We start from the raw sequence: 72089 nt of genomic DNA, 5'->3' as shown, positions 1-72089 counted from the left end.
ATTAAAGCTACCGGAGATTTTCTTCATTGGATTCTCCCATGGCTCCCTGAGGTTTCACTCCCAACCTTTATTAAAAAACAATCTGTGCAATGTTTTTCTGTGCAAGGCATAAAGTCCCCTTGAGAACAATTGTTTGTGTAGTGATGGGCTTTTACTGTGCTTTAAAGTAGTTTTAATATTTCTGTATATACAGGAACACACGTCACTGTACACATGCAAGTACTTTGTTTGCAGTTTGGGTTTTATCAGCCTGCACTAACATAAACATACCCTTGACAGTTATGTGTCTATGTAGATACAGTATCATAACATTTTAAGACTTCAAAGATGAATTCTCGCTATTAGAGGGTTTTGGAGGTTCTGTCATATGCACAAGAAATGGTTACAATCAGAAGAAAAGGGAATCAGAACACTCGGGTTTATTTAAGAAAATCTAATGAATAGTGCAGCTTATTTTCATTTTTTACTTTAGAACTTCATGCTTCATGTTTTCTAAATAAAATCTCCTCGTGGTATATTTGTGACTTTTCTAAACACTGCAGACTGAAAGTTCAGTGCTAGCTAACTTTGCCTTCTATCACTTTTTTCTATGACAAGAACGTGTGCACATGTGTTTCCTGCTTGAGGTGAGATTCATATTTACAGGATATGGAAAGTTAGCATGACAAAAGTAATGACTGTGTAGAAGGAAACTCACTTTCGTTAGCAGGCATCCTATTTACTCTACTGTCACCTCCCATGATATGCCACATGCCATTTCAGACACCAAAGCTCTTTTAGTGAAAACTTCCTGCACAGAAAATGGAAACATTGACACAAAAAAACCCAAAAAAAACAAAAAAAAAAAACCAAAACAAAACAAAAAAGCTGAGTCTGCTCTGGGAAAAAAAAAGTACCAGTGAGATCTTTCCTCAGATCTACCCGCCCAGCTTCTACTGAGCCCACTGATCACATATGAACTTGATCACAGAGGATTATGAAGAATTATTGGGCATAATTAAAAAAAGCCCCCTTTTTTTTTAAACCCACTGCATTCTACTCGCTGAGAGGACTGGCTGTCTTCAAAATACTTTTTCCAAAACCTTTCAATAATGACTTAAGATTAATTTTTCTGGCAGTGGCTGAGGAAGGATTCCTGGACAGAGAAGTAACATCCAGTGGCATTGGACAATAATCCTCAGCAGCTATCTATAGGATTACTGTGGGATAAAGAAGGCCAGCAGTAAGTTTGCATTCATAAATCCTCATAAAATGGACCCAGAGACACAATCACTGTGTTGGAGACAACCACATGCAAGCCAGTGGTTGGATTCATAACAATCTGGGGGAATTACAGGGCTCACAGTTACCCTGCCTACCAATGGGCACCACAGGAGCTGGAAACTTAAGGGAAATAATTTTCCATGGATTTAACTCTCCTACTAGTCCTCTGCGCTAAAAAACTGGGCTCAATGTGATTGCAATTTAAAACACTGAAATTAATATAAAACCAGGAGAAATTCCCATGAATTGGTGCAAAAACTACTTTTTGTAAAATATTTTTAGGCTTTCTAAAAAACAATAAGAAAATAACTATTAATTTGTTTGCTGCAAGAAATGACAAGCTTTGCATCTTTGTTTTAAAAATTAAAGATTTGGATGCTTATTTCATCCCCAGAATCACCTGCAACCATTCTTTTGCAAAGGCTATAACACTGAAATTTAAAAGGATGTCATTTACCCACATGATAAATTATATCCTGTGAAGCAAGATTTGACCATAAGTCAGCTCATATGAATGACTGAATTTAGAATCATGGAATAATATTCTTCTCTGCTCTGTGATGCATGAATTTAATTTTGAGCAGCGGTATGGATCACTGAAAATGACCATTTCCAGGGTTATGGAAGAGCTTGCCACCAATTAGAAACCATTGAGTGCACCTGAATTTAGGAACAAAAAGGCTGAGAATCAGCATAAAGATGTGAAGTTCTAGCTTCGGAAAAAAAAAGTGTGAATGGTTCACTAGTTACTAAAATAGATCGAGTGTTACAACAGCAAGAGCTTGTAGACGTTACTTGTGTAATAAAAATATGGGTGGTAGCAAATTATATTGCTGTGAAGAGCAGATGAGGAGAGACGCCTACTGAAACCTGATGCTGCCTTTGAACTTTAAAATTTTGACTTAATAAGCTTTGCAGTGGCGCTGCTTAGCAAAGAGCTGTCACGAAGGGCAGATTTGTTTCACAGCAGAGTTGCTTTATTAAAAATCCTCAGCATTTCCATAAAGTCCTGATTCAGAAACAGAAGGAGGAGTTACACTGAACTTGACTGCTGACCTGACAGTGAGAATGGAGCTATTGTGCCCAGGACTGAATATGCATATCTGTGCTTCTCCCAAGCTTCGCAGGGCAGCTCCCCTCCAAGGCAGAGGAACCCTTTAGAGATCTGAAAGCTGCTACTGCCAGACACTGGAACCCTGTAACAGACACTAAACTCTGTAGGTTTCATGGCCATTAAGAGGTTAAAATACAACTTTTAACCTTCTCCTTTTTTTCCCTCTGTTTGCTGTAGGGTAATCAATGGAGTGCAAGCCATGTGCAGCAGCGTGGCCCATGGCGTCATCTTTGTGCTATTCAGCAAACTGCAAGCTAGATGTGCTCAATTAATAGTGAAGATTGTCAGGGAAGCAGAGCTGGAAATGCTTATTTGGTACTGCATGAATTGAACCTGCTTGTTTGAATAAAATACTAATTACCTCACTGACTCTTTTGCATTAAGCCTTCTCTTTTTGCCGTGCTTTACTTGGTGGGAAGGAGTTGGTACAATTCAGCACAAAATGTGATACAAACTAATACTTGGGAAGGAAAAAACTCTAATGGCACATTAAGTGTTGTCAATTGCATGGCTTTCTCTATTATTGCTGAGCTTTCAGGATAAAGAAAATACCATCTGTAATCATGGCTGCACAAATAGAACACACAGAAGGGAAATTCATTCCCTCATCTTGAACCTCAGAAAAAGGCAGGGCTCTTTTCTGCTCTGCATGTGTTACTAGGAAGACCAGCATGCAACTAAATCGCATTTTTCCCCCAGATTTTGACTGAATTTCAAACACTACGATGCAGATAGATATGCCTGGGATTTGATCTAGTAATGATGACAAGAAAAGCTATTTTACTTGACTTCTTCTGTGCCATCTTTGAGACAGAGAAGCAGTCTTCTCTAGGAAATTTTTTAATCCTTTTTCAATTTTCATCCTGATGGAAGCTGTGATGCAGTTAAGCATTTTCTTGTTAAGGCTGCACTGAGACGGAGCTCTTGGTTCTATGGTTCTAATAGATCCTTCTTAAAGGCATACCAGCAGCAGTAACCACTTATTTTAAGCAAAGACATGCAGAAAATACACTGAAAGACTTAAAGAATATGCTTCATTCCATTTTTAAGTTTCATTTGTTTTATGCAAAATCAATTGTTCTATAATTCAGTGCTCAGTTGCTCCTCTAACAACTGAATGAACAGAATTTTTGTCATGGGAGAGATAGTTTTCTATTGCCACCTATTAGTCTGCTAGAACAGACTGTTTGCATAACCTGTTGTCTGAAAAACGCTTTATTTTGCAATGAAGTGACAAACTGAAATCACTCTACAAGGTAGAACTGCAGCATGTCTAACTGGGACCACTGCAAGAGCAATGCCACTGCAATGAGACCCTCTGAGGTCTTGTCACCAAGGGTGAGAAGCTCCTCTCCCCTGAATGAAAGCTCAAGGCAACATTGGAACAACATCATGGAAGATGGCTTTGTGGGCTTTGGGATGAATGGATCTCCAAAGATAAAACAAGGAGGGGGATGAGATTAGGAAAGGTGATGTTATTGGGTAAACAGAAGAAAGTGAGATGGCATAAGGTATTTATTTTTTAATCATAGCATTTGATGGGGAAAATGAGGCAAAGTTTTACTGTGTTGCTTATCTCTATTAGGTGGGAACTAATGGCAGCTCTCTAAGGCCCTTGAGAAGGTTATCAAGAAGAACCATCCCTTCTGCATCCCTGGAATTTTTCAAGGCCAAGTTGTATGAGCAATATGGCCTTGTGGAATTAGATGTTTTTTAAGGTCCCTTCCAACCCAAACTACTCTGTGATTGATTCCAAGAGAGGGACAGGCTCTCCTGAGTGGTGCATGGCAGGTGGAGGAGTTCCAACACATGTATGCTGAAAACAGAAGTTCAGACTTGTTGTAAGGCAGTGTCCTCAACACGAGGACAGTGACAAGCAGAACAGCTTTCACACAAAGGTTGTGCACTTTACTTCCTTGAGGGTTTGCAAGATCCATCTGGATGAACACCAGAGCAACATGGTCTGAGTTGACCCTACTTGGAACAGGATGTTGGGCTAGAAACTCCCTGAGATCCCTTCCAACAGGAATTATTTTATGGTCCTTTGAGCCTAAGACTTTTCTATTTCTTGCGGACACAGGCCTTTTTCCACACATACAAATGAACCTTCCATTTATCCTTATAATTGACTCAGAATTCACTACTGCTCATTATAAACATCTGTTTGACTGCTGACTATTGACTTTCCATAATTACTGCTCTATTTACCTTTTAGTTTAGTGAGATTTTATTTCATTTACATATAGACTCAGTGCTTGCAAGAAGAGATGTAAGGTTATTTAGAGAACACAGAAGAGCATGGGTTTTTTTCTAGTTCAGATGTTCTTTTCTAGTTCAGATGCCAGAAAAGGCCAGAATAAATTACAAAGAATAAGGATATTTACTTTTTTTTAGGTAGTTTTAACATCATCTAGCCAAAGGAGCTAGATGAGCTATAATCATTCTAACTCCAATAAGACAGAAAAAAGAATAATGCACTTTTTGGAAGTGGGGAAAGCATTATTTCACTGTCTCTAACACTTCTATTGCTGTGCTGTTGGTATTACATGCTAGACAAATGAGAGTCTAGGCTTGGAAAGTGTAAATTGTAGAGGGCTTAAATTGTTTTCATGTTTTCATCTCAAATGGAATCTAACAGTATTGATACACATATATTTTCTTTGAATTTTTTCACTCCTTTTTAAAGAGGTGGCATTCCCGATTCTTCAGATTTTAGGTGAAAAAATAATTATAGGAATGTGACAATTATTTTGTCAAATGACACATAAGACATAGTTTTAAATTTACCTTCCTTCTTCTCAGATAAATAAAAAGAAGAAAAAATACAAAGGTCAGTCTCCTACTGGCTTGCATGTAGTATAGATGTTCTACATTTTGGGAAACATGGACAAAGAGAAAAAGGGCCCTGCAGAAAAAAACTTACTAGATTTACACCAAGTGATTTTTATACATCCTGATACAGCAAAGAATAGACAAATCCAAGTGACTTTGATAAGAGCTATAGCATGTGCTTTAAGTTATTTGCTATAGGAGAAGAGCCAAAGAATTGTAGGAGAACTCAGTTTTTAAGTTCCTTGAGTTTGCTGGGCACTAAGCAGATGCCCACTCCAGGAACAATCAGCTCATCTCTCTCCACACTGTGCTGAAGGCTGACACCTCTACTCATATCTTCTTCTAGAGCTGACAGGGTGAGCACATCTTAATATGGCTCAGACAAAATGGAGTGACCCAGGAGAGAACTACTTCTTAAACTGTTTCATCTAACCTGTCTCGTTTTGACTACAATAGAAAATCGCCCCCACAAATCTTTGGAGACAATAAACAGAGGCAAGCTGTGAGTGGTGATGTGATGGTACCAATGTAACGGAACTGAGAAGATGACATCCATTCACACCTTAATGCAAAGGAGGGTCTGGATCCTGCAAATCCTTTCCAAATAGTTAATGCAAGACAGGGTATTAGATCATATTTGGTTTAATGTATTCTTTAAACAATGGTGCTGCATACATAAAGCATTTGGTAAAAACAGTATTTAAAGCTGCAAAGTTAAGATTTTAGGAATTAGGAAACATCAGAATCAAGATTTTCATGTACATTTTCAGTTGGGCATAGTCCAGTTGGACACCTACCCCTCTTTCTGGCTGAAAAGCAGAGGCTTGGGGAATTGGTTTATAAACAACGGTCATTCATGTATATGGATTTTGCAAAAGTTGGATCCACACTGATATAATATGGGAAATTCAAAGCCTGGCTTTTCCTATTACAAAAGACTAATTTAGCAACCCAACAGTTACTTCAAAACACTTGTGTAATTTCCTATAACAACTGCTCATCACTTCATACATCTTCAAATTGGAGTCCTGGCCTTTTAAATTACCTACAAAGATTTCAGCTCAATTGAAGTTTGGTGACTGCCAGGGAGCAAAATTAGATGGCTGAAATTTCCATTTCCATCAGCTCTGCCCTCCTCTCCTTTGAAAGAGCCTCCTGTACTCAAGGAAAGCTCTACAGCTTATTTCCTGAAGCTTATTCCAAATATTGTGCTGGTCAGTAGCTATATGAATGTAAATTGAAAGAAGCATCCTAGGCCACCAAGAGTTCAGCGGCTCAGGAGCTGCTTCAGAAACAGTTCTCTTGCTATATGTACATGTAACACTGACATGAGCACAGGAAAAGTGACTGAGGACCATTTCAGTTGTCTAATTTGAATTTATTCTGGGTATAACTGAGTCCTACTGGTCAGCTGAGGAAAATAATTTTAGGAGTAGAACAACAATAGCTATCATGTTCACTGAGGAGTAGCTGTAGGGTTGTGGTTCAGCTTACCAGCCATGCTGCTAGATAAAGCTTCATTTATTGTTGTTGCTTTGAAAGGAACCACATAGGCCTGGCTGTTCAGAGTATTCAGATTCCATGATTTTGATCCAGGCTGAGAGCTCTTGAGGAACACTAATTTAAAAACCCAGGAAAGAAGAATCAATTTTTATAAAAATGCTGCATTTACAGGGTATTATACATGGTACCTTTCTATAAACTAGCTTTGTCCCTGATGAACTCTGTAGAGCTTACCAAAAATTTTAAAAATTTGTTTTAAAATACTGTAATATACCAAAGATACACAGGTTTCTGTAAACTGCCTTCTATACCAAATGTAAAAAAATTAACTGACACATAACCACCAAAACCAGAATACAGCTCTCTGAAAAATGTCCTTTCAATGACATTCACACATGATATAACACATATATATAGCACTTCATATTGCTGTAGATGCTGTGTTAGCTTCTCAAGCTTTCAAGTCAGCACTCCTAGGTGTGGGAATGTTGGGAGCTCTTGATCCTCTGCTTCTCTGCATAAGTTCTATGTGAGTTTGGTGAAAAATACAGGATTTTCAACACAGAAAATAACAGAGAAGAAGCAGGGCTGTGGTTTGGGATAATCATGATGGCATAGGACTTAGGTGGGGTTGCTGCTTGCTTTCCATGTTTGAGTGAAAAATACGTGAATCATGCCAGAAACACATTTAAGCTAGATAAATACACTGAAGAAAATGTCTAACAGATTATTTTTTCAAAATCTAACTCACATAAGTTCCTAATCATCTATCTATAGCTCTGAACGATGGAAGTTACCCATCTTGTATTCTCATGATTCCTGCAGTATTGGTTACCTCATTTGCATAAAATGAATAGAATAAATTGTTACGAATCCAAAAATATACGGTTGCCAGGATACATCTTGCTCGATGCAAATGAAAATGGGTTTGTGCCGACCAGCTTAAAGTAGTTTGGAACTTAGACATTTTCTTATTAACATTAATAGTGATAAATGAAACATTACATATCTAGTGAGCTATTGAAATTATTAATATTTGTTTGGCAAAAGGAATTTTACTTCAAGCAAATCCGAACTAATGGTTGTACAATGTAATTCTATTAAAATACCCCGAGGTTTTACTGTAGAAGCAGCATTCAAAGTGACTATTCCATGCTTGCTTCTTTATAAACTTTTGAATTTAAATGGTAAGTTTTTTGTTAATCATTTTTATGATTTTCAATGCTACAGCCTTAACAACAAACATCTATCAGTGCACAGAAACACTATTATTATGCTTTGTCCATGCCTAATATGTGCGTAAAGTAGTCATAGTTGACAACCATAACAAAAAAGAAGTCCTAGGATCTAACCACATTTCTATACAATGACACTGACAAACTCTTATTTAATGTATATTATTCTGACTTGCTCAAAATGACAAAAATATAATTTATTTTTATTTGAAGCATTATATTTTATACATTCCAATTTTTAAGCCGTACACATGCATATCAATATTTTTTAAAGCACGTGTCAGAAGTTAAGCTATATAACCTTTTTGAGTAAATTTGTTTAATTTGCATTGAATGCCTAATGAAGATACTTAACGCATAAAATAATTACATGTTTTTGGTGAGTGGTGAGGCTGCCCTGACCTGCCGTGGCTGGTCCCTTGTCAGCAAAGGGCTGGCTGCCCATGCCTCTGCCAATGTCACGTGCCACTTGATCCCAGAGAGAAACTGGGGGTTACTACAGACAAGGCTCAGTGTGCTCTGAGAAAAACAACTCTTCATGCTGAAGATACCTGAGACAATTGAGATGAGGAAGTTTATACCCCCTTACTAATGGTTGATTCTATGATAGGAGAGAAAAATAGCAACAAAATCACAGCAGCACTGTTCTTTCATAAGAAACAATTTCAGACACAATTTGGAGTTGTAAAATTATAGATTAACTCACTCCTCTCCTCTTTTGATTTGTTGTGTCTTGGAAGCTACTGGCTTCATTCCTAATTTTCAGTCACATAACTGAAAAAGAAGATTATGTCGCTAAATTATAAAATAGCACTGAGGTTCCTCTTCACAAGTTGCCATTGCAAACAATATCAGTGGTACTGTGAATTATACAAGTGATGACAGGACCATATTGAATATTCATATAATTTACTTCATAGAATATATAATTATCTTTTTTTCCTCTGTTAACCACAAAAATAAAGGGCTTCTAGACTGAGGAAATGATTAAGGGGCTGACGGAATGGGCACTGAAATTAAAGACCCTCTGCTTTGAATTTAGTAATTTCTGAACAGAGCTCTAAACCTTTCTTTTCATCCAAATGCTCTTTGTAATAACCTGTTTCCTTTCAGTCTGCACAGAGCTAAAATGAGCATTAAGGAAGATTTCCCTTTATTCTACAAATAAACTCCCACATGTAATACTGGAGAAAAGTGCTAGATAAATACATTAGTTCTGCTTAGCAAGTAAAACATCAAAAGCTGAAAAGTCACTTGCCCATCTGTTCAGAGACTGGTGGTTGCATCCAGGTGATTTTGAACGCAATTCTGCATAAAGCAATGAGTTTCAGGACTTGAAAGGCACCATACTCTACAAAAGACTAAACAGCACTGTTCCAGGTAGATAAAAATACAAGTATTTACCAGTATTGCAGATGACTTCTATGAATCATTCCTGTTTAAAAAAAGAATCTGTCACTATTCAAATTCCACCAGATGTTATAAGACCAGCACCTAAAACATCCAGAGATTGCTGCTATGCTCCAATGTCCCAGTTGAGCCATGACAACTGGTTGTGTCATAACCATGAAATAAAATGTGTAAAAATCCCCTCAGATTTCAGACTGCAAATCAGTTTGGATGGGATTCAGTGTGAGATTCAGACTTCTAAGTTTTGGATGTCTGTTAGCAGGTGTCTTTGGCTAAGTGACTTAAATTTCCACTGCAGTGATGACAGATTCTCTTAGGTAGCAATGGGCACTCAGACCTACATCTACAGGTCACAGGACCTACAGGTGCTTCTGGAAGATGAGTAGAAAATAAGGCAAGATACCCAAGGGTAACTTCAAAATCTCTGGATATTTGTGTTTATCCCACCCGTGGATCAGGACTGAGGTGGCTTTCAGCTGTGATAACCAGACTGTTACTGGCTGGCCCATTGCATTGTTCACCAGAGAACTGATTTTAGATGCCTGCCTGCTTCTTGTGATGTTGAAACTACTTCATGAAAGCACCAGACCTGGACTTCAGCACTGCCTGTAATGGGAGATTAGACACCTAAATAATGTCTGAGAAATAGAGGTGTCTGCATACCCAAATTTAGAGGCACAATTCGCCAATGTAAATGCAAGCACATCCTTTAACCTGAGAAAGTTTAGGTATTAGTGCTTGAGGTATTTAGGGATAGGGCTAGCAGAGATAAGACAGAAAATCATGGGTATCCTGAATCTTTTCAAAGAAAAACTGGCTGATATGTGAGATTACTCACAGAGTCTATGTGATAAGAAATTACCGAGGAATCTAATCCCTACCCAATGTGCTGCAAACTGATTTTGTCTCACACAAGCACTAAGATAACAGCTTCACACAGACAGCTGTGGCCTGGCTACTAAGCCAGTAGGCAGTTAAATATTTGTTTCCTGGTCTCTAACGTCATTGTCCAAAGCTGAGAATCTGAAATCTATCACTCGCCTGCCATTTCCCCTACAGGCTGATCAACTTCAGTCTTATGGTAGTATGTGACACTACATGTAGATGTTCAACAGTTCATTTCACCAATATCTACCAGTCCCTTTATTTGGCAAGATTTAAAAGTTGGATTTTTCTAACTCCTACATATTACCTGTATGCAGAATAAAAATATTCTCCTGGTAAAGTCCTTGATGTACTCAGTACAGACAACTTGAGAGCATACATAGCACGCAGTCATAGAGTTAGGATATTTCCAAAAGATGGGTGACAGCTGCCTCTCCTTTTGTAAAAGCATCCAGGTCAAGACACAAGCATTATAAAAGCAGTCAGAATGCATGCCCCAGAAAAATAATTAAAAGGGGACATTACGTTGCTAGCTGGGAATCTGAGGTTCAGTTCTTTCTCCTGGTTCAAGTTTTCCATGTGACTGTTCTTCCCGCTTGAAAGTGGAGCAATGCTATTTACTTCTTTTAAAAGGTACTTTGAGACTTGTGGGTAAAAAATGCAAGCCAGCAGCTCAGTGTTCTACTAAGCTGGGTGCTGTAAGGGTAGCTATACTAAATGTGGTACAGCAGCAGAGACACAGCCTTTTAATAGACTAAGTATGTCACTTGAATTATTTTCTAACTAGACAATTTGGAATTTTCAGACCAAAAAAAGAACAATTCAAGGACATCTGGATCAAGCCTGGGTAAAGGGCAGAAGTTAAATCATGAAAGTGATGCTGCTTTGGACTGCTTGCTCAGAGGGAGTGACAGGCCAGAAGGTCAAAGCAGCAGCAGCAGCAGGTCCTACACGTTCACAGCTCCACCAAACCACTCCACTTCGCAGCGCTCCAAAACTTGCCTTATTCATGAGAATCGCACCTCTCTGAGCACACAGCTCTCCTCAACATATTTGCCCGAGGCAGAACGCAGCTGTGAACTCTCGGGTTCACTGGCACGGAGCTGTGATGGCTTTGTGGTCAGCATCACAGCATTTCTCACATTTAAAGAGCTCAGCAAGCAAAGCCCTTTGAACAATTGAGCAGGTATTTCTGTACTGTACTTCTAATATTGCCACTTTTTGTTTTGTTTCTCTTTTCTTGCTTTCTCACTCTAAATGACGCACAGACTGGCTTTTGGGGAAGGGAGAAACCAAGCGCTGCACAGCCGTTCTGGCGACTTTAACCTCATTTAACCCTCAGCACAGCAAGAGGAAGTACAAAGTATTTTCACGAGCTGTGAATGGGCTCAGATCTAGTTTTGACGTCTTGAGGAAGCGCTGCCTTCTGCAAAGCCAGAAACACAAAAAAAAAATGTATGTGAAGTTCGAACTCCAGGGTTCAGAGTCGCAGAATCACACAGAAACCGTCCCGTCCCACTTCCCCCCACCCCACAACAGAGGCCACCGGCGAGAGGGGGATGGGATGCCTGCGGAACGGGGAGGGTTTGGGGCAGCGCCGATGTCCCCGGGCGGGGCGCAGCGCGGGTGACAGTCACACGCACCCTGCCCTGATCCCGCCGAGCGGACAGCCCGGCACCCCGACCCGCCGCCTGGGGAGCCAGGGGGTGTCCGTGTACGGTCCGCACGGGGTGGGAGACCCATCCCTGTCTCCATCCCCATCCCCATCGGAGGGCGCCTCGCCCCGCGGCGGCGGGAGGCGGGTCCGGGGGAGCCGCGCCCGGGGCGGCCGCCGGCGGGAGCCGCACGCAGCCACCGCGGGGCGGGGCGGCTCTGCCAGCGTCGCGCTGGGCCGGGCGGGCTGGGCCGCGCCGCAGCGCCGGCGGCTGATTCGGAGGCGGCGGCGGGGGATGGACGAGGGTACCTGTGGCGGCCAGCGGCGACGGGCGGCCCAGGTAAGAGCGGGGCGGCACGGCGGAGCCCGAGGCTGCGCGGGGTGGGGGCTGAGCCGCCTCTGCTGCTCCTTCTCTCGGCGCCCCCGCATCGCGGCGGGGCGGGGACGGCGCGCTGCAGCCCCGGAGTCTCCCCGCTCCCCTCGCCCTCTGAGCCTGCTCAGCCGCCTTTGTGCCCGTTCCCCGGCCCCGAGGCGCCCTCCCCGAGGTGCCCCTGCCCCTCGCACCGGGGGGGCTGCGGGCGGTGGCGGGAGGGACACGGCCAACTGTTGCCTGGGAAGCGCCGGCCCCGGAGCGCTGCCAGCGGCCCCGGGGCGGGGAGCGCCGGGGGCTAGCTTCGCCCCCAGCCCCGCTTGGAGAGGCATCGGGTGCGGTGCGAGCCCGAGCCGAGGTTCCCGATTGGCCTCACCGAGCCGGGGAGGCGCTTTCCCGGCTACTGGGCTCTCCACGGTGGACATCTCCGGGTTTTCGGTGCCGGCCGGTGCGGGCCGGAGCCGCCGCGGCTGCAGGGACGAGCAGCGCCCTGGCGGAGCCGGCCGTGCCCGCGGCTGGGCCCGGGGAGCCCCGGGCTGGCCCAGGCTGTCGGTCAGACCGCGCGTCGCTGTGCCTGCCTGCGCTGAGTGCGGCGGGGAGGGCGGGGGGCAAAGGGAGATTAGGCTTCAAACTTTGATTACACCGAAAACTTTCTATTCCAGCGGCTGGTGATTGCACGGTGCCATAAGCGTGGTGTTTCCAGAGGGATGTACCTAGACAGGAGATGAAAGACAGGCTCTGTAATGCTGCATTCATCTCGTTTAAATTGCTGTCCATGTTGGGAGGTGTTACAGCGGACAGATAGCACGCTTGTATCTGATATTCCTATTACTGTTTTTCTCTTCATTTGATTCCAAGACCGTTTAGTTTTATTTATCTTTATCTGGGGTTTGTTTTGCTAAGGTCTCAGTAACACATTGTGCTACTGTGTAAAATCGAATGCTCCGTAATTCACTGGCAACACAGCGAGGCTCTTAACTGCACAGGCTTTCAGTGGTGCTGCTAATAACTTGCCGAGGGTGGTGATGTGAGTTGATTTCCAGCCTGTTCCTGGTCTCTAATTGCCATACAGACCATCTTTACACTGCATTTTTGTTACCAGTTCTAAAGTCAGTTTATATATGTTTGGGGAAAGGGTGGGTTAAGGGGGACAGAGATACCTTTGCTTTGCTTCTTCTGTTTTGATCATCTGCAAGGCCATAAAAGAATTAAAATTACTTTGGCAGTGGGGGGGATTTGGAATGAAATGCTGTCGTGACATGAGGTTGCCTTGTGGGCAAAGATTTTCACATGCTCAGCACAGCTCTACAAAAATACCCCGACTCCTGTTACACAGGGAAGAACTGAGCTGATACTTCCTTTTTCTCTGTTATGGTAACTTTCGTATTTCTGTAACATGTAAGGAAGACTGTTACATCAGCAATATACTTTTTAAAAGTAATTTTTAAAATAAACCTTGAAAATTTAAGTCTCTTTTCTACTCTTCTGTAATACCCCCAATCCTTCATCTCACCAGGCCCAAATTAAAAATTAATTATAAACTCCTACTGTTTCCTATGGTACACTTTAAAATAAATGTTTTAATGAAAATAAATTACAGATTATGGGAATATCATGAAAGGTTTGACTTAATTTTATAATGAGCATAGAGTAGCAACCATGAATAAAATTCTAAGAATTTTATTTTTCAACTTAAACTGCTGTAGTATAGTTTAACTGCTGGTCTTTAAAGTTTCACTCAATGTAAACTGTGGCAAGTATAAGCAAGGCTCTCTGAGTTACTTACATGGTTTCTCAAAGACTGTGCAATATTTTACTGTATTCTGTTCTGTACTTCTTCAGTACCCTCCTGTGCTGCTTTTGTGCAGTGATGCTTTGTTTTTTCCCCCCAAGAACTTCTGCTCTTAAAAACTGAAAATAAACAAACCACAAGCGATTGAAAAGACAATGTATATCAGTAATTAGAATAAAACCCCCTTGATTAAGTCAGAAAGGAAAAATGGTGATCATCTTGGATACTATTGCATAATTACTGTTGTCAGATGTCATTTTGCCATGACAGTGAGTCTGTAGTGAATTTTACAGTGCTGAGAAGATAATTCATTGTTAGTGTGCTTAGCTTGTCCTGATGACATCACTTTTGACGCTGTTTTGTCAGGCTGAAATATCTGGTCCTCAGCAGTATGGCAGCCTTACAAAGGCATTGAGGATTTGCATGTTCAGTATGTTGCAGAGTTCCACATTGTGTGATATACAAAACGAGCTTAAATGCTATATGTTATGTAGATGAATAACCATTTCTGTACTTTGACAGAAATAATATTTTGTAGGTGTACAGGTACTATAAGTAAGATCTGTTTATCATATTTTTATCTACTTCCAAATGCCATTCCAATTAGAGTTTTTGGAGAAAGCAGAATATTTTTTGTAGAATTACTGACATTCTTGAGCACTAGATGTATATTACATGCAGTAGCACATGAAGTTAATCATTCAACTCACATTTTATACAAACTAGAAAAATGCTATTCTATGTCTAAGCCCTGTATATGATCCAGACATCGTTAAGTCTCCCGTTAAAATCCCTGGAGACAAACAGGGTATTTTATTGGGACCTATAATGTCAGTGGATAGAGGTGTATGAATGCTAACAATGTATGTTAATTTGAAGCAGCCAAACATCTTAGTGTTTCCTCTGTACTGAATTCAGTATGTATTTGGATCCATTTCAGTATTATCAATCATTCTTTTAGCAGTGCTTTCTACTCATGTTATCTAGGAATGCAAAACAGTAACACTAAATCAGAGAAAACAGTTTGAGAGGCATGAATTAAAATATTTAATATATGGGGCAGTTTGAGAGCTGCAAAAAATGCAGTCATAAATTTGAATTTTGTTGTTTAAATTAAAATTGTAATAGAAGCTGCTCTGCACTCGTGTGAATGATGACAAGAGCAATCTGAATGATTTGAGCTGTAGAGGTCCTAATTGTTATGAAGTACCAGGAATTTGCCATTCTTCTACTTAGACAGAATTCCAATTCCTGCTTTCAATTAAAATGAAAAACGTGTCTTATTTTCTATCTTTACATACTGCTCAATACAAGTTCTTGATTTAAACTGGTAGCAGCAGCTGATCCTACAGAAAAAAATAACAGTAATAGGTATAGGACATAACCTTTCAGGACTCAGCCAGTGCAGCACTGACACACAAGTGCTTGAAAGATTTATATTTAGTATTTTATTTTATTTAGTATTTTATTAGGTTTAAAATGTTTAGAAATGATGCCAACATGAAGATACCAGCTATGAGATTTAAACATCACTCAGACTTAACTCAGGAATGGTTACTTTGGCATGCTAACAACTGAAATACTCTTGTCTAATTTATGAACTTGTCAATAGACTTGAAAACCAGTGCTCTGAGGGACTTCTTTCTGCATATTACCTTCTTTTGTTCCTGTCCATGACAGTACTTCTATAGTGCTTTTCATTGTGGATGAGTTGACAGATTTTAACATGTTTTGGATGACCAGCAGTGCAAAAGATGAAGCTTATGCATAAGTCCTAGTTTTATCTTTGAGTAAATCTGTGTAAGGAATTTGCAATGTTTATAATGTGTGAAACACTAATTTTGAAGGTTCCAGTAGCAGAGCAGATTGTGGTGTTAAGTGTGCCTATCAAAAGTGCCAGTCTGGTTTGGTTCAAGTCTTGGGTTATTAAATGTGATTAGTGAACCTGTGTTCCTCAGGCCTGGTGAAGAGCCTCCATAACATCCATTCAGCATGGGAGTTGTCGTGACTAGAATGTGGCATGGAGCATGCTGAAATGTTCAGTTTGATCCCATTTGTTGTGATGAGCTCAGGATGACAGAGTGCAAGTTCTCACAATATAAAAACTCTGTGGAGGTGGTTTGGTGTTTGTAAGGGAATGTGTAGACTTAAACTGACATTTTAGATAAAAGTCATTCTGTACTGTCCTGTATCTCTCTGATACACATAGGTTTAACTTAAAGTTTAAATAGTTGTTAGAAGCTTTCTTATATATAATTTATGGGATTTGTCGAGGGGGGGAAATTCTTCTCTCTGCTGTATTACTGCCTGAGTTCATAAATTATTTGAGTGGCCTATTTTACAACTAGATGCCTCAAAGCTGAGGTTGATGGTCCTAAAACCCATGTCTGAAAGCACACTTTTCTACATTTTTTACTGTGAAGAAAATGAGATGCACAGTTCTGCATCCATTCATAGCTGTTAACCACTGAGACTGTTCTGGAGAGTGGAATCTCTCTCCTGCCTCACTGCCTTTGGCATCCAGAGATGGGAATGTTACCTCAGGATTAGAAAAACTTGTTTTGCTAAGAAATAAGTGTAATCTATTTACTCAAACTTGAGTAAAAGCATTTGTGATTATGTTAATCTCTCTTCTCTTCATGTTTTATGGTGCATTAGTTGCATCACCCATTCATCAAGTGTGACAGTTTATTCTCTGTCCTTTTTAGCTTTAAGCACCTTGAGCTCACATCACCCTCTTCCCAAGAGACTGAAACAAACGGAGTGTCATAAGCTGTCCTTTATTTCACCTGCAACCTCTGGAAAAAAAAAAATAAAAACAGTAATTAGGCCAGAGGCCTAAACTCCTGCCCTGTGATTAAGGCGTTCAGGTGAGGGAAATCTAGTTTCTATGGGTGTTTCATTCTTTAATCCAGTAAATATTTTTCCATTTCAAAACTTCTGCAGGAATAGTCTTAGGACAGACAATAGCCTGTGGTTTAGGGCTCTGCCCTGGTGTGCAGAGATGTGGTTGGGAGGCAGTCTCTCAACCTGAGAGGAGCCTGCCACCCACTTCTACTTCCTCTGTGGCTGCTTTCCTGATGCTGTTAAATAGCTCCGTGGTGCTTGAGAGCATGCTCCTGCCCTCTCATCCGAAACTTCAAATTGCATGACTCCTTTCCTCAGGAGCTTGTGAAAGGAATGTATCTTGCTTCTAGAGAGGCCTGAGGGTTTTACAACCCTTTTTAATAACATAGGTACCTCTTGAGCTTCCAGGAATAGGTGACATCAGTTTAAGGTACAGCCTTCACAACTTTCTTACCTATTAGGTTAGGTGGCTTCCTGCTTGCTATCCCAGTTACCTTACTTTCCCTTCTATACCCAAATTTGTTGCAGCCATGCTCAAAATTCTCTTGTGAGTCCAACTTGGTTTCTAGACTTATATGGATAAGTAAATCTAGGAAGAGTGTGGATTTTGAAGGGATGAAGGCCAGACTTTGGCAAGACTGAGGACTTCTGGAGAAAGTCTTTTGGTTTTAGGATGCAGTTTGAGTCCGGTTTGATTCAGTTGTCCAGTGTAAATGTTTTGTCCTGGATGAGATGCTTTGCAACAACTGTTGCATCTATACTTGGTTAGCAGGCATAAGGAGGCCAGAAGACCCATGTCCTGCATAGACCCATGTCCTGGAGCACCTACTGGGATATTTCAAAACAGCTCATTATTATTTGCTTCTGCAACTGAACGGAGCCCAGTAGTGTCCTAGGAGTATTGTTGCCTAAGCTGTATGTGGTTATTCAGAGAAGTGAGAGGAAAGGGTTGTTTTCATGTTTTTCAAAGATATTTCAGAGCAAACCTGGTTTCTGTTTTATTTTCTTATTGTGAGTGTATTTAATACCTAGCTTGATCATTATAATTTTCATTTTGCAGCTGCCCCAGATAAAATCTGGAAGGTTAGCTTGAGTTAATGGCTTTCTGGAAAGAGGGGAGAAGGTTCATCTTCTGGCTTCTCTCATGCATGTTAATAATGGTATGGAGCTGTGGGGGAAAAATTCATTACTGGTTTTTTTAGCTGTTATCAGAATGCTGAGTGATGGTGCCACTTACAGAGCAGAATTGGTTTTAGAGAAGAAGGAAAATTCTCTCTGGTAACTGGTCCTTATGATTCTATCTCCAGTAAATTGATTCCAGAGTTGTATTTAAATAGCCTCCATGGGAGACATACAGTAATATTTATTTCTTATGGGTGATCTGTTGGTCCTAATTTTTCAGAGGGCATTGCTGTAATGCTGGGGAAACTGAGGAGGAAGTAATGGCAAGGGGAAAATTCGATAACATTTCTCAGAGTTGTTGAGATCTCTTTAGATTTGAGAAGGCTAGATTGTTAAATTTGTTATGTTTTATTTCCAGGAACAGTCTAATTTTGTCTCAGTTGTACTTTGTCCCACCCACATACACACAGTCTGTACTGTATTGCTCTGTAATTGCAGTATTTTGCTTCAAGGATCATCTGTAGGCAGTTGGCGATTTCTTCACATACAGATTTCATGATGGACGTTGGCATCTTTAGAAGCTTCTGGAAATAAGTCTGTAATCCTCTCCCTAAGAATGGGATGGTGGCAGAGGAAATGGGTTCTGATATCTTGTAACTCTTTTCCTTATTTTTTTATTATTAAAGCACAAAAGCCCTGTAAGACTGACTGGAATGCTTCCCTCTCCCAAGGCTGTGCTGCAGCAGGGCTCTGTAATACCAATTACTGCAGGGATGGTTTTGCTGTTCCAGATGAGATCATGATGGGGGTGCTGGAAAATGAGTCGCCCTTAAAATGTATTTTATGCTCTGAATACATTACAGATTGTGTTATTATAGTGCAATACTTAGGTCTTTGGGGTTTATGTTTTTAGTTAGTGGAGGTGTTAAAAAATCCACTAAGAATTTTTTATCAATGTCTCTTGTATTCAACAGGAAAACAGAAAATATTTCCTGATCTTGAAGTATTTTGGGACTGTGTTGCCTGTAGAACTGATTTGTATTTCTGTAGCTAGATAATCTTCCTGCTTTTATTTATTTTATTTTTTCCCAGAAAGACAAGGTCATATCACACATATTAGAGGTCCTAGATGTATAGATAATATGTTTGTCCAGTTTTATACTGTGAGCCTGAAAATGATTGGGGTCTGACTACTTATGCCTTTGTTTTCCAGAGATTTTGATTCATTAAGGCACAGACAGTATCATGTTGTCCTTTACTGAACTAGAAGTAAAACTGCCAAAAAAAAATCCCCTTTTGTTCTGCTGCTGAGGAACACTGTGGGCTGCCAAATCCTGACAGTCTGAGTCACCACAATTGTAATAAAGTGTTTGTACTTTGTCGGTTGCTGTTATTCAGTGTCTTCTAATTTATTCATAAGGCAAAGGGACACCTACAGATTTTAAATACTACTTTTTAAAGAAATAGTCAGTGTTTATAAAGAAATAACATTTGTCAATAGAGAATTAAATGCACTGTAGTTAACACTTGAAAGCTTCTTAGGAGTAAATAGTTAATCTTTAACAATAAGAAATATACATATATACATGTATTTAACAAATTCCATGTTTCATGTAAGAGCAATGCTAGACTTCAAAAAATGATGGGATTATTTTAAACTCCTTACTGAACTCTGTTGTTTTGGCCCTCTGATCTGACCTTATAATGATCTGATAACCAGAGAGACTGCTTCCTTCCTAAAAAAAAAGCCAAAAAAAAACCCCAAAAAAAGTTTTAAGGACAGGGCCTGTGACCCTGGAAATGCTTATCTACATTTAGCTTTGAAGTGTGTGGGTTGTGACCCAGCAAGCCTAGCTCATGTAATTAAATTCAGTTGTTTTCAGCATCACTTCCAAACAAAGCAGTCAAGTTCTAGTAGTCAAATTAAGTTGTAATAGTCACATATAACTCAGAATGAGCATGCATAAAAAGCTGGAGGAAGGCAGGGTGGCTCTGCCTCAGTGGTGGTACCTGTAAGGCTGACAGGTGTGTTCCACAACCCACAGCAGGTGTTCTGTCCGTGACCATGTGCACATGGTGGTTCTCTGGCTGATGGATCCTGCTGCCTGTGCTTGGGTGGGAGGTGGGAGTACTTACAAGTTCTGGATCCCATCACCTGTTCATGGAGAGGAGGTGGGTTTCTATATAATTTCTCAATACTGTAGCTGTTATGGATGTGAGTCCTCATATTGTCTAGTATCAGTTATTGAGGCAGAAACAATGATTCCTTTCTTTCCATTGACAACATAACAATAAGGCTTTTATTCTCGATACATAGGGAATTTTGTGTGTCATTTACCTTTCCCTATATTGAGCTAATGAAATTTACACAGTTCTTGCTCTCAAAAAAAATACCAAATTGGCTAAACTGGATTATTAATTACTTTCCCCGATTCTGTCTCATAGAGCTGCTGGTGAAAAGCGCCGAGGTGGGTGTGGGTGGTAGGCACTGGGGCAGCGTGGGGCACTGTGGCAATTCTTGCAGCAGAAAGTACTATAATTTTAATTGCTGCTCAGTGTCATACTATCACTACAGCTGTTTCCCAAAGAAGAGGTTTGCCTGCTCTTGACAGGACATTCACACAAAGGAAGGAGATGGTACATAAGCAAATGCAAATATATTACATGCCTTCTATCCTTTGGTTTTTAATACATGCTGTGGTGACGAGTTCAGTGTGAAACACTCAGTGACATGTAATTATATATGCATTAAGTGGATGTTGATTCATGGTGTCCCTCTCTGAGAGTACCTATTCATAATGCGCTGAGGTAGGGATGCGAGAGGAGCAGCACAGCTCTGAGCTGCTTAATTCATGTGGCACTGCAGTCCCGCTCAGCTGCTGACTTCCTTTATCCTTTTTTTTTGCCCATAAAAGGAGAAAAGTGCTGCCATATGACTCTCTTTAGAGAGAATCACAAGATGAGGTTGGGGCCAGAGGGAGGGAGTGGTGAGGGGGAAGTTATTCAGGTAGCTTTGTTTCTTGTACACGATACAAAACATTCTGCTTTCTGTGTTTATTTCTGTGGTACTACTAGCAAAGTATGTTGTAGTATTTCCTTCAACTGACATTGCAATCAGACATTTAATTCTTATAATAACTTCTTTTTTTTTTTTCTTTTGCTTTTCCATGGATGAGAGATTCTGAAGGGAAGGGATATAAATGAGTTTGGAAGGAGATAACTTCAGTTCTTAGGGATTAGGCTGTCCTCCAAACTTGCAGACAGTTTCCTGCTGGTTGTTAAGGAATGACTGTATGTGGTATTCTCCCATCTTGTGCCAGTGACTGTAGGTAGGCATGCCTGAATTCATTGCCTAATTTTGCACTGTTAAAAAGCTTCATCTCCGGTTTTTCCAGAAAGCAGACTAATTAGGTGATTCTCTGAAGATTTGCTCAGAGATCAAATCTGGACCACTCTGTGCCTTTTCACAGTCCTTGAGCTCTCTTACTCTGCAGTCTCTCAGTGACTCTCTTTTACAGTAAAGCAAGAATTGCCTGCCTTCCTTTGGCATATTGTGACAAAAAGCACAGCCCTCCCACTGATGAGGGTCACAGTTTTTCCACAGAGTGAAGGCAATTAGCAGCTCTGAATGAGTTCCACCCAGTTTCTGGCATGGGTTACTGGATGGTGTTTGATGGGCTACTGATTCTGCATCAGAGTGCTCAGCAAGTACCAGGATGGTCAACTCTCAACCATGCTGCCAGCTAAAGTCCTGTGTGTGTTCAAAGCCATCTCTGAGTCAATGATTCACGGTATTGATCAGCTTGGGTTTAGTCAGCCTTGCTGTTCCCTTTATTTACTGATGCTGTGAAGTGATTTGACATGGGAACATACAAATCAGCTGTCTCTCTTCTTGCTCAGTCCAAAACAAGAAGTTTTAGAAATCACAGCAGAATATCTGTGCAAACCAGACTTTTTTCTTTGACAATTAAGGAGATCTTCAACCCAAACGTTTACTTTCATACAAAGTGAAGCATTTCGTCAAGGAGTCCGAAGGGATCTGGAGAAAATTGAGATCTTACTAATGAACAGTCATTTCCTACATTTCCTAACATCACCCTTGCTATCACTGTAGGTATCCTGGGGAGAGAGCAAAAGGACCATACTAATTATGTATCTAAAGTAATCTCTTTTTCTCTAGCTGTTGGTTTTTGGCTTTTTCTTTTTCTTTTTTCTTTTTTTTTTTTTTTTTTTTTACGTCAGAGCTAGGATGTAGGCCAAGATCTGTGAAAAACAGATGTCTGTCTCATGCCTACAGTGTTATCATCACTGGGATTTAATAAATTTGTTAGTTCATGTATGTGGGTGGATTTTTATTGTGTTATAGACTTCTGGTAGTTTTTCTTGAAAGATCAGACAGTTTTCTGGTTTATTGGAGTGATGGTCTTTAGTTGAGTGTTGATGTCATTGTTGAGATGCATTTGTCATCTTTTCGTCTCTTTGGAAGACTGAAATTGTACCTGTAGTTGAAAGCACTACAGTTAAAGTATTCACAGGTAAATCAGAGTTTAGGAGTTCATCTGGGACTATTAAGTTGGAGCAGATGGTTATTAGGTAGATTATTAGGTGGACTCACTGGACCAGATTGGCAGCTGGTATTGCAACAGTTATAAATGGGTGCTCAAGATTTTACAGAGTAATAAGCAGTTATGTCAATATTGCCATGGGTTGACCCTGGTTGGGTGGCAGGTGCCCACCAAAGCTGCTCTGTCACTGCCCTCCTCAGCTGGCAGAGAACAGAAAACATAGTGAAAAGCTTGTGGCTTGAGATAAGGGCAGAGAGAGAGATCCCTCATCAGTGACTGTCATGGGCAAAACAGGCTCCACCTGGGGAAATTAGTTTAACTTACTACCAGTCATATCAGAGTAGGATATTGAGAAATAAACCCAAATCTTAAAACACCTTCTTCCCACCACACTCTTCCTGTGCTCAACTTCACTGTCAATTTTTCTACTTCTTTCCCTCAAAAATGAGAGAAGAAGGAGAACGGAGGTTGCAGTCAGTTCAGCCCACCTCTGCCACTCCTTCCTCCTGACATTCTTTCTCTTCTCCAGCATGGGCCACCTCTCACAGGAGACAGTTCTTCATAAACTTTTCTAATTTGAGTCCTTCTCATGGCCTGCAGTTTTTCATGAAGTGTTCTAGTGTGAACCGTCCCAAGGGATGCAGTCCCTCAGGAACAGGCTGTTCCAGCATGGGTCCCCCATGGGGTCACAAGTGCTGCCAGCAAATGTCCTCCTCTCTCCATAGCCACAGGTCCTACCAGGAGCCTGTTCCAGGTAGGCTTCCCACAGGGTCACAGCCTCCTTCAGGCACCCACAGCTCCACTGTGGGGCCTCCATGGGCTGCAGGTGGATCTCTGCTCCCCCATGGTCCTTCATTGGCTGCAGGGGCACAGCTGCCTCTCCATGGGCTGCAGGTGGATCTCTGCTCCCCTGTGTGTCTCCATGGGCTCTGTGAGCACAGCTGCCTCTCCATGGGCTGCACCAGGGGCTGTGGGGGAATCTCTGCTCCAGCACCTGGAGCACCTCCTGCCCCTCCTTCTGCACTGGCCTTGGCAGGGCTATTTGTGCTCATGTTCTCACTTTCTCTTCAGCTGCTCTTCTGCAGCAGATTTTCCCCCTTAAGTCAGTTATGCCAGAGGTGCTGCCACCATCACTGATGGGGTTGGCCTTGGCCAGTGGCAAGTTGTATCATCCCATCCTGTTCCCCTTCACTGCCCTCCCCACTACCAAAACCTGGCCATGGAAACCCAGTACACAGTGCCACTGCACTTAAGACTCCAAGGTGAGGAGTTGGCACTGAGGATGATGATCTGTGGGTCAGCAGTTGTGAAAGGGTTGTATGTTTTTGTATTGTCAGAATGATTTTTCAGTCCCCTATGACACTGCATAATCACATCTATACAAAGTTTTACACACAGTAATTCTTGCCAAGTACAATATTTACATCCATATTTGCACCACGGTAGTTGTGTTTTCCTTTGGAAAGTTTTATATGTGTCTCTTGTCTTTACAACAACTTCTTGCTTGTGTTCCTTTTTGTGCAAAATAAGGGTAAATGCTTTCAATTCGGGTTTGCATGAATTTTTAAGAAGTAATTAATTTGGGAATTCTGACTTAGACATAAAAAAACCAAATTTGTGAAGACGTATATAAATTTGTGAATTATTGAAATAAACCCACAGATTTGTTCCTAAAACGCTGATCTTGTAAGATGAATTTCTTCCTTGCCCATCACTCCTATGTGGGTGAAGTTTGGAGAAGCAGAATCTCAGCTGTGCATTGGAATGCAGTTGATAGAGCTATGCCCATTCTATACCAGCTGACAATCAGGACTAATGTGGTACTGGAAGCAGTCCAGGCTTGCCGAAATTAAGAAATCAGATGCTCGTGTTCAGTCCACCTGAACACATTAAAAAGCTCCAAAACCTAGAGAGTGCAGATTTTCTTGTGTGCCGCATATGATACTCATTGTGGAAACACAAATGCTCAGATATTACATGATTTTGTGATTCTGTTTCCCTGATTTGAAAGCAACAGCCACCTAGGCAAGGGTGATCTGTTAATTCTGAAACACATTTGGCCATTCACGGAATTAACTTCCATATTAACTAATAAAAGTGATGTTCTCCAGAAACAACTGAGTACTGTATTTGTGATGCATATTCATAGCAGGAACTAAATAAGGAGTGGGTATGGCATGCAACTCTACTGTTACATTTTTAGTCCTGCTCATGACACAGTTTTGTTCTATGCCAGCTAACACTCTCCCAGATAATGCCCAAGCGTAGTTCTGGGGTTGGGAGAGACGGTGGACTGTTTCCAAAAGTCTGTTTGGATCTGGCTGGGCTGTATGGAGGAGTAGGATTTTAGTTGTCCAGCTACAAGCTGTAACGTGTTTGCTGGTTCCAAGCCCAGAACATGGCTATGTGCCCTGGTCTGTTTTATTTTTTGACATATATGTGGCCACAGATCCTGCTTTCCAGGAAGCTGGGATTCAGCAGCTTCTTTAGGGAGGCAGTAGCAGCATTGTCAGTGTGTGCTTAGGAAGGTAGAAGAACAATTCTTTCAAGCCTGGAAGTTAGAAGCTGTCTGGGAAGCTGGAAAAATGAGCCAGAACAACTTGAAATCATGGAATAATTGAGTTTCATATTTGTTTTATAAGACAAGCCCCAGAGAATACACAAGTATAATCAGCCATTTTGAAAGCACTTGTTTAAAATATATATATATATTTGAAGAATTATGGCCTGGCATTTTAAATCAAAATTAATGACCTGAGTATTAAGCAGATGGCATCTACAATGTCCTCAACCAGAGGATGTAAATCCTGGCAGTAGAGTGAAACTTAACCTAAGCTTTGCTTTCTGTTAGCTAAAGGAGCAGTGCTAGTGCAAACCTGAGTTGTCATGATCCTTAGCTTTTCCCTGGAGAATCCCTGTCTTCAGCAGATGTCTCAGCCCTCTTCTAATTGTCTGTTTGCCTCCTGTCTAGGAGGTGCAAGTCTAACCTTCTATTTAGCAAAAACTGTAGGGTGTGAAGTTTTGAGTGTGGGTGGTTTTTTTCTTTAAGCAGTGTTAAAGCTATTAGCATCCTAATGACTTAACAGTGTCTGGTCCGACAGACAACTCGGGGGTTGACTCTAGTCCGTGGGGCTCAGCCATCTGTCTCACCACCTCGCTCCTACAGGACATGAGGAATAGCTCTTGGGATGGCATGGGCTTCTTGTTATGTGTTCCTCCAGCTGGCTGTGCTCCAGCGATCAGAAACTGACCTCCCAGTGCCCGCATGGACAGTGCCATTCCTGGGCTGGCAATTCCTGCTGCAGTTTGTGCTTTGAGGGTTGTGTGGGGAGAGCATCAAAGCTCAGGTCAGGATGCTCTAAGGATGAACTGCCCTGAATTGCTGGGATTGCCGTTGCCATCTCTTGCATTTTTCTGCATAAGATAGAAATAGTACCAGATTGGTAGTAGAGTTTTTAATGAGTCTGTGGTTTTTTCAGTTTTTACATTGATAAGTGTGTTCAGTTGCTGCTCCTTTTTTCGGTTTTTTATTTTAAATCAGAATAAAACTCGTTGCTTTGTTTTGGAACTTGTGCTTTCTACTTCTTGAGTAAAGGACTTCTAAAACATGAAATAATGTTGCGGTTGCATAGTTAGGATAGAGAGTTTGGCCTCTGACACACACTTCCTCTCATTTAACTCTCCTCTTTAGCCTTTGAACATTATGTAGTCCGTTCTATAATGTAGCTTCTCTTAACTCCTTATTTCCAAATAGAATTAATTTAGCATCTCTGCTATTTATGCTTTGTTGAATACTGATCGTACAGCCTTAATTATTTCTTACACAGCAGGAAACCTTCAAAATAGCAGCTGTGTTTTTCCTTAAGTCAAATTGGTTGTGAACTACGACTGCTCAAATCCCTGGGAGGATAATAAGCTTTACTCCCAGCAGGTCCCCCAGACTACTATGCTAAGGGAACCAAACTGAATCCTGTGTTTCATTGTATATATGCATTTTAACTAGAGATAAATTGACTTGCTGTAGCTTCCCAAAATAGTAAAAGAGAATTTTCTGTTCTGTGTTAATATATATTATGGTTTGCCTCCTTGCTAATACCCTTTCCTTTGAGCAATATTTTACTAGAGTTTCAGAGTGCCTTGTTTACTTCAGTCCATTTTTGTCAGGCTGGTGTTTAAGAAATGATCACTTTCCTTTCTTTCTGACTCCCAATTCTCCCAAGAACAAGAGTGGTTGCTCATAAATACATTTATTCATGCTGTGGTTAAGTCACAGTGCTGCAAGAACGTGTCTTGATACTTAGTTTTATTCTGAAGTTATTAAAGTGTTGTTCCTCTTCCCTCCCTCAGCTTTCCTGTGGAAAACTGATACCAGTCTTGGGATGTTTATCTCCACTTTTAAAGAAATATTTTAAAGATACCAAACTGGAAACTAAACTTTTCAGAGTAGTTTATCCTCCTTCCCACCCATGGCATTGGCTTTGGCTTTCTCACTCAGTGGCATCTCTCTCAATCCAAATGGGATACCTCAGTGAACTTGCCTTGCAGCCCATTCCATGCAGTTATTGCTCACAGATAATAAATGGTTTTTGGCATCTGTTTGTAGTCTTTTTTTTAATGCCCATTTCATACCTGCTAATCACATTAACCCTGTAAATTACACTGACGTTGTTTTTATAACCCGTTTGATTTTGTGTTTCTTTTTTTTTTATAGTGAACAAAATTTAGATATCTGAGAAATTTTTTTAATATATTGAAAAGCAGACTTCTAGAATGTTGTATTTGATTAAAAATCTAGTTCAGTCCTAGCTACTACCTGAGTTATGCTATTATGAGGGATAGCTATTCTGTATAAGTTGCAAAGGTTTTGTAGTTTTATAACTCAGATGAACAGGAGGTTCTCCTTGATAGTTGCTGGGGTTTCTTTCCAAAATTTAGGGTTTTTTTTTTTACGTTTCCTATATAAATGTAACTAGTGCTGGAATTCCAGAGTCTTTCAGACCTGTGATTTTTGCTGTTGGGTCAAGAGGGAAGGGGACATGTTTTCTTACATCTTCAAGCAGTAAATGCTGTACTAAACAGTGGTATTTAGAGCTGATTTTTGCAGCCCTGTAGCACTGGAGGGTCAGGAGTTGTCTCGTACTCCATCACTGCTCTGTGGGAATGGGTGGGTGTCTGGGTTCTGAGCACTGCTGCCAGTCCTTTCCCTGTCCTGCAGCAGTCCTTCACTACCCTGGTGTGCACTAGTGTGAGATTAATTGAACTTTGGCTCTGGAAGCAATGCACAGTAGAAGACACCTTGCAGAGTACTCTTTGCTTTTGAAAAAATGGAAGTTATTCTCCATTGAAGGCATTTAAGTAACTTTTTTGATTTTTACTCATTAATTAAAGCAGTTTCATTAATAATGATCATTTTAAATAAATTTTAAAATTCACAGATTGCAGCCTCTGTTTAAGTATTGGGAAGGCTCTGGATCATCTTCAACAAGGTAAGAGTCACCTCTGGTCCTTTCATCCTTTCAGACTTGCACAGAACAGCTGTGGAGCAGATTTGAACATCATCAATGATAAATGAATGCTCAGCCCTCATTGAATACCATCCTTTATGCAGTTTTGCTGTTGCACCTCACTGATGCTTTCACAATGCTATCTGGGCATAATATTCTCGCCTTGAGGTTTTTATTTGTTTGCTTTTCTTGTTATAGAACAACAATTGAGAATTCTTCTTCCCATGTACTTTTTTCATTTACTCCACTGTTTGTTTTGAGTCATTTCACTGTTATTGTTCTGGTCTGTCTAAACCCTTGGGACAGAATTGGCTTAGGCAGAGAGCAGGATTTGTTCACATCCCGTTTGAAGTCCTGGTTCTGTGATTTTTATGGGTCTTCTGCTACCATTTTTTTTTCCAGATCTTGACCGAGTGCCCATCAAAGTGTCTGAAATACAAGTTGCAAATACCATGCATTGCTACAGAACTGGAGAGAATTTGCAGCCAGAAGCAAAATAAATCAATGCTAAAAAAAAAAAAATTGTTTTTCCCCTAGAGAGAGGGAGTTCCCTGACTTGACCAGCTACTAATTGGTACAAAGATTTGTTTACACAGAGGAGCAATTCCTAATTAGTTCCCTGTGTGGGTGTTCTACTTGGGAAATTAGTATTACATTTTGATATAATCTGCTTTTATAATGAATTGTTGCAATTTGCAGTAAGGAATGTATTTTTAGGGAAAAAACCCCAATCTGCACTGTACCACATGAGTTTCGAGAGATAATTCCTCTTTAGGCAGCAATCAAGGTTACTATTTTGAAATTAAATGAATAAAAGTCCATAATTAGATTAAACCAAGTTTTTAGTCACATATTTATAAATATAGCTGCAGAAACACAACCACGTGTTTTTCAAAGCCAAAACCTAATGAAGCTGAATTAAGCTGATTTATGGATGTGTTGGCTTGACCTTTGAGGCTATGAGGATAGTGAAACTCAATATTTGGGAAAAGTGCTTGGGGAGCTCTATTACCATTATTAAGGTTATGGTTGAAATTGAAGTTCACTTCCAAGCTTTTCTGTAGTGGACTTATTTTCCTTATATACTTTCACCTTTATTCTGGGAGCAAGCTTGCATCTCTCTTAAGTTATTTTATTTAGAGAGTTGAAAAAGTAACATTAAAATAGCTGTCTGTATAGAACCTTATGAAGCACCTGGTCTCCTTGTTTTTCTAGTGACATCCCCTGCCCCAACACTTGGAAAATGAAATGATCACTACTGGACATTTAAATTACATTCTTTATTTCAGTAATTTTAAAAGATTGGAAAATTAATTTCTGAACTTAGAACTGCTTAGAACTGGACTTTTTCATTATAAATATTGCTTTAAATAAATATAGCCTTTATACTAAATTGCTAAATGTTTTGGAAATGTATTCCATTTCCGTGATTTCATTATTATATCTTTTAATTCTTAATATAATGCATACCGCTATCAGTGCACATTATTTTCCTTTGGCTGTACCAGTCTTGGCAACAGCTCGTTATAAAATCTAACTTATCTTCCACATCTATTCAGCAGAATTATATGATATAAAATTCAGTGGGAATACCTGATCATTTCAACCCAGCTGCAGTATTTAATGATATGACTACAAAAATTTTTGGGTGTTACAAATCTCACTTTCAATAGAATAACCTCCATTTCTCATGGAAATTTCTTTTTTAAACTAGAAAGTTTTATTGCAAAATTGAGATAGGGAAGAGCAAAACTGACCCCAAGTGTAATCTTGAATGTTTTTCATGACAGACGGACGTTGAATGTTTAGCATCGCCTCTTTGGATTTTTGCATGTGAATTGGAACCGCTTTATTTCTAGGTAAGACATAACTGTGGGTTTCTGTTAAGTGCCCTCTTCCTTTTATATGAGAGTTGTGAGAAAGCTGAAGAGTGCGGTATGCTGGACTTTGCTTTATGCAGTGTTTATGTGTTTGTTGAATGAGTCCAATGTAACTTGAGATTTTAAGTGCTCATTTGTCCAAAATGTCTGTGTTCCCTGAGAGAGACCACACCAGCCACTCTGTATGGTCAATACATGTACAGGAGTTTATTTTGTGATCAGGTGTATAGTTGTTCTGTTAGCTCATTGCCACCTTGAGGAGTTAGCTGAGTGCTGTCTGCCCCTTCTCTTGCATCAACACCTTCACGCAGCAGGATGTAGTGGTTTAGGGAATTTGCTGCTGAAAATCTGTGGGATTGCAAAGGCTTCCCGGAGGATTACTTTTCTGTCAGTTTAGGCCTCTGCATCAGCTCACTGCAGATTCACACAAGTACTGGTATCAACACAAGGGAATCAGTGCCAGTACCTGCACTAACAAATCATTTTATTGGCTTTAAACTTCTTATTTCTCTCTGCTCCAAGAAAAGGATACATGAGAAGGACTATGAAGAGGTTGTGAACAGCTGCAAACTTCAATAGCTGAGGGGGAAGCAGCGGGGTGATAGAAATGAACTAGAAGGTTTTGATCTGTAGATGTAATTAAAAGAAAATCTGTCACTGGAAACAAACTACTTCTTAGTGAAATACTAGAGGCTGTGCCAGTCCAGCTTCTTGTGCTTTCTACAAAGATTATAGGGACCAGAAGGGACATCTCTGTCACATTTCACATGCAGCTGAGTTGTGAGCAGGGCTGCAGGGCTGAGAGTCACGGACATCGGTTCTGGTTGTGACCCAAACAGTGCTGTTTGCCAGCCCTTCCTGGATTCCCGGGACGTGGGAAGCAGACAGGATATCTGACCTGGACTGCTTGCAGCATGTAACACCTAAAATCTGAAAGGCAGTGTTATCTTAACCGTACTATTGGTAGATGGTGGCTTTGATCCAGTGGTTTCTCAGAGAGATGGAAGCCACTGAGTATCTAAGGGATTCTCTGAGTTAACCCTGCTTTAGTAACAGTGAATTCTGTCATTAATTCACCTTGCTGTGAGGGGCATCCAACAAGTGGTGCTGTGAGCAAAAGACCACAAACACTTCCACTTGCAGATGAAAACAAGCCCAACACAGCAGCAGCCTGACTGGGTTTCTGTCAAAGCAGGTTCACAGGACCCAGGTGGAGTCAGGGCAGTCTGTCAAAATAAAGGTGTTTGCTGATCATGTGGAGGTTTGTTCAAAAGAAATAAAGCCACCTGCAGAGGTGGAAGGTGTAGAGGTTCATCACTTTAAGGTTACAAAGGATGTGAAACCAGCATAGCTGAAATACAGCAATATTCCTGTTTTATTTCAGTGGATGGGTCAACAAACCCAGGTCCAAGGGAGAAGGTGGATGGGGAGGGGTGACAGGAGAGACTTAAGATGAAAAACTGCAATCAGAGCTTTGACAATTTCTACAGGGTAGAAAATTATTCTCTGTGTTTTAAACTACTGATGTGAATTTGTAAGGACTGTGTACACAACCAGCAAACCTATTTTGCATATTTTATTTTTAGGTTTTACTTGCTCCGTTAAAAGAGCTTCCAATCTCCTATTTGGTTACAGTCATGTGGGAGTTGAAATAGGAATTATGCAAATGACATACCTATTAAATTTTATAATAGCATTTCAACTAAGATTAATGGCCCAGGATGATCCTGATCCAGAGAGGAGAGAATCTCAAATCCAGGTGTTCAGCATGGACTTATCCACTCCAGTGTCTGGGACTGAGAGGAGTTGAAGGGAAATCTTAGAGACAGGACAAGTAGAAGGAAAAGGAAAAATAAAAAGAAAAATGGTAGGAGTGGAGATGAATACTCTTGATGAGACAGAAGAAAACAGGAAATGGGGAGGAAAAAAAGAGTGAAATGAGGAAATAAAGATTATGGACTACTTAATATTATTCCATATAAAGTTAATACTACTATAGCATGATTAGCTGTTTTTATTAAGTTCATTGGTAGAAAGTAATAAACTGCTTGGAATTACACCTGGTAAGAAAATTAGTTAGTTTTTTTTACTAGATATATTTTTTAAGTCCTAACTGTTGGCTGTTAGACCTTTTGCAGTTAAGACTTTTTTTCAAAATGAAACTCTCAAATATGACTTTACTGATCTTTAAAATATTTTTTTTCAGACTAACTAAATACAAGATTTTTTTTTTGTTTCTAAAAGGAAAAGTTCTGAAAATCAAATCTGAAAAGCCAATACTAAATTCTAAATACTAATACAGCAGAAGCAATTTTTTGTGTTCTGAAGTGTGAGCTGTTTGAGCTGTGCTGGGAACTTTACATGATAAGGTTTTCATTTCTGTCAGTGCAAAGAGGAAAATTGAATCTTGTAGACCGTTTTTAAAATGGCCAGTATTCCTTACTTTTGAAAAATGTGACATGAATTATTGCTTTAGTTCTCCAGAGTTTGAATGTCCCTATCAGATTAAATAATAGTATAACTGTTTTCAGAAGTGTTTTGTGTATACATGTATATGGTGATCTATTACTGTTGTTTTCTTTTAAATGACCTTGGGAGCAGGAGAATATGGGGTGGGAAGGGAGTAAACTGTTTTTCATTTTCAATTTCCTGTTTTCTAAGAATACTTTGGAAAGTTTCTTAATTAAATAATATCATAATAGACAGTTGGAAGATGAACTGTGATTATATTCAGGTCTTTACATGGTAAATATGTTCTTAAAGTAGTAACTGCTTGACAAGAATTAGGCATCATTTTCCACCAAAAGTAGTGTGAAGTGTTTAAGATGAAGTTAGCAATGCAGGGAGAGCAAGATCAAACATTTAGCCTAATCCAGACAATTAAGTTGGATGTCTAAAGCAGTCTTCACTAACTGCTTAAGGATTGATGTTGAGTGCCAGAATTAATATCTGAAGTTGAATCTCTGGAGTGAATTTGTACTTCACACACAAACGTGTCCTTAGTTTACCTTAGGCCATGATAACTTACTAACATCTCAGGTATCTTGATAAAAAGAGGAGCACTGTGGTTGTAGAATTTCAGAATGCATTTCAAACATTATTTTAGAAAGTAATTAAAAGTTTATAAACAAGTTGATAACGTTTCACACCTGTTGCCGTTCAGTTTTTGAGCCTGTTTTTATCTCACAGAGTATCTTGTACAGACATGTTCTGTACAGTTATGAGGAGTACCACGTAATGAAGTTTTTAACACAGACCTCTAGTTAATTCATTGCCAGGTATTTTACAGATACAATGCATAAATGTGTTTCAGGGAGAACTGTAAAGAAAAGTACTGTGGTAATTGTCGGGATTGCCTTGTATTGTTGGGCAGATGTGCTTTCCCAAGAACTGGGCACAGTCTCAATCTGAATTCAGCTTTATGCCAGATTTTGGTCGGTAGTGCTAGACTGTGACTCAGAACCTAAAATTAAAGGGCTTTTCCTGAGTTTTACATCCTCAAAGAATGATGGTTTTCCAGCAGGTAACTGGAATTTACTTTATTAAGTTTTTGAAATTAAGGGCAACATTTTTCAAAAGTAGCAAAAGACACAAACTCAGTTAATTCTTCTGAAAAAAAAGGCTCAAATTCTTCATCCACAGGAAAAAAATAAGGCCTTGTACTATCTCTTTTTTAATAAAAAGTCTTTCAAATACATTTTTTTAATGAAAAAAATTGCAAGCCCTTTTTTGCAATGTTCACCTTCATTAACACAACTTGCTGACTTCCTTCCTCAGCTGCAGTTCTTCCTACACTCAGAGGTCAGCAAAGAGCAAGATCAACAAGCCACACATCTGGCTCTCTCTCTTTCCAACTGGAACAAAGAAACAATTTTTTAATGGCTTTTTAAGTTAATTGTAAACAATTTGGTTTTGGAGTCGCTGACTTGCAGCAAATGTTTGTCGTAGGCGGATGTAGGGAAAAAGGACTATGTCCTAATGCAATTCCTCTGTGGCCAGTGAGGAGAAAAAAATCACTTAAAAATCACTTAAAAAAAAGGAAAAGGCATGTCTTACTCCTTGTAGCATTGAAGTATGCTGAGAATTTTGAGTGCATATATAGGATATTTCACAAGCTTAAAATATATACTTTGATGATGCAGAGAGATGGAACTACTTGCTCATTTAATTTTTCTGTAATCTTGTATACAGTAGTACTGAGTTTTCCACTCCCTTTATATTCATGAGCTGTTTGTGTATGAACAAACTGACAGTGATAAAAGACCAGAGACAAACAACAGGAATAGGGGAAAGCTATTTTAAAATGATCATTCTGTTCTAATACTTTTCTCTGGTGTTTATATTGTTCCTAAAGGCATTTTTCCAGTAAACAATTTTCAGAACCCTCCGTTGTTAACCATTAATTAATATTTTGAAAACAAATTCTTAATTAGTGTAGTTGTTTTCTTACTTTCCCAATTGTCATAATCTTTTATACTCCCTAGAATCAGGTAGCATCAGTATATCTAAATTATTAGAATTATCTTTTTTTTTAAAGGCTTGTGTAAAGTAAATATTTGGTGTGACTTTTGTACTTTTGCACTTCACAACAGGCTTGTTGATTTACAGCACTTCTGAAACCCCAAATACTTTTAAAATATCTTGCTGTAGTTTTATGTGTCTTAATTTGAAGTCACATTGCTCCCATATTTTGGTTGCTTTGTTTAATGCATTTGTCATGATGGTTTTATTTTTAATCAGACCATCCTGTTAAATATTTGCAGATGTCTTGATCTGAAAAGGAAATTGCCAATGCTGTTTGGAATTATGCCAAAGCTTATAACAAAATTGAATAAAATGAATAATTCAAAGGAAATGTTTTCCATCAATTTGTTTGTGGGAGATAAAGTGTTCTGTATTATGATTATTTTTTGTCAAAATTAGGTGTTTGGGTTGCTAATGCCACTTAGTGGATATCTGCCTTAACTGCAGCTTGTTCCAAAGCCAAATCAGGTGCCAGACAGCTCTCTTAATTTGTATATTGGAGTTTTCATCCTGCCTAGAATATCTTGACTATAGCATGTTTTCAAGAAACTTAATTATCAGGTACATTTTAGGAAGTTTCTTACTGCTAGTTCATTTTTTAAATTAAATTTGTTAAAATGTCGTAATTATTTATTACAGAATTTTGAACTTAGAAGAAAAATAAGGATCTTAATTGCATATTTAATGTGATTTGAAACATTAAACAACAGTCTTGGTCACTTTGCACTGATTCTTTAGGTTAATTAAATATTAATTGATAGTAAGGTGATAATTCTGGTGGTTTAGGAAATGCTTTGCTTTAGCCCTTTTGGTTGGTGACTGGGCAAACACTGACCTGGAACAAGCTGATAGTTCAAGAACTGATTCGAAGAAAGTAGTGAGTACCTTTTGTTTGATGTATCCAAAATGGGAGTGGGATAGGCTCTGCTGTAATTGGACTTCTTCACACTTCAAATAACTGGTGAGAGCAGGGTGCAGATAATGCCCAGGTTGGGTGTTTGATCCCCTGCATGGGCCATTCACTTCAGAGCAGGACTCGATGGTCCTCGTGGGTCCCTTCCAACTCCCAATATTCTATCATCCTGTAATTCTCCTTTGGAAGATCTGAAAGGTGAGGTAGACACCAAATGTGTGTTCACTGTCAGTGTCAGTGAAAGTTATCATTTCCTGAATATATTCTTAATAAAGATTCTTTTTTTGCTAAGTGGTAGTATTAATAATTTGGTGTATTTGATACAAAATATAGTGTATAAAATTACATCTTTTATCTGATATACATATATATCAACATACAATGCATATATACATATATAATCTATATTGTATAATTTTTTTTCTAATGTTAGTGTTTAAAAAAAATCTAGTCTATACAAAAAGATATCCTTTTTGCAATTTAAAGGCTGTTTTTTATGGAAAAAAAAATTGACTTCTGAAATGTGTACAATTTAGGTCTTTCAATTTCTTTTTAGTCTGTGAACTCTGTTCTTTGAACTTTTTTTTTTACTTCAGTAAATTTCCATTATTTTCCATCAACCCTGATAATTTTCAATCACTATGTATTTTTTACCTAATCTCTCGGGCTTGTCTGTATGCTCTTTTTATTAGTAAATCAGTTGAATAATTTGCAACTAAAATAGTAATTGGCTCAGAGGAAGATAAACCACAATTCAATTTCAGACATGTTTTACTGCTGTATTACAGGCTGGTTAAATTAACAATGAAAATTGAAAGACAATGCAAAGACTTTTGATGTTGTGAGTAATAATATTTTTTAGAAAATTTCTTATCTTTCATTTGTTTACAATGAAATTAGGAATAATTGCAGGGTTTTGTCTGCCTTCTGCTATCCTCCAGAGAAGTCACATCATCATAGGTTATGAGATCAGAGGAACCTGAGCTGTAGGATTCTTCCTAATGCAGCTGAAGTCATCCAGGCATTCCTCCTGCCCATAGATGGCTCTCAGTCACGAAACAGAAAGCTTTGGTGAGGTCAATGGATTTAATCTTTTGATTTGGTTACAGTTGTAATCTGGATGTATCTAACTTTTTTCTGTAATAAGCAGCCAGTTTTGAGTTCTTGGTTAAGCAAACTCATTTGCAAGTCCCTGTGTACACGCACACAGTGGGTGTTTGCATGTCTGCATGTTTACTTCTTACAAAATTTAAGTTTTTCAACAAAGTTTTAAAATGTTTTTACATTTCCTATTTAAATAGTTATTTATAATTTGGAATGTTCTCAGAAACTAACGGATGGTACCTTTTCAAGGATGTCATTATTTTAGATGTGACTTCCGTCATCTCTAAGTGTGATGGCAAGTTAGTTACAAGTCAAAATGAGACAGGGTTATGCAAAAGTAAAATTTTAAATTTTGCTCTAAACATAAATATAATATATCTTGTATAGTTCCTAGTTCTAGAAGGCATGATTTGTCTTTGAAATGGGATTCAGCAAATGCAGTAAGAAAGTCTTGGATGTGACTGCTTCCCTCCTTTTTTGGTAGCAGGTAACTAGCATTTTAAAATTAGAGATCCCGTCATGTGTATCTCTTTTTTTGAGACTACAAAACCATTTCTTCATTCTCAGCTTCTAAGCTGCTTCTTGAATTCAAAAGAAATAATGTTAATCCATCCTTCTTGAGAAAGTGTAAATAAAGCCAGTGTTTCTGTACCAGTTGTACTGGTGCCAGAGCTGATGTGGCACATGGCAGATGCCAGGCGGCGATGCCCTGCTGAGAACCCTCACCAGCCTCAGGATCTCACCGTGCTAAGCCTGAGCAGCCCCCATGTGTGTTCCACTCAGCCTTTGAGTGGAAATGACACTTCTGATCATTTCAGATGCAGTCACAGTTACTTTTAAGCTAAATTCTGAGTTTCAGCAGGAAGAAAAGGAAAGCAGTATGATTTGGTTTCTAATACAGGTATTAGTTCTGATATGTGGTTATTATATTGTCTGGATTAATTTGGATTTTGTTTGAGCTGCAAGAGTAGAGGAGAAGGTCCTGCCCCGGAGCAGAACTGCTGGCTGACCATGCAGAGGGAGGTTGGTACTGTTGGGCTGATTTCAACTGCTGTGAGGGCTCCGTGGCCTTTCTTTAGGTGGGAAGGTGAACGATGGAGACAGTCAGGGAACTGATGCACCTCATGTATAAGGAAAGGCTGAGGGAGATAGGGCTGTTTAACCTGGAGGAAAGTGAGAGTAGACCCCATCAATGTGTGTGAAAGGGAGGGTGTCAAGAGGATGGACCAAGCTCTCTTGGTGGTGCCCAGCAGTAGGACAAGAGGCAATGGGCAAAAACTGATGCACAGGAAGTTCCACCTAAACATGAGAAAGAACTTTTCGGTGGGGGAGCAGATTGTCTTCAGGGGCTGTGAATCACCCTGGGGAGCTGTGGATTGCCCAGGGAGGCTGTGGATTGTCCTGAAGGGCTGTGGATGGCCCACAGGGGCTGTGGATCACCCAGAGGGGCTGTGGATCACCCACAGGGGCTATGGGTTGCTTTGAGGGGCTGTGGATCACCCACAGGGGCTATGGATTGCCCGGAGGGGCTGTGGATGACCCGGAGGGGCTGTGGATCACCCACAGGGGCTATGGATGGCCCGGAGGGGCTGTGGATGGCCCGGGCGGGCTGTGGGTTGATCTGCCTCGCCGGAGCTGTTCCAAAGCCTGGGGCGGTGCGATGGCGGCCGTGCGGCAGCAGGGGGCGCTCCCACGCCGTCCCGGCCGCGCTCCGCATTGCATGGATAATGGATCGTGGATAAAGGATAATGGATAGTGGGTAATGGCTGAGGAATAATGAGCCTCTGCAGGCCTGTGCGCCTCCCAGGGTGGGGAACCGATGGGCATGGAGCAGCCACCATCCGCACTGGTCAATCAGCAGTACATACATACCTACAGGAAAGTGAGAGTAGGGTATAAAGTCACTACCGTGCATCCATTTTACTGTCTTAATAAAAAGTTATTGTGCAAATTTCATTACTATACTAGGAATGGCTTCCAGGAGTGATTTGAATTAATTACTGCAGAGCCTGCCGGGGTCAGTACATGCTTTCAATTTTCACTTACACTTACAAGAAATCTAATTTTTAATTAAAAGGATGGTTTTAATTCTGCACCATCCATACTAGTCCTTCCCTGTTTATCATTTCAGGCAAATGACAGAATTGTTAATATACTCAGAAAAGTTGCAGTGGTTTTAGCAGCTCATGTTGAGGCACAAGGCTTGTTTGCCAATCAGTGTAAGTAAAACACATTATTTGAAAATAGATTTACTCAGGAATGTGCTTCTTAAAGTATTAGGCACAATGCAGAATTAAGAATCTCTTTGTGTTTGCATCATTAAGAGGGCTAATGTGCTTGTCTATTAACACAGTTTTCCAGGCAGGCTCTTTTGCAGAAAAATGCCACAAACCCATTCTGCTCCGTATGCCTTAAGAATTGAGTCTTTAATTTGAAAGTATGTGCACTAACAAAATAATATCAGGAGGATTTAAAAAAAATGACGCAGAATTAATTAAGAAAGAAAGGAGGCATTTTATTGAAATTTATACTTTTCAGTAACTCCTGCATACTTACAGGTTAAACTAATGTTTTGGAGAAAACCTTTTATTGTTCAATATTCAGTCTCCTCCTCCCTTAACTTGACTGTGAGAGCAGACATTGAAAAATTCCAGAGTTTAGCACCTTTCTAACCTGCCTTATGTTTAATTTATAGTCCAGTATAATGATTAAATATTTTTCCTTGGTCTTTCTGCTTACCAGTCTGCCTAGCTCTGTGAGATTGATTTCTTTTTATCATTGAGTGGAATAATTTACATTTGTATTTATGGAATGTCTTCTGGATAGTATCTCTAGTTTATTAAAGTGTTTTGAATTACAATACTATTTTCCAGAATATTTTAATTCCCTTCTAGCTTAGTGCATATTTTAAAAGGGTATTTTCTTCTTCTCTGCCTGTCACTAATTAAAAGTATTGACCAAAACCAGATCTATACAACAAATACTGTTTAAAAATACCATCATCTTTTTTTTGCCAGTAAACTGCTGACAGCTACTTTTTCAGATTTTCAGTGTTCTAGCTAATTTATGGAAGTAAATAACATTTTCCTCGTCTCCAGTGCTTTGTCCAAGTTCCCTCTGTATATTTCTTCAATTCTGCCCTATGCTTATGCAGGTGTATTGATTCCTGAGCCTCAGTTTTGTCTCTCTCGTTCATCCAAATAACCTGTTGTGTATTTTCTGCTAAGTTTCTTGCACTCCCTTATCCATTAAATTAACTTTCCAAGAGACCTGTCCTTCCAGGTACCTGAGAGTACTGAAACTGCTTTTGTGAAATCAGTTTAATTTGCTGTTTTCTCCTTGTTTGGTAACCTCCTCTATTTTCTATATTTTTAATTTCTCATGTTTCTGTCCTTATATTCGGTTAATTGTCCCCATAACTACCATAAAAGTCAATAGTAGCCTCTCAAAAGGACATTTATTACTCCAGAAGCTTGTAGAGATGCATGGTTAATTAATGCTCCGGAAGCTTCTTGCCCCATTCTGTTACTTGTATGCCTCCATACTTCAGCAGAACCTTCTTAAGCACTTCCCTGGGTTATGTGGTCCCTCAAGTTACTGTTTTGGGATGTTACCTGTTGTTTCTTTTTTTCCCCTCACCCAGACACACATGGAAGTTTTTGTTTTATCTTTTTCTGAAATTTTAAGTACATTTTAAGAGTATACATTATCCTCCAGTTTATTTAAGGTGGATTTTGATTTTCTTTTTTCTAGTGGAACTCTTGTTATCCATCAGCAGCCTTGTAACAGCCTTGTAAGAGGTCATCAAGTTTTCTTATTTTTGTAAGGAGATATTAAATAGGACCACTATGACAAATTTTTAAACTAAAAGCAGCAAATCCATAGGAAGATCCACATTTCGTTTCTAATTCCCCAAATCTTGAGCTGTTGGTAACTACTGCCAGCCATAGCTGTCTTAATTCCACTAAGGTCAATATCTTTGATTGAATTAATTGTCCTTTTAGTATTTTAAGATATTCTTTACCTTCTTTTCCCTTTCCTAGGAAACCATACTTTAAAGACTGCTCTGATCCATATCTTCTAAATTATTACCCTCCAAACCATACATACAAAATTGCAAAATGCATTATATCCTACATAGTGACACATTCAGAGCAGATCATTAGGAAGTATGCACTAAGAAATCCAGTCCCTGTAGGATTTATGTTTGACTTACTGAGATTAGATGTGCTGTTTTGGCATTTATGTGTTAAAATGAGAAGTAAAATAGAAAAAGAAATCTAGCATGCAAAGACTTACTCCTGTTATCAACTGGCACAAGAAATAACTGTAAAATAAAATCACTTTGAGGAAAGTTTTTACCATAGTTGCCCAGAGAACTAGAATATGATGGTTTTCATCCTGTCTTTCAGACACTTGCATTGGACTTTCTGTGTGTATAATAAAAATACTCTGTATGGTATAGTCAGAAGACTGAATGATCAGCAGTCATTTTTAGGTGGAAAGGACCAGAAACTTTTTTGTCTGTTTCTGAATTTTCACCCAAAAGTCCTATTTCTGATTCTAATTCTTACTTGATCTAGCATAGATTTTTCACTCATTATATTCACAAATATTGAAACCAGATACCTTCTCATCATGTTCAAATGTTCAAATCATTTGATTTCCAAAACTGAATGGATTCTAAGATGGCTTATTTCTTTTCCCACTGTGAATTTGGTGGGAGATGATGATGACAAGAAAACTTTTAAGAGGAAAATTGTAGTGTGGCTCTCTTACAAGATATTGGAGGAACTAAAACTCCAATTGGAACAAAATATAGTGATTTTATTTTGAAGGAAGAAACACACAAACTATCCAAACCTGTCCTGTGTCTTCTAAAGGTGTCTCCCTGCTGTGAAAATTTATAGAGGCTCCATTTGTTGTGTACAGAGGAATTGTGTCCCTGGTTTGTGTAAAGCATCTGTTCAGACTAGGTTACTCTAGTTACTCTCTGCTCAGGCAGAAGGATCAAAGTGCAGCTTTCTTAAATTCAAATGTAATTTTACTCTAATTGCTTAATTGGATTCCATTCTATGTTTTTGTTGGTGTTTTTTTGTTTGTCTGGTTTGTGTTTTGTTTTGGTTTTTATTATGACATAGGAATCAAAATCCAGATATTTTGGATGCCTGGTTTTCATTCTTTCATGATGGCTTCTCTGACATTTTAGACTCTGAAAATATACAGGAGTTCTGTTCAAAGTAAATTCAGGTGTGAGGGTTGGCATATAGAAAAATCCCCCTGCTGGATAAGTTTTAGGTTCATCTAAGGTGATTTTTTCTTTTTTTACTTTTAATTTTAGAGAAACCACAAGCCAAGCTCTGTAATCCTTGAGGCTACAGGCATTAATGTTGGCCAACTCTTTAAACATTTTATGATTACTCAAAAACATACTTGTCATTACAACCCATTTATTAAATCCCTTTGACTTGCATCACTTTTTTGTAGGTTTTAATTGTGTCCTGCAATCTGCATATCAGTTAACACCAAAAGCTCTTGGCTAGAAGTGTTCCTTAACTAGGAATTTTAATAAAATGGTTGTTCAAAGAGGGAATGATTCTTTTATCTTGAGTTACTTGCACCTTGAGCAACTTTCTTCTCTTATTCTACTTTTCACTTCTTTATAGCTGTTTTCTGGCTTTGAGTTTTGCTGGAGTTTCTTTTTGTCTGTTTATACTTACCTGCCTAAGGAATGTGTAGCACTGATTTTTCTTTGCTTGTGTGTAGGTTGCCACTTAATGCTCTTTATGTATGTTATTTGTATTATGAAAACCTTATAAATCCAGTGTTACGAAGCCAGCATTGGGGATAATTTCATTTTTCTGGAAAATGAATATGGCTTGCTTTCTGAAAAGAGTTTGGTTATGTTTTAGTATGTGCTTTTTTAGAGAATACTGTACATACTTAATTATCAAATATCTTTGGAGGTTTTGTGCAATTATCACCTCAACACAAATGTATGGTGACTATTTTTACTTTTTTCTTAGCATAACTGTACATATTTAAACTTATTTTTAGAATAAAAATAAGTTTAAAATACTATAGAGAAGTAACAATTTTTGCAAACTGATTGTATTTGCAGAATTGAGACTATATAAGTTATATATTAAATATATTAAATATCAGGTGTTATATTTTTCTTCATCAATACAACTGCCATTTATAAGATTTAAACACTTAGCAGTAAAACAGCTGAAGGCAGTAATAATACCATATCCATGCAAATATTCTCAACTTAAGAAAAAGAGATTATTGAAAAGAAACCTATTGTGGAATTTGATGGGAAGAAGTAATAGAAACATAGAATCATTTAGGTTGGAAAAGATCTTTGAGTTCATTGAGTCCAGATGTTGACCTGATCCTGCCAAATCCACCATGTCCCTGAGCACAACATCTACAAGTCTTTTAAATACCTCCAGAGATGTTGGCTCACCCACTTCCCCAGGCAGCTTGTGCCAGTGCTTGACTGCCCTCTCAGAAAAGAAATTTTTCCTAATATCCAATCTAAACCTCCCTGGTGCAACTTAAGGCCAATTTCCTCTTGTCTTATTGCTCGTCACCACTTTGCTGGTCCTGCTGACCACGCTGGGCCACCCTGGCTCATGCTCAGCTGCTGCTGACCAGCACCCCCAGGTTGTTTTCCTCTTGGCCACTTTCCAGCTGCTCTTCCCCAGCCTGCAGCACTGCAGGGGTTGTTGTGACCCAAGGGCAGGACCCAGCACTTGGCCTTGTTGAACCTCACACCATTGGCCTCAGCCTCAGTCCAACCTGTCCAAATCCCCCTGCAGAGCTTTCCTGCCCTCCAGCAGGGTCAGCACTCTTGCCCAATTTGGTGTCATCTGTGAACTGACTGAGAGTGCAGTCGATCACAGGATCATTGAGGTTGGAAAAGAGCTCCAAGATTATCAAGTCCAACCTCTGATTGAGCGCCGTCATGCCAGCTAGTGCCAAGTACCATATCCAGTTGTTTCTTGAACACTTTTGGAGTGGTGACTCCACCACCTCCCTGGCCACTCTGTTCCTGTGTTTAACCACTCTTTCCTTGAGGAAATCTTTCCTGGTATCCAACGTGGGCCTCCACTGGTGCAGCTCGAGGCCATGTCCTGTCATCGTAACACCAGTTGTCTGGGAGAAGAGACCAAACGCCCCCAGCTCCAGCTGCCTTTCAGGTGGTTGTTCAGAGTGTTAAGGTCTCCCCCGAGGCTCCTTTTCTCCAGGCTAAACACCCTGAGCTCCCTCAGCTGCTCCTCAGCAGATCTGTGCCCCACAGCCTTCCCCAGCTCCCTGCCCTTCTCTGGACACGCTCTAGCACCTCATGCCTTTCTTGTAGTGAGGGGCTCAGAACTGGACACAGCACTTGAGGTATGGCCTCACAACTACAAATCCAGGTCCCTGGTAAATATATTGCCTGGGACTGGCCCCAGTACTGAGCCCTGGGGAACACCACTGGTGTCCAGCCACCATTTGGATCTAACTCCATTCACCACCACTGTTTTTTACCCTGTGTACCTGTCCAGGCCATGAGCAGCCAGTTTCCCCAAGATAATTTTTTGAATCTTGCACTTCTGCTGTTTCCTTACAAGCACTTAGACAAACTGTATGAGTGAATATCACAGTGATTTGGAATCATGCTTTTGATCTGAGAGGTCTTGAGTTTGTTCAGATGCTGGTATATTTTTGAAGCCACGATTAATTATTCATGCAGTAAGGTCAGTTCCAGTATCTTAATGATGCTGATGTGCTTAGTACACTTCCCTCAGACTGTGGACTGGATGCCTCCTGTCTCTACCCACTTAGGTGTGCCACTAGAAGTCATCATTCTGAGTCATCCATTGCCACTCCTGAGCTTGGGAGCCTTTCTCCTGAAACTCCCAGTGGAGCTGCTCATGAAAACATGCACAAGCCCTGCTTTCGTTAGGATGATCTAAATGGGTTTAAGCAGTAGGTATTTGCTGATCCAGCTCATTTTGACAAAAGCCTTTCAGACCATGTTTATGTGAGCAGACATTTAGGAAATATTATCTGGCAAAGGAGCACTGATGAGCTGCAAAGGCTTGAGCTGGTGAACGTGTCCTTTTTCACTAACACAAAGTTTTAAAGCTTTGTCTCTCTGTTACGTCTTCAGTGTACTGCAGTGCTGCTGCTGGTTTTGGATTGGTACTGATTAAATTATTCCTGTAAGAGAAGAAATCAGTCAGTACTTCTCCAGCAGTTTGTATAGTACTGTGGCTGTTACTTGAAAGGGGTACAAAACTCCACGCTTGAGAATTGGGTAGTTGCTTAAAACAGTGTAAACCAAAATTTAGAAGAAGTGTTGAATAACATGATATTCAGTCTTTAGTTAGTAATATGCAGTTTGGAAACACTTACTGTATTTTCGAAAGTGGATTTAAGCATATAATAGATATATTTCAGTATACTTTCAGTATATGTATGTAAAATCCATGGCAGATTTGTGGGGTTGAATTCTGATTTTTTGGTGGGGGGGATAGTATTTTATACATCACAATTCAGAAATAAACTGATTGCTTTAGTGGGATAGAAGGAATTTATTTTCCCATACAAGGTAATGCCTCTAGAATGTTGAAACTAAATCAGTGGAAATTTAGGAACACAGTTATTTGTTGGAAAACCAGCCTGTGATATTTTGTTCAAAGTTCAAGTTTCAAAACCCGCTACTGGATAATGGTAAATAAAATGCAAAATGCTAAATGTACCTTCCTGTTCATTGCTGGGTTATGGTTTATTTTTGTCTCTGTGCTACTAATTAAATGTTGAGCATCAAAAATTAAGTAATGAGCTTTAAAATGTCAATAACAGCTTAAAAACTGTTTTCTATATGCTTACATAATATCTTAGGGTAAGCTTTAATGAAAACAATAGGGAAAAAGGCAGACATCGTTGTCAACATGTCATAGTTTTTAAAGCATAGTTGCAAGTTGGAATTTTAAGGGATTAAAACACTAAAGAGAAGCTGCTAGCATTTAATGGTGCAGCATCAGCAATATTTTTATATATGCATTGAGTCTCAGTTCAACATTTAAACTGATTTTACAGTAAGTAAAATAAAATGCTTTCCGGTTTAATGAAATAGAGTTTTATGCTACTGTGTTAAACCTTTATGATTTGCTTCTGTACATCAGCTGTTATTTGCATTTCTCTTGCAATCACAGGATAGATATATAGACCTGCTCAGAATGTGTGCTGTTAGTTACTTTGAAATCTCATTAAAATTATCCTGGAGGTGACTTTCAGTTCTTGAGGTTTGGAATATGTTATTAGAGTTTTTGAGGAAAGACAGTTTGAAAGAGCCAAGTACTGGGAAGCAGCAGGCTATGCAGAATAAAATAATACAGTTTGAGGCAAAGATTTGCATTTTATTAGCACTTCCTTTAAGTTTTGCCTTTTAATTTGAAACTAAAATTTAGTGTTGAATGATGAATTACACTTGAAAGTGTAAGTTTCATGGAACCAGATGTTGCTTTTAGTTTCATTTTTTAGGAAACCATTAAGAAATTGTATAAAAAATAATTAAAACATGTTTAGCAGCTGCTTCAACCATATTTTTCTGGATGTTGATATTGAATATGACTGTTTTGGGGGTTGGTGGGCTTTGAAAATGGGTGGTGTCAAAGCAGAGCCTCCAGGATCACTGGAAAATGTCACCTGCATGAACATGTGTGAGTATACGAAGTTTGTGGTAGGCTTCTGTTCCATACTTGTGACCTGAATAGCTGGATCAGTTTCTACACAGGGATTGAAGGAGAGGGAATAATGTAAAAAACAAGCTAGGAAATGTAACAAAAGTTCTGGAAAAGCACTCAGAAATCTCCCAAGCCGAGATGTGCTGTACTTGTTTAAGAAGGATCAGAGGCAGAGCTTGGGCACATGACCCCAAGTGACTCAATGCAAATGAGGGAGCGTATCCTCAGGTTTTTGGCACAAAGGGTTCCTCGCTGTTCGAAGCATGCTATCAGCTAAACCAGTTCTGGATGCAGTGCAAGCTTTGGCAGCAGAAGAAATGCTTGGGTACTCTCTGAAGATTGAAGGCGATGAGGTAAGTTATGGCTTAAAAAGAGTTGAAGGTGAAGAATCCAGGCTGAGTCAGTCATGTCAATTGTGATAGTATTACATAATATAATTTTTTTTTCCCAAGATTATGGAAAGGAAAATAAATGTGTGTACTTTATCGTGTTTCTCCTAGCTGATGCTGATAAAATGTATTATACCAGTGTGATGAAAGTATTAAATTATTGAAGATATAAGTTTTAACACTGTATAAAATCAATTTTGCTCTGTTTGCATGTTTTTCCCCTTTGTAGGCTAATCAGAAAGTCAAACTCAGTGTATAAGGTGCTGATTTTGTTCTGAGAGTAAAAGTGTAAATATTTTTCCTGCATGTAATGAATGTAACTTTATGAATAATGGAAAATGTTTCTTTGTGTTTCAATTTTGTATATGCAAGATGTTGCTAATTACGAAGGGCTTGACAGTCTGCTCACTGGATTTGTTCTGGAGAGAAAACTTTGAAGAAGTATTTAATGCAAAACAAAGCCATTTATTTAACAAAAGCCTTGCTTACATGAAACTGCATGTTCTGAACAGATTATTGATTAAATTTATATCATTATATGTTATGACTGTGGCTGCTTTGAAATCTCCAAGCCCACATTACTTTCTTAGGTTTTACTGATGTAGAAATACGTCCTTTATATGCACATAGAAATTGGGGTTGATGATTCTTTTCCTACTGTAATGCTTGTGGGAAAACTTGAAAAAAGCTTTGTCTCCTTATGTGGAGTGTCAGCCATGTACATGCTTAGAATAATTTTTTGTGGTCTGATTTCTTAAGTGGGAAAAGAGTTAAACTGAATCACAGATGAACATCAGATGTGATCCCCAAGAGCCGTGGTTTAAAGTAATGAGAATATTTCTCTTTGAGGCAAAAATCAGTTTTCAGTCTGTGTTTTAAATCTAAAATTACATTTTTCTGCATCCCTCCAGGCAGATCTCTTCATCCTGATACGTGCTTTTCATGGTTTAATTTTTCTGTCTTCTGAGAGAAAGTTTAAGTTTGACCAAGAAAGCTCTTCTTCTACACGGTGTTAGAATAACTTACCTTCTAAAGACTGTACTGGCAAAAGAACCTTTTTTCAAATCTCTTTCCTTTTTCTCTTCTGTAGAGACTTGCTTTTTTAAAAACTGGTCACTTTTCCTTTTGGAAGTTGTTCATAACTTGAAATACAAAGAATTCCAAGATGATAAAAGATTGGAAAAACAGATAAAAAATAGGGTTCAAACCTCCCCTTTTTACTCTCTTTTTTTAAAATGCATACGTACACTTTTAAAAGCGAAAAAGCTTTTTAACTGTCCTTTTTGATAGATTTTTGTAGCAATCTTGTTATAAATCTTACTGACTAGAAACAAGTAGATTTTTTTTCCTTATAGTAAGTTATTTTCTTAAAATGACATGGATTTTTGCTGAATACCTAAGACAAGTGTTAAGATGTCAGTTTTTAATTTGAAATGGTATTTGAAATGGTATTAAGTAATCTGGAGTCCAGCAATTTAGAGAATTAACAGAGACATAGCTCTGAGTTTATTTCTCTTGCTAAGTGAATAAATTCATAAATATCTCTTTATACACTAGGATGTTATCCTAATGTTTAAATTCCAATTTGTTGAACAGAATTATTTCTGTGTTTATCTGAGGTCTTCCTCTTCCTACGCAAATATCACAGAATTGACCATCAAAATGTTTCTCATGGTCCAGAACTTGCCAAAATGTTGAATTTATGATGCAGACTGTGTCAAGCTCTTAGCTGTAGTATTCTGAGTTTACATGTATAACTGTTTATGATTTTGTTGCATTTACTAGGTTTGCTGGGATGGGTAATCTTCTTAAGGTCCTTACCAGGGAAATTGAAAACTATCCACATTTTTTCCTGGATTTTGAAAGTAAGTTCAAACAATTACAAGACAATGAGAAAATCTTTTCCTTGACTTAGCAGCAAACTGAGGAAAAACTTTTAAAATCTGATTGCTTACAGTGTGTATTTTCCAGCACAACCAGTCTGTCCAAGTCCTTGTCTCTAAAATAATTTGTTCACTCAGGACTCCTTTTCTCTTCCTTTTCTATTTTTCAGGAACCAAATGGGAAATCTTTTAAAAGTTCTCACTTGCACAGAGCTTGATCAGGGGCCAAATTTTTTCCTTGACTTTGAAAGTGAGCAAAGCTTCTTGCCTGGCTTGCCTTCTTTGCTTATTTCCTAATAAACTGCATGTGCTTATGCATCATAAAGCAATTCAAAAGGGATTTGCAAACAAATAAAATTACACTTCAGTAGAATATTACTTTCTGATATTTATAAAACCATACAAAATTACTTCATTCTGAGCAGAGAAAAGGGCAGAGAGGCAGATATGCAAGTAAAACCCTATCTTGAATTAAATTCAAAACATTAATGAACCGTTGTTAAACTTACATATGAATGAACTCAACCTCAGCTTTCTTTAACAAATCAGGGTTAAAAAAATTATGATTCTTTCTTGAATGGAAATACATGTGGAAATAAAAAGCTGGAAAAAAAAGCAGTGGAGGTGGAACTATTTTTGCTTGGTTCAGTGATGATTTAGCTGGGTTTATAGTTTCTAAAAAGTAGTGAAATGGTCAAAGTGTATGTGCTTGATTGCATCTCTCTAAATGATTATCAGTTATCAGCCATGGTTATCAGTTGCAGAACAGTGTTTCCCATTCCAGTTCTCTTGTCACATCCATATTTGATCCAAAGCTGTTTTCACTTTTGCTGACTACAGTTTCCCTGCATCTACTTCTAGACACTGTCACCAAATCCTTTAATATGGGTTAAATCTGTCTTCACCACATACATGAAATGTATTTTATTTGAAGCACAAACAGTGTGTGACTTTTTCTCTCTTAATATACCTGTGTTCTAAAAAGAAAAAAAAAATAAGCCAACCAAAAAGTTTTGAGAAAATCTAGTGTTTTTAAAATATTTTCCTTTTGTAGCATGGTTTAAAAGAGCATTTCAGGTGATTAGACGCATATTTTGTCATCTTGAAATAGTTTTGTTCTTTAATAATTTATTCCTGAATTATTTTCTGAAAGAAGTAACTGGCATGTTATAAGCATGTGTGTCTGTGTACATTCAGAAGCACTGCTTCAAAAAGTCATTTAAATACATATTTAAATCTGATGAAATTGTTCAAACTTGCATTCTTAGATGAGAGCTAGAATGTATCACTAGAACTGTGCACAAACCTTAATCTTCTCATCTAGAGCTTAGTTACCTCATTATGAAAAATTAGTTTTAAAATATGAAAAAAGGGTTAATTGGTTAGTTTGGGTTTAGGAGGAGCCCTGTCCCTTCTTCTCTGTCTATATAATTTGTAAAACTTCGCTGTCACCCCAGGATGTCAAACCTCTGTCTAAGTCACCACTTATTTTTTTTCGACCAAACTTTTGAGGGCCTTGGCAGTGCTCTGTGGCTTTGCCAAGCTATTGTGAAAGCTTTCAGCTGCTCTGAGCTTACAGGTTTAATCAGCCCCGTTGCGTCCTTGTTGGCAAGAAAGTGTTCCTGACCCAGGCTGCAGGCTTGGCAGGAAACAGCTGCTCTGGCAGTGGGGAGCCTTGGTAGAGGTGGTGGTGAGAGGGGGAAATACCAAATTTGTTGCCTTGGCAGTGAAGGTTGTTTTTCTTTCCAAAAGCACGTGGCCAAGAACTGAATGAAGTACCTTGTCCCACAGGAGGTGCCAGTGGTTAGGGCACACTAGTCAGGCACACCTACCTGGAGAGGAACAAAACTGTCAGCTCCAAATTTCAGAGAATTTCATGCTTGTAAGTGAAAGTTTAAAAGTTTTTCTCACAAAGTACAGTCCCAGAGGTTTTTAGTGGCACAAAAATCTGTATTGGCTCAAAGGGATGTGACTAAAAACAGGGCTGTAGTTTTGTGCTTTGGTCTCCTGTAACTGGCTGTTGTACAGTGGAAAAGGACACTGAGTGAGTGGAAATGGAGCAGAGTCTGGTGTGGCCTTGCTGGACGTGTGACTTTGAGCTCATGGGTGAACATGGTCACTACACTTGGCCATTCAGAGGATGACAGGTGTGCTGAGCTGATGTGTTTACTGTATTCATTGTTTGCATCAGCATCTTGCTTTTTCGTTTCTGTGGGCTTTTTCATTAGCTGGCTACTAAAAAAAAAACAGAAAAAAGAAAAGTTTTACATCCTCTCATTTCCCCTACTTTCATGCAAGTGTCCACATTGTCACTTGCAATCCTTTTTGACACCTAACATTTTTCTTCAATCCAAACTGGAAATCAAGTTTTGCAACTCCATGGTCATACTTGAAAAAACTTGAATCCAGCATTAATTTCACTTAATGTTGTATAGCAAAAGCAGTTCTGTTTGCTCCCCAGTACTCATTTTAGAGTTGGGCAGTTATGCTGGGTCTGTGTGGAGAATAACATTCTCCATGCAGGTGGAAAGGCCTTTTCTTTAAAGGAGTATTGCAGACTTAATGCATTCAACCAAATTACTCTTTTTCAAGGTCTACTGAAAGGTTTAAATAGAGAAAAATAATTTCATCCTTATTAGAAAGTGCACCATCTTGCTTTTTACACTTCGATCTTGATGGGAGTATTTTTAATCAAGCTACTACCTCTTGGTTTGTTTATATATCATTTACTTTACCTTAATTCCTTCTTAGTGCTCAGCTTGAAAATCATGTTAGGAAAAGCGAGCGCCTGGCAAGTCTTGAGAGTGGCAAGTCTTGAGAGTCTGTGGCTTTCAGGATTTCACATCAAATTCTCTTGAAATGGATTTGTCAGTTTTGTCAGTTCAAGAGCTGTTTTGTACTTTAAATGTTGACCTTATTTAAATTAGTTGCAGATAAATTAATTCTGGGTATTTGAGCTCTTTCTGTACCGTCTTAAAATTGCTCTTTTTTGCAGAAAATCTATTGTCAAATCACTGCCATTTCAGGCAAAGTAAACAAATAATTCCACATGAATTCTTGGAAATAATTTGAAAGTTGAGGCAACAATTTAACTTGAATCTAAAAGATTATGCTTATAGATTATTTGAAGATGTCCTTAAATGACACCTACAGTTCCATCCTCTCCTCAAATACTTTTTATAAGATGTTTTTTACCCTTAATGTGAGCAGGTTCTTTTATTTTTTTTTTTTTTTTTTGTTACTGTTAACTAGGTGGATTTCACTTGAGCCTAGTTAAATCTCTCTCATCCCCTCCAAGAATCTTATTTTCTAGGATTCCCCATATTCCCAGAAAGATTAATGAACTTTTCAGTTATTATTCATGTACCATTAAAAGGGTCTATTATTAGAATGTGTCTGGCAGCAGAGCAACTGCCCACTTTTTACATAATAGGCTATTAATTAATACTCTTGTTGTTCAGGCAGCAAGGCTGAGGATGTAATCTGGGTCCAGCCTGTGGGAGGTTGAACTCAGTTCCCGAGCTGTGGAATGCCCTGAGGCAGAAACTGCAGCTCAGTCAGAGAGGTGCTGTGTGTACCTTCCCCCATCCACCACAGAGCTGAACCCAGGCACTGATCTCCCTGGCACAGCACCCTGCCTGGAGCCAGAATTAACAGTTTTGTGAGCTTCACTGTATTCTACCTAGTTCAGACAGAATGAAATTTTAAAATCCTGTGTAGCCTGGATAGGGTACTGTTTCTATCCAATACTGGGGATTCGTTAATGTATGGAGTGGAACAGGTTCTGGTACTCTCTACAGTGAATTACTCACTGTAATTGTAATGCCTTTGCTCATTTCTGAGCTTTTCTTTTAATTTTGTCCCAGATTGTCATGGTGACAAATCTGAAATAGGACTTTGGCATTATGCAGTTAAATATGTATACTGCACTCTAACTTGCTGACTGAGGAATTATTTGCCGTTTTCAGCAGTGGGCAGGACAAGAAAAGCTGAGAGCAGAACCCATGAAAGCTCTTGTTTAACTCACTTTCTTTTGCTATGCTGTGGAGGCCAGAAGGGCATGGTATTTTTACAACAAATATGAGTCTAAATTCACTGAAATGGAAGAACTAACCAGCCTCAGTAGGAATCTTCTTAACCACTGAAGGGGTGGAATCAAGTTCTTAGATTCAGAAAGGGTGTGTGAGTTGGAAGTGCTTCTTGTAGTCCTGTTGCTAGTACTCTTCATAGTACTGTTCTTTCTTCATTAAAATTGATTACTGAAGTATTTTTGTACTTCATTTGGTACCGGTAAAGGCATCACATCCTTTATCCTTTCTATATTTAGTCTTATCCTATGAATACTAATGTTTTACCTATCTAGAGGTTTCTGTGTTTATTTCTAATGCACATTTGGTGAAGGATGAGGTAGATAGCTAACCCTAACTAACTCTGTTAGGAGGGTTTTCTGAAACAAATGACAGGTATTTTGCTAAGAAAATAATCATGACCCCACTTTCATGCCCTAGCATTCACCTGAAATTCTTAATGCATCCACAAATGAACAATATTGGGTCCAGGTTTCCTCTTGTTCTTTTTGAAGTCTGAAGTTCCATCCAAAACATGGCATAGGCCATGCGCAAATTTGAAAAAGAGCACGTGTTCATTGGAATGGATGAATTACCATGTCCTGGTTATTTCTGATGGAGCCAGTGGAAGCGTATTTCTTTCCAGATCTAAATTTGCCTGGTAGAATCTGTATATGGGAGATCCAGGCCTCATCTGACTCTTGCATTAATTTGATACAGGATTCATGTAGTTGTTTGCTTTAGGGTTCACATGAGAAACATCTGTCCAAAGGGAGGTAAAAGAGTTTTCTGTTTTGTCTAAAGACAGAATGCTCTGATTGCTAATCCTGAGCATTCTAAAAACTCAGCCTTGAAATGCAGTGAGTCTGGCCGTTATGGTAACTTGCTACTGAGGGGGTTTGCATTCACATGGGTTGGCCAGTGGAAGTGGTTTTATTTATGAATGGGCTCAGGTTTCTGGAGCTCTTGCTGCTTCTCTGACAGTGGGGGGATAAGAGGTGAGCACGGCCAACCAGTGATTCCACACCATGGTTCAGGACTGGCATTGTTTAATTCAGAGCAGAGAAACAAGCTTTGGTTTCACTGACATAGCAAGCCAGTTCTAAAAGTCAAAATATGTCATGAAGTCATCTCAATTCCTTTTAGTTGTTGCTGCTGCTATTATTATTATTATTGTTGTTGACAGTAAGATGAAATTGTTTTCAAAGTGATCCATTTCAGTTATTTTAGCTGACCATTTTTGGCAGGATCTTCTTGTAAAATCCCTTTTGAAAAATGGCCATGGTCTTATCAGAACATCTGTTTGCATAACTTCTATTTCATAAATAAATGCATGTTTAAAAAAAAAAAAAAAGAAGCCTGAATCATCCTCCCTACCTTTCTTTTAAGCTAAATACTTCCAACATAAATGTAAACTGCTTCTGCAAGTGCAAGCTAAGCCTGCTGCTCTGGAGCCTTTGCAGCCCTCTTCCTCTCCCTTCCCTTTCTTTCCCTCTTCCACACACCTGCCTGGCTCTTGCTCCTACTCTGTCTCCAGGTGCTGGGATACTACAGAAAGCTCAATGAGTTTCAAATATTCCTCCTTCTGCCAACTTCTAAAAGATGAATTGGGAACTTTTGAAAAAGACTTAAAATGAAAGATGTTACTAAAGGCCTTTTTGAAGTCTTAAAGTGCTGGGCAGTCTATAGCATTTGCATCCCCCTTAAGCACTAGTACTTTTATAGCAAATAAATTGTAAAAATTAACATAGAAGTACCTTGTTAACCAACAAGGTTAAACAAGATGCTTCAAGTTACCTGCACATGCAAATTTGACATTCATGAACTGCACTAACAAGTTATTTATTCTCTTTTGTGTTAGTATTCCCTGAAATGTTATTTTCATTATCTTAACTAATAAAATATAGATACTGATTTTTATGTGACTCCCACCTTCCCCTGCTCTGTTGTTGTATGGTGTGAAACTGTTTCTCAGGATCACTGCTTTCCTCGTTAAAGTCAGAAGAGTTTTCTGTTTTGCTTCTTTATCACAAGATGGCAAACCCCTTACGGTGTGTACCTGAGATTTCTTGCAGCTTGAGGAAAGAACCAGTCTGGAACACTGTAAATTTAAAGTGACTGTTGGGTCAGTTCAACAGCCATGTCCCAGATGGGATTTTCCTGTGGGGAGTTTTTCCCTTCAGTGCTCCTTTCCCTCACTTTTTGAAGAATAGTGGAATTTTTTAGTTACATGAAATATTTTTACTATAAAACTCAGCTAAGTAAGCCCAGTTTATATTTATTTTAACTTTTTAAATGAGAGAAAGGAAAACTTAAGAACAAAAGGAAAGTCCAATCAGTATTATGTGCCCAGTCTCTTGGAACTCATGGTACCGTAGGAATATGGGAAGGGTTTTAAGTATGCGTTGCTTTGAAGCTACAAACATGTAAATCTAATTTACATTTATGTCCTGTTTGTGCAAGGTCCATAGGTAACTTCATACATTTAAACAAATTATCCTAACCTGAAACGCCATGGAGAGAATGCCTGTTTTCCATATACTCCAGTGTGAACCAGTTCATTTGTTTCTAATGGGGACTGGATAAATTAATCCCATACTGATACATGGGTAGAAAATTCTGTCAGTTTTCTTAAGGAGAGTGGGACAACCTAAATAGAAAAATTGTTTTTAATATTTCTTGTCTAATTATGTAGACATTAATACAGTAGCTCATCCTAGTTGTTGAGTTTTGAACTGAACTTACCTCACTGCTTTTAATCAAACAAATAGTCTTTAAGTTCTAAGATTCAACTTCAAGGTGATTTTTTTCTTTCATAAAAATTAACATTCTACCTTTAGAAGCTAAAATGAATCTAAGGGAAGAAATAGTTGTGTCTCTGTAGAGCTCTCATTGTCCCTTCACATATAGACTGAAATCCCATATGTAGGTCATCCAGTCTTTGGTCAGTGCCTGTCATCTTTATGTTTTAAAGCAAAAGAAGACAGAAAATCTCTACCTTGTCTAATGTGTCAGTGTTCTGGGGATAACATAACTCCCTGGTGTCACACTGCTGTGTAAATCCCATAGGAAGAGATTTGAATAGGATAATTGATCTAATTTCAAATGTCATTTCTCTCAACAGTAAAGGTCTACAGGTCACTCACACCCTGAAAACTGATAACTGGCAGAGCTGGATTTATTTTAGTGGCAGGAATGATCCCTGACATACATAAGAAAAAAATTATTTTTAATAGTACTGTATCTGTTTTACAAAAGGAGAAATAAATTACCCTGGTTGAGGAAGCCTGGAGGGAAGTCAAAGTGGAGCAATATCCTACTGCTCTATCTATTGAAAGGCCTGATTTTATCCCCAAGCTGCAAGAAAAGTGAGCAATTCTTTGTAATTGAGCCATGGAGCTCATGAAAGAGAGGGACTGATGCATTATCCTATTTTCCAATAACATTGCTTTATGATACTGCTGCTCTTTAAAATGCTGCATTATGAGAAGAGGCATTATGAGCCAGAGCATACAAAAACTGTACTGTTCTTCCTTCCTTGCTATAAAAAGCAGAAGCTTGGATGTTAGCAGAATGGCTGTATAATTGTATATTTGGAAAAAAGCTACATCAGAATGGAGTTACACATACTCAAGCTGCATATGGTATTGTTAAGTAGAACTGTGTAATCTTGCCATTTGTACTGCAGCTTCCTTTTGACTTGGTGCATTTTGCTTTTCTCTTTCTTAGATGCACAGCCCACGGATGGAGAAAGGGAGGTCTGGAACCAGATCAGTGCAGTTTTACAGGACTCAGAAAGCATGCTTGCAGACCTTCAGGCTTACAAAGGAGCTGGACAAGAAATTAGAGATGTATGTTTGTTAATGACAATTCATTAGAAGCAAAATCAGGCAAAACTTGATATATTCCTTGCTTCTGTTCTCTATCCAAGCACATTCTATGAACTGAAGTGAAAATCTCCTTAGAATGTATTTATAAAATACATACCAGATTATGCATAACATTCAGTATGAAGCTCTAGCTTGAAATCATTAAATGGTGGCTGTTGGAACTTCTTTCGGGTTTTCTGTTAGTAATTAGTTACTATTTTTCACTTCAAGAAACACCATTTCATATACCTTGTTTCATGTATCTCATGGCAGAAGTCAAATTTGAGGACATGGAAGAAGTAATACTAAGCTGTCAGAAATACATGATACAGATAGTTCTGTTCTGTACGTGGAATAATGAAGCTCAGTAAATTATAACTTCCCATCCACTTTAGAGGCATCTTATTCTCTGAAGCTGGTCCTGAAGTACACTTCTGAACTGTAACTTAGAATTTTTCTCAGGTGACCAAAACTTTTCCTGCATCAGATTTGTGGGTACTCTTAGTGTGACATGTTGCTTACTTAAAAACCTCAACATGTTGAAGTGTTCAAACGCATTAAAACCTGAAAAAAAAGACAACTTTTGCAACCACTAGTTACACAAAAGGTTTTACCTGATGTTTTTACAGTAGTTTTGCTCTCAAAAGAATATGCTAGAACATATTTCTATGTGTCAATGGTTCACTGTAATGAATGATTTTGAAACAGTACATTACAGGGGGAAAGGGAAGGTGAAAAACATGGGGTTTTTTTAATTCTTTGCAATGTAATTTCTCAGAATCCTTCTATGTTTTACAATACTTTTTAAAATAATGTAAGAAAATTCCAAACCACCTCTTGCTTGTTATTTATTTATCACAGTCTTTACAGTTATATTTTCATTTCAGGCAATACAAAATCCCAATGATATCCAGCTGCAAGAAAAAGCATGGAATTCAGTCTGCCCCCTGGTTGTAAGGCTAAAGCGCTTTTATGAGTTTTCACTCAGATTAGGTGAGCCCTGTTTTAATATCTCCATTTTATATGTTCTTTATATATAATGAAAGACGAAATTTTGTCTTTCCACAAACTTTTTAAAAGACGTATAGAGTTATTATTATTTCTGTTTGATATCAATGGACATTTAACAGTAATTGCATTTATCAAGGCATCTCTTTAATCTTAATTTCATATTTTGTTAGTTTGTCTGTATTACCTAAATAGCATACAAGCAAAAAAACATGATAAAACTACGCTGTTTTTCTCTTATTTCCTGTCACTTTTCTGCCCTTCTCCGGTCCATGTTGGATTAATGCAATTTATTTTTTGTAATTTGGATCCCCTGGAGCTTTATAGGAGTGTAAGCTAGTCATATTTTGAGACTTTATAAGAGCAGGGATAATGGGGAAAGTGTATCAATAAACTCTCTCAGAGGATGAAAATCCAAAGTTGGATGTGTTGTACACTGGCTTTGTCATCCCAACAAACACAGAAGATGATGTAATTACTCTTTGAATTAGGACACTGGAATGAAAATACATCTATGAAGAGAGAGGGCTTCTAGTGCAAGGGGTTTCTTCTACAACATCCTCTAACTATGTCTTTCACTTTTTGAGTTATGCTAGTAATTACAGGCACGGAAGCTGATTTATATTGCTATCACTGCCCAAGAGTATACTTTTAGTAACAGAGATGCCAGAATAATCTTTATACTGAGCTGATGGCTAATTGAGGAGGATGAAAGTGCTGAATATCTGAATGCACGAAAAATGCCTTCTCTAGAATTTTTGATAAGGATCCCAGATAAAGGGTGACAAAAATGGAAAATAATTCAATGGTACAAAATTGAGAGAAAATGGCAGAGCCTGAAGAGGCAGGTGTCTTTAATTGATGCCTCTCACTTCAGAATAGTAAAAAAAAAAATCTTTAGGGCTTGGTATGTTTGGAGGGTTTCTTTCCTTCGAATGCAGTATTTTTAGATATGTTGTTAAAACTTGGTGTGGACTGACTACAATTTGTGCTTCTGATTTTTATTCAGAGAAAGCCCTGCAGAGTTTACTGGAATCCTTGACATGCCCTCCCTACACTCCAACCCAGCACCTGGAACGGGAACAGGCTCTAGCAAAAGAGTTTGCAGAAATCTTACATTTTACTCTTCGTTTTGATGAACTTAAGGTTAATAAAGTCTTTCCATATATGTTGATTGTTGCTGTGTATTTTGAACCAAAACTGATTATTTCCTGTTTCTCTTCCTGGAAGATGAGAAACCCAGCAATTCAGAATGACTTCAGTTATTACAGGCGGACAATAAGTCGCAACAGAATAAACAACATGCATGTAAGTAAATAAACTCTGATGTGCTGCATGCAGTGAGGTGTTTATTTATCAGGATGCGTTTATGCCATTTTTGGTAAAGTTTTTGCTTTTGATTCAGTAGCTGTCATGTTCTTTCCTTCACACTGAGTGTTAATCAGCAGTCCGGATGAAGTGATTAAAGAGGACTATTCAAGTAACAATCTGCTTTATGACATGAGCATGTACTGCATCTTTTTCTTGCTGCTGGCAAGATTTTAAAGAGCTTTACTGACTATTTTTTCTCCTGTTTTTATCAGCTAGACATTGAGAATGAAGTGAACAATGAAATGGCCAATAGGATGTCCCTGTTCTATGCAGAGGCCACACCAATGCTGAAAACCCTCAGTAATGCAACAACACATTTTGTATCAGAAGTATGTAAAGGGGAAGAAAGGTCTAACACAGACATTCTTGATTTTAATTTTACAAGATAGTTTACTGAACACTGCCTATTTCTTACCCTTCCAGAACAAAACATTACCAATTGAAAATACAACGGACTGTCTAAGTACTATGGCCAGTGTTTGTAAAGTCATGTTGGAAACGCCGTAAGTTTTATCTTAAATCTTGGGGGGGTTGTATGATAGAACTTAATATTTTAATTAGCCACCTGGGATAATACATTCTTTTCCAAGTGAATTCCTGTATCTTTGCCTTAAGTTGTTACTTCTTTTGTATAAAAAGTATGGCCTGGTGTTAGAAAGCCATGCCTCCTGTTCTTACCACCTTATAACATCTTTCATTAGGTTGAGTTCTGTTGGGGAGAGCTTACATGGTCAGCCTGCATTTCAAAAGGTTAAAATACAGTGTAATAATCTTATGCACTCTCAGGCTTCAGTGTCTGTGTCTTATCTAACCAGGGCAAAAGGCCTCCTGCTTGCCCATGCTGCTCAATTATTAGCACACAGAGGGCAAGATTTTGCCTCTTCCAGGCAGTACTTTAGCAAATACACAGGGCCTATTTCAAGGATCATTTAAGTAGATCTTTTTTTGGATGCAGCCATCTTATTGTAGATAGGAAAAAAATCAGCTGTATGAATTTTCATTCATATGAATGTATTCAGCTGTACAATCGTGTTCATATCTGCTAGTGTAGGCAATAATAGCCAGTAGGGTTCTTTATTTTGCTATGCATTTAGTGGAGTATATTTTAGGTTAGATGTCTCTTCAACTGGAAAACACATATAAGATAGAGTCAAGGTAGTCTTTCTGCCTATGAGTCATTTGTTCATGGAGCCATGTAAAGGGTAGAACTCCTGAGGTTTGTGCTTGTTCATGAAGATTCTGGAGGAGTGTCTGTAGGGGTAGGACTCATCTCACAGTCCTGAGACATCATAGAAGTGGGAATTGAAAAGTAGCCTTATGAGTCAGCTCTTTTTTTGGCAAAAGGAGAGAAAAAACTTTCGAGTCATCTAGAATATAATGTGGTATTTAATTCTAATTGTGGGATAATCAGGCATTTTCACATCAAAACTTCTGTCACCTTTAAGTTGGTTCATGTTACAATGCTGTGGAAGAATAAAAGTTGAAGTTATTGTAGACTGAGAGGTACTCCAATACACAGAGAGAGAGAGAGAGAGCATGACTGTTACAATCCATCTTGGTGAAACCCCGAACTTCCCAGCTGCTGAACTTGGGTCCCACTGGACTATTCCAAAGTAGGAATTTAAGCAAAAGCAGTGGCTTTCCTTTGGGGTGCTGGCATGTGGTGTTTCTGAGATTAAACTGCAGTGTTTCAGATCAGTCTCCATTATATTTCATTAAGTTTTCTATGTAGCCATCATCACATACATTTTGAGGATCTCGGCAGTGCCTGAGTATGACAAGAGGTTTACATCTATTGGCACAGGCTTACAGAATTCACTGATACTCAGTGTCTTACTAATGTGCATCTGCAGCCCTAAAATATACTTTTGGTTCCGATTTCACGCACTCCCAGTATAGTTTTAAAAATTGTCTAGTAAAAGGTCTGGCATGTTTATTTCTTTTGTTCTGTCTTGCAGAGAGTACAGGAGTAGATTCACCAGTGAAGAGACCCTTATGTTCTGCATGCGAGTGATGGTGGGAGTTATTATCCTGTACGATCACGTTCATCCTGTGGGAGCTTTCTCAAAGACATCAAAGATTGATGTAAGAGAAGCCTTTCTTTAATACTCTGTAGGTTTGAGTACTAGTCTGCAGCTCTTTTTCAGCACAAGCTTATGCTTGGTAGAAATAATTTTACTTACTTTTGAATGGCAATTTAGAATTTGTCTTCACTTGTGCTCTTCAATACATCAGTTTTGACCAGCTTTTTTCCTTTTTATTTTTTTACAGACACAGATAATAATTTTTCTCAGTTAACTCTGCTTTTTTGCCAACTGTGTAGTTAGGCTAAAATCATTTTATATTACACTTAGTGTGGAATATGTTCTGTGGTCATAATTTTTTTTTAATCATGTAGTATATCAATGCTGAAATGCTCATCTTTGGCAGTAGTTCTCTTGTAAAAAGTAGATATTCAATGTTGTGTCTGCTTTGTCTGACATCTGAAGTAACAGAACCGAAATGTTACTGTTGTAATGTTTATAATGACCCTTCAGTTTTATCTTTGGCATGGCCAGTCACAGAGACATCAGTCTTATTTTTCTATTTTAGAAATTGCAGGCACACATGAAAAGAGTACTCTTGTCTTTTCTGCATGTTTTTACAAACCTAAATCTCACACACCACTTCTTTCAGCAGAAATAAGCTTTTAATAATGAAAAAAATGCCAAGTCTTTTGATTTACATGAGAGACTTTTTCAAAAGAGAAGGAAAAAACCAAATATTATTGCTCTCCATGACACTGGGTCTTCCTTAGCATTTTGCATCTGTGGATAGCAGAATTTTGCCACATCTCCTCTTTGACTCTCTACAGAGGGAAAGATTTTTCACAGAGGTGAATAGATTTGCTCAAGGTCATAAACAGATAGAGCCTGGGGCTTGAATGCAGATTTCTTGAATGGAGGTTCAGTCTCTTGCCTACAGAGGCAACAGAAGTGAAATTCTGAAAGGATCAAATGTACATTGTGTGTACTTTGGTTCTCACGTTTATCCTAAAGCCCTGTCATCGTGCAGGAAAGTTAGGTAGGTATACATGGGAGGCAGGAGATGTACAACTCAGTTTTAAAAAATGAGTACATGGTCCCAAATCTTGAGTTGCGTAATTAGCTCCATGATTTTTTTTTAATTCAAAAAATCTCCTAACATTTCAGATTATGAGTTTGTTTTACTGTGGTAAACAATTCTTTTCTCCAAACTATTCACTTCAGCCATTCAAGCCATTTCAAGATAATTTCAGGGACAGTGAAGTATATTACCCTTTCCTTACTCTTTCAAGACTGGAGGCTGTATTTTAAGCTCTTAATGACAGTCTCCTAGTTTAGACATCTGTCTTGGTTTGAAAGACACGTGTCTGCCAAGTTAGGCAGGAACCTCCCTTGGAGTGGAAAATATGACCCCTTCTCTCTGAATTATTATAACTTTGAAATTAAGTGCAAGGCAAAGATATGGGGAAAGCAATAACAGTTCTTTACTAGTATGTATGTGTATAACAAGGCAAGCAAACAACAACAATGGCAGCAAAAACAGAGAAAAGAAAAATCCCCGAAAACCCAACAAACAGTTCCTGCTCTCCAAGCTGTGTTCCCTTGGGTGCAGTTCCGAGCACGGCCAGCCGGGGCGCTGCTGGCTCCCGGTGGGCAGGGCGGGCGCGGTGATTCCCCCACGGCTGCAGGGGGCGCTGTGGGGCGCGTGTGGTGATTCCCCCGCGGCTGCAGGGGCGCTGTGGGGCGGGCTCGGGAGCACACGGCAATGGCAGGAGGGTAAAAAGCAATCTGTACAAAGCCCCAGGGACAGCGATCCCACTGCTCCAGCGGCTCCTCGGGAGCGGCAAGCTGGAATGGCAGGAAGGAGCACAAGTCCCGGCGTGGTGGAGGGAGGAGTTGTATGAGAAACTCTGCAGCTGTAGCTGGAACCGCGGTGTGTCCCGAAGGGTAGGGAGTGCAGGGCTGCAGTGCAGCCGAAAGAACGGAGGGGCTGGGCAGCCACAGCCTGGCTCTGAGCAGGGCAGGGGAAAGGCAGGCTTGGCATCCTGGGGTTTGCCCTGAGGCACCCCAGCAGATGGGGAAGAGTACTTTTTTTGCTTAGGTGTGGTGTTAATAAGGTGAGGTGTTCGTAAGGTCCCAGTGCAACAGCCACTCTTTGGAGTAGAGCTCCGCTCCCAGTAGAAGAAACGCAGCAGGAGATGGAGCCTTGCAATGGTGATGAATTCTCCCCACAGCGACGGCAGCCTCTCTCCCCTCTGAATGCCCAGAGTACAAGAGAGCTGGGGGCTGCACCCAACCCCTTTTTCCTAATCCAGTTTTCGTTGTGTCTCTACTCCTCCCAGAGAAACACCCAGGTAAAAAGAGAGAGTAGCCAGCTGCTCTCCTCCCCTGAGCTGTGGCAAGTTTTGTCTCTCTTGATCATGCAGTCGTTATTGTCTCCTAGCAACACATATGGGAGAAAAATTCCTTGAGAGAAAGAAACAAAAGGAAGAATCCTAAACCCCAACATTATCCTGCTTGGTTTAGGTATTCTGATTGTAACAGAAATAAAAAATAATTGTTTGAATTTTTATCCCCTTTGACTTGGTCTGGTCTGATCAGACCTGCTGGGGCATGTAAACTGGTACTGAGTGATGTGCACATAGACTTGAGCTTCTCTAATTTAGGAAAAATAACTGTGTCACTTCAGAACACATGGTGCTAGCCTGAGAATCTCATCTGATCTGGTATTTGCAAAGCTAGTTACACTTTCCAGGTAGAAATGAACCAGCTGAGCAGTGAGCAGTGTTTGTTGGGCTGCTTCCTGTCAGGGATGCTGAGCTACATTTTCTAACTATTTTTTGCTGGAATCCTGACTTAGATTAAGTGTTTCATCATCTGCTTCCTTAATAAGGCAGAGGTGCTCTTCAGCTGCAAAGAAATGTCTACATGTAGATTTAGCACTCCAATGTGACTTGGAAGATTAAAGGATTCAAATCTTGACTCAGCTGTGTCTTTATCTGTCATTTTGAATAAGATGGAATTAATCTAGGTTAATTTCTGAATAGCTAGATTAGATGTCTTCATAGCAGTGGGAAGGAAAAAGTACTACTGGGGAAGATATATTCTGAAAAGGTTAGAAACATTCCTTATTTCTCTATTGACCAGCTAGGGAGTCTGTACAATGGGTCAAATGAGTTCTACTCTTGCTTTCTCTGCTTCATTTCCCCTTTTGTAAATTTGGACGGAGTTTCAGCCTGTTTTTTACAGTCTCCACAAAGATGTTCATTCAGTGTGGTGTTAAAATCAACACCATGGACTTCTTAGATTAAATTTTTAACCGCAAGCTATGAAACAAATAATAAGTTGTCACTGGTTAGGTTCACAACTAAAAACTGAATACTGAAAATTACTTCCCTATATGCAAACATAAAAATAAGTCAGAGTTGAAACATCTCTTCTTAGAGTTAACAGCAATGACACAGAACTCACAAAATCTCTTTTTTTCAGCTTGTATCAGATAGTTTTGATTTTTGTAATTTTTACTTGGCTTGAAGAAGCAGTGTGCAAGTTAAAATATAGACACTTGATACATAATTTACACTCTACAAGCATTTATTAAAGTAGATGTTTTCTCCAAAGTTAAGTTTTTAACTTTGAGATAATTTTTAATAAGGTGTAATGCTTTTATTGTGTCATGTAAAACAGCATTAACACTCAGTAAGAAAAGAAACCTGCCTGTATATGGTGAACTTTTTCCTTGTTTTCAGCTAGTGCAATTCATATATTATTGTTCAATAGTGGCATGCTTCTGTTCCCAGATGAAGGGATGCATAAAAGTTTTAAAGGAACAACCACCTGACTCTGTGGAAGGACTTCTGAATGCTCTCAGGTATGTGTGATTCAGCCGTAGAAAATTCCTCTTTGTTTTTCTCCCAATCTCTTTATATTTAAGATTCTTCACTTTAGAACATTGCTTTAATAAGATTATCCTCTCAGGTTTCCTCTTCATTACCTGGGGTTTTTAAATATTAATTTCTTCCCATTTCATTTCATTTGAATAAACAATAAATGTTAATATTTTAAACAGTATATCCTAGCTAAGATTTACTATATAAAATACCCCAGAATCTATAGAGCATTATAGAAATGAAGTGTCAGATTTCTATTTCTCAAACCCTAAGTACTTCCCTTCTCCCTGTCCCTTTCCATCTCAGTAAGAATTTTCTTTTTGTTTTTTTTTTTTTTTTTTTTAATCTTGCTAAATTAGCTTCAAGGAAACAGCATCCTAAATCCCAATCCTGTTCATGGTGCTGTCTTGGGAAGGAAGACACAGAGGGGTCTGATACTTCTCTGAAGCTGAGAATGTTGTCAAACCCAAGTTTTTCAGAGCTGTTTTGAGTTCTCTAGCTGTTGATAGAGGGAGTTCTCTAGCTTGGATAGAGGGAGAGCTGCACTTCTACACTTGCTTATCATATCTTTTGAATTAAAGTTGATGTGGAGTTAAATGTACAGGTATCAAGTGTGTTTCAAGCTTATGTTACAATCAGTCTCCCTATTAGCATAAACAGTGGAGAATGCGTGGATTTAAATGGAAAAAAACACACTAAGGCTCTTCAGTCCTCTCAGAATATTTAAGAAAACTGCTTAAAGTCATAGATTATGCCAAAATTCAGTTTAGATTCTGAAGTGATTTTAGTATTTACCATATTTCTTATGTCTTTTCATTATTTTGCTTATTTTGAAGCTTTTAACTAGAAAAAATGAGAGATAATTTTGACCTAAGATTATGACAATGTCATAGACAGATACCAGACAGGATTTAGCCACAGTTCTCCACCTTTTAGCAGGGAATAATTTACTGCATAGGGTATTTAGAAGATAAAGAGCACCAGATTCTTGCCAGTTAAATTCCAGTGATCAGTAGAGGACCATGTAAATTCCTCCTTTGTGTAACTGAACGGTGCTGATTTCAAAAACAGGCTCAAATATTCAGACTTTTCCTGTCTCTGTTCATTTTATAAATTATTGTTTTAACTTGTAATTTCTAGGTTCACTACAAAACACCTGAATGATGAATCTACTTCAAAACAAATTCGAGCTATGCTGCAGTAGTACCCACAGACAAGCAGACGTTTGTATTGATCACAGAAGATGTGTATGTTTACATAATTTAATACAGTTTGATGTTAATACTTGTGTGTATTTACATAACCATTTTCTTCACATTGCTAAAGTATATGAATCTGTTCATAACCTGACTGACTTTATATAGTACAACCTAAGTTCTTATTCCAGCCTTTATCTTTTGACTTTTAAAATACTTTTTTACTTAGATACTTCAGTTAAGACAATTTACCTGTGCATTTTAATCCTTAAACACCTTCTCTATCAGAGAAGTTGTAGTGAAGACAAAATGGAAATCAAACTGAAATGTCAAAGGTACCACAGAAAAGGAACTTTAAAGAAGAAGAAAATTAATATAAGAGAAAGCAAAATTCATTTGGTATGTTTTGAAGAACATGTGCACAGTTTTTTGGTCAGTTTTAGGATCTTGTCAAACTAGTATGAATAGGAGAATACCTGAATGCTCATTACTCACAAAATGCATTGTCTTTCGTGTAATAAGTGGAGATCCACCTGATTTTATGGATTATGTGCTGTCTGGCATCCAAAAATGTATTTCAAACAGGTAATTTTACCTTTTTAATTAAGTATAAACTGTACCTTTCAACAGCCTAGGAAATTAATATCCTTTTTCAGATGCAGTATAAATGAAGAGAAAATATGCTTAAAGATCATTGATAGATTTTGAAAATCCTGTATAATTTTATTAGATTTAGAAAGGAAAGGGAAAATACTAATGCCTTGACTTAACTGGGAAAGGTTTGTCAGTGTAAATATATCACAGTGAACATTAACTACCAGACAGCTTTAGCCAGTAATTTTTTGGCTGATCTAAACTAGTACACTCTTCTGTAGCAAACTTCCTGGTGTCATATCAGCTGCATCAGACTAGGGATGGTTTAAAATCAAGAGCTGATCTTTTCTTAGGAACTCCATTAAGTTCCTGGTAGTGTTATTCATTAGATGACTCAGAATCAACACAGAAATATTTATCAGCTGACTGCTCTTCACTGGCTTTTGACATGTGATTGATACTTCAAAAAGTTAAGTTCCTTGCTGAGTTGTTTGTTCTTACTTTCTGGTAAATGTTCCAGTTAATGGAATAGAAATACTTTGCCAAAAGCAGCAAAGTGCTCATGCTCTGTTATGTGTGTCTACTGGGTGGTCTGCAGTTGCTGTACATATTCTTGCAGAGGTCACGTTCAGAAAATGTTTGATTTTGTGTACTTTGCTTGCATGTATGTGTGGAAACTCCAGTGCTTGTGCACAGATTCAGATTTGCATTTGCTTATCCCCATATAGATAAATCAGGGTTTGTGTGCTTTCACTGGAATTTTCATGCACATCTCTTCTAAAAACATTACCTTAAGACTTTGAAGATGCATTTGGTCTGCTGGAACTCGGCTGCACTGTGACAAACTGTGTCTTTGAACTCAGTCCTTAAACAGTATTAATGTCACAAGTTCTCTGGAGTAGGGATTAACTTGAGAGCTTATTTCTGGGCAGAGCAACCCCTGTGAGGTTTCTCAGACCCAATCAGAACCCACAGGTGCCAATGTCATGCCTGTGCTGATGCTGGACAGCACCACAACTCCAGCATTCACGTCACACCCCTGCAGGTGCAGCAGCCAGTTGCTATGATGTTGCTGGGGAGAGAGGTAGAACTCACTCACATTAGATCTTTTTCTTTTTCTGAAAGCAATGACCACACTTTTTTTCACAGTAGCAAATCCGCTGTTTACAGGCTCCATTTTTAATGGGGGGACATTTAAAAATGTATGTTAGGGAAAATCCTGCTTTGTTCATAGTCACTTCCAGTTAGGTAAATTAGGTGGATGACAGGCCATTCTGTTGAGCTTTGGTAACTGAAGTTAATATATGCTTACCTGCAATTTTTTGTCAAACAATGAAGTCTTATCTTTAAGTAGCCCAGAGAAAAACTATTTGTCACTTGTATAATAAAAATGTAAACCTTAAAGCATTCTGTGAGTTGTCATGTGCTGTTTGTGAAGTCACGGGATTTCTTGGCCTGCTTTGATGTTTTTGTACAGAAGTTTGTTTGAAATAATAAAAAATTTGGTACAGTAAGTTTTGGGACTCCCTATATTTAGTGACAACATAAACAGGTTGAGAAATGCCTCATTTAAAGTTTTGGATCATATAGTAGGTTCACCTTTATGTGTCCTAAAAGCACTTGTTTCACTTGTGTGCTACAAAAGTATAATCTCACATCACATAAAAAATCCTGTGTTTTTCTGTCATATATTAGCACTTGTTTGTCATCATGGCCAAGGGGGATTGTTGATAGTGCTGGGGGCATGAATCCCTTTTCTGACTTTTATATCTTCATATTAGTCATCCTGACCTGTGGAGGCCAGTTCAGGTTGTGTTTATAATCAATAAGGTTACCAGAGGATTACTCATTTAAATGTAAGATAAATTCAAATGAATAGCTTTTGGAAGAAGATCTGTATAGACTAATGGAGATCAAAGTTATTGATCTCTGTTTTGTCAATGCTTCTTATTTTGTCTCATTGTTATGTAAATGTTTGTGGTATGATAAATATTTAAGCCTCATAATATTCAAACTTCAGAATGCTCATAAATAGGTGTGAATAGTTTGATTCAGAAGAGCCCTAAAACTTTTACTAGTCTTGTGGTGGAAGAAAATACTATTTTAAGGTTGTATGAATTTGAAAGACTATGATTTGTCACTTTGAACAATAGAATGTGTTTGAGACATGATTTATGACTTCTAAGCTTTCTGCTGCTACTGAGTGGCTGTCATGAAAGATAGCTTCTGAAATTGCGTTTACAGGTCTCTGGTAGACCACGTCACTCAGATAAATTGTCGTACATTTTCCATGTGTACTAAAATTTACGAACCAACAAGAAGTCCTCTCTGTGTTGCTTTCTCTGTTGTATTTCAGCTAAATCTGAACTGGAAGTAGGACATAAATGTATGCAATTGCTTGCATTCTTACATTGGTACTGAATTAAACAATGTCAGACATAAATTCTTTGTATTAAATGATCTGTCCTCCCCCTCCCCCATTTATTTCTTGATCACTTAGGTGCAATCAATATATTCCTATGACAATACAGTGTCATTTCAGTAGATTCCCATTTGGGAAATGGCGCATCACATTTTCATGCCACATCTGGACCAAAGCAATACAGATGTCCATTTCTCAGTCTGTCAAGGTCCCTCTGAATGGCAGCACAGCCATCTGGTGTCTCAACAGCTCCTCCCAGTCTTGTTTCAGCTGCAAAATTCCTGAGAGTCATTCTGCCCCATCCTCTGGTTCATTTATGAAGGTGTTAAATAGTATTGATCCCAGTACCAACTACAGGGGAGCACCACTAGTGACTGTCAGGATGCATTTTGTGCTGTTGATGACATCTCCTTTGAGCTTAGGGTGCAGCCAGTTCTCAATACACCCCACTACCAGTTTATCTCATCCAGAGTTCACTAGTTTTCCTATGAGGAAGTTAAAGTGCCAGAAGCCTTGAAGTCAAGATAAACAAGACATAAGCCAGCTCACTCCACTTTTATGGTGCATCCCATCATGTCTCACTGATTGTGTAGGTCTGGCTTGTTTAGGTGTTCCCACCCTGATCTGTGATCTGCCCAGAGTTAATTCTCTCTTGCTTCAGACTTCTGGTTTCAGAGGCCTGGGATTCCTGAAGGCAAATCCTACCATTAAAAGACTGAGGCAGAGTGGACACTGAATTCCTTGATCTTTTCTGTATTCTTTGTCACTGGTCCCATAGCCCACTTAGCAGCAGGCAGACATTTTCTGTAGCTTTCCTGTTGATGCCAATATACCTATAGAATCCCTTTTTTATTGACCCTCATGTCCTTCACCAAATTTCACTTCAGAAGGGCCTTAGTTTTCCTAAGTCCAACTATGCCATCTTTGCTTGGTTTCATGCTTGTCAGGAAATACCCTTCTTGAAGTTGGAGGTTGTGGTCCTTGAAAGTAAGCCAGTTCTCCTGGACAAATCTCTTTGGGGTTGTATTCCATGCAGTGCTTCCAGCCAGCTCCCTGAACAAGCTAAATTGAAATTCCCAAGCCTTTTTTGTAAATCATCTTGTGGCTGTGTAGTCAGAAATATGCTTTTAATGTTTTTGGACTGTTAGAAGTGGTCTTTGAACATCAAAGGTCAAGAAATACAAAGTCTTGCATATCCAGAAGTTTGCTTGTAGTTGCAAATAGTTGGAATAGATAGAAATTCGGTTCTTTTTCTTTAAAATGTAGGACACTAATTACTGTTTCCTTGCCTCAGATGAATTCCCTTATCCAAAATTACAGAATCTATTACTTCGTACTGTGCAGCACACTAGGTAACACAGTGCAAGTGAGCAGGCTGAAGCAGTGACATGAATTTGAATTGCCAGTAAGAGAATAAACCCCAGTTTTGATTAAAAAGCCAGTGTAGCAAACTAGTATTTTAATGTAGCAGTCTGTAATGCTTCCTGGTACAGACTAATAAATGTGAATTCCTGGCTGCCACGTATCCAGATTCAGCAAACACAGAAGTTTTTCATATGGATTTGAGTCAAATATAACTCAATGGACTTTAATAGAGCTTTTTCTGATTGACACAGGTGTAAACAATGCCCTTTGTCTTTTCTCAGTAGCGGCCTTTGACCCAGGTTGCTTATTACTGAGCAGATTGAGTCTTCTCCTTGTGAGGATCAATGGTGTAACATGATAGTCTTGCAGAGATCTCCTGTGCTGAACTGCTTTGAAAATAAAGCTAAAATGAACAATGCAGTAGGTGTTTCTAGAAAATAAGGATATAGTTAAAATACAGGCCAGCCAAGCACTGTTCCCTAGTTTAAGAGGAAGAAACATTATTTTCCAGCACATATTAATTTGGGTTCGAGCTGGAATTAATATAACTCTCTTGTCTTGCATATTTTGGCTGTTGACAATTAAATATGTAGACTTGGTTATTAAGAACTTGACATACCTTTTGACATTTTAAAATTGCTCCCAGAACTTTAAGGTTAGACTATTTGTATGTGGCTTGAATCAAAAGTGCTATTACAGCTTGTGATAATTCTCATCCTGTGAGGATCCATTTCATGTAAGTTGGAGATTGTTTTGGTTTAGTTTTCTTTTTGTTTGGTTTTGATTTTGTTTAGGCAATTTTTTTGTATTGCATATGAAGCTGTGTTTAACTACAGGCACTTTGAGTATTAAACTCAGGCTTAAATAATGTGCAGCAGCAGAGCTCAAAGGCTCTTTAACAGAAACCTTCCCAAAGAAGATGCGTTCCAGGAGACTTGAATTAGATGTCTAAGATTAATTTACTGAACAGGTAAGTGTGGTTCTAGTTGCTGAGATACTGAATTATATCAATACAAGACTGAAACAGGTATTACATCTCTGGGGAAATTTTTAGTTTGGGGAAAGAAAAGTTGTGGTATATAACCAACCTAATTAAAGCATTTTGTGGAGATTTTTTTGTGTATCAAATTAACATATTCTGATTAATTTTGAATTCCCCATATTCAGGTATACATTCATAGCAATATTTATGATACTTATACAATGAAAGTTTTTTTGTAACCACTGACTTAGCCTGTGTGCAGCTGTGATTTTGAAACTACAGAGTGAATGCCACATTTGTTTTACACAGCCTGTCAGATTGGCACTTGCTTTATTAAATTTGAAGCTTAAGATTCCTTTTGTTCAGTGGTTTCAGATTCACACTGAGACCCACTGTTCTGATTATATATTGTACAATTGTAATTAATTTAGATACACAGATAAGACCAAATTTTTTTCTTTATTCTTGTCATTTACTATATAATTGACCAGAGTTTAAAATGATGCATGTTTAGGTTAAATAGAATCAGCAAAAGTAAATGCATGCTACATGAAAATTACTTTATTTTGTTGAAAAATATTACTTCTGAGACAAGATTATTTTATAAACAAGTAAAAGTATTTTTGTATTTTGTTTTATTCAAATAGAAACTGAGGGTTTACTGTTACAGATATTGCCTGAGTATGTGAGTAGTTTAAATCAAGAGGTACAGTGTAAATGAGCTCAGAAAAGACAACAATTTTGTTAGAGTTTGATATAGGTGCCCAAG

The 72089-nt window shown here is 38.7% G+C and overlaps 1 protein-coding gene across 4 annotated transcripts; it reads left to right on the top strand.

Annotated features, from left to right (window-relative positions):
* Positions 1–12083: 12083 nt before the first annotated feature.
* On the top strand, positions 12084–67958 carry CYRIA (CYFIP related Rac1 interactor A). Of its 4 annotated transcripts, none has more exons than XM_064707747.1 (13): positions 12084–12236; positions 28028–28078; positions 29887–29955; positions 48703–48782; positions 56329–56450; positions 57356–57461; positions 58486–58622; positions 58707–58784; positions 59060–59176; positions 59271–59350; positions 60806–60932; positions 64672–64742; positions 65902–67958. In XM_064707747.1, the coding sequence occupies exons 4-13, from the start codon at positions 48710–48712 to the stop codon at positions 65963–65965; spliced, it is 975 nt and encodes a 324-aa protein (XP_064563817.1). In that variant the 5' UTR covers positions 12084–12236; positions 28028–28078; positions 29887–29955; positions 48703–48709; the 3' UTR covers positions 65966–67958. The 4 variants fall into 4 exon arrangements, with proteins under 4 accessions (XP_064563817.1, XP_064563819.1, XP_064563820.1 ...); XM_064707749.1 differs by lacking the exon at positions 48703–48782 and adding an exon at positions 48435–48514; XM_064707750.1 differs by lacking the exon at positions 48703–48782.
* The last annotated feature ends 4131 nt before the right edge of the window (positions 67959–72089 follow it).

Source organism: Zonotrichia leucophrys, chromosome 3, assembly GCF_028769735.1.
Source record: "Zonotrichia leucophrys gambelii isolate GWCS_2022_RI chromosome 3, RI_Zleu_2.0, whole genome shotgun sequence".
NCBI lineage: Eukaryota > Metazoa > Chordata > Aves > Passeriformes > Passerellidae > Zonotrichia > Zonotrichia leucophrys.
This window is presented reverse-complemented; position numbering and strand designations above follow the sequence as displayed.

Bases quoted from the DNA above. Each gene is read 5' to 3' on its own strand.
- CYRIA (XM_064707747.1), top strand. From the start codon at position 48,710: ATGGGAAATCTTTTAAAAGTTCTCACTTGCACAGAGCTTGATCAGGGG. The intron at 56,451-57,355 runs GTATGTTTGTTA...TTTTCATTTCAG, and splicing joins CTGGACAAGAAATTAGAGAT to GCAATACAAAATCCCAATGA. The intron at 59,177-59,270 runs GTATGTAAAGGG...TTACCCTTCCAG, and splicing joins CAACACATTTTGTATCAGAA to AACAAAACATTACCAATTGA.